Genomic DNA, 52,155 nt, shown 5'->3' with positions numbered 1-52,155 from the left:
AGAACAGGTGTTTACATGGCACTGTTGTAGCTGGTGTCACAAGATATTTACCTGCCAGATGCGCTAAAGATTCATATGCCTCTTCATGCTTTGTCCACCATTCCAGAGGTCATGCTTCCATGATGACGCTCGTTAAAAAAATAATGTGTTAATTAAACTTCTGACTGAACTCATTGGGGGAGAATTATATGTCTCCTGCTCTGTTTTACCCATATTCTGCAATATATTTCATGTTATAGCAGTCTCAGATGATGACCCAGCACATGTTGTTCGTTTTAAGAACACTTTCACTGCAAATGTGATAAAATGCAAAGAAAATACCAATGTGAAATTTCTAAAGATAGCTACTGCACTCCACCCAAGATTTAAGAATCCGCCTTTCAAAGTGCCTTCCAAAATCTGAGAGAGATGAGGAGTGGAGCATGCTTTCACAAGTCTTAAAGAACAACACTCTGATGCAGAAACTACAGAACTCCAACCACCAAAAAAGAAAATCAACCATCTGCTGGTGCCATCTGACTCAGGTGAAGAAAATGAACATTCTCCACAGCATCAAAGAACATATGAATATTCAGCGCATCTGGCACGTAAATATCTTGCGATGCCAGCTACAGCAATGCAATGCAAACGCCTGTTCTTGCTTTCAGGTGACATTGTAAACAAGAAGCAGGCAGTATTATCTTCTGCAAATGTAAACAAACTGGTTTGAGCGACTGGCTGAACAAGAAGTAGAACTGAGTGGACTTGTTGGCTATAAAGTTTGACATTGTTTTATTTCTGAATGCAGGTTTTTTTGTACATATCTCTACATTTGTAAGTTCAACTTTCATGATAAAGAGATTACACTACAACATTTGTATTAGGTGAACTGAAAAATATTATTTCTATTGTTTTTTTGTGGTGCAAATATTTGTAATCAAAAATAAAGTGAGCACTGTACACTTTGTATTCTGTTGTAATTGAAATCAATATATTTGAATATGTAGAAACATTCAAAAAATAAATAAATGGTATTCTATTATTGTTTAATCACATGATTAATCTTTTTAATTGTGCAATTGTGATTTTTTTTTAAATCTCTTGACAGCCCTAATAGATACCTTAACCCGGGCTAAGGTCCAGCCTTTGAAGGCACACATTTTGTCTGCAAGATTGTGGGCTCAAATCCAGTACTGCTGACCATCTGATTATACCAGCACAAGTACTCAGCTTTGCTCCCACCATTCAACTATGCGTGTAAATATGCAAGCACAAACAGCATGGTCATAGCTTGTTCCTGCAACAATGAGGTGGCTCTTCTGAAAATTTACCCCAACACATATAGCGTAAGTCATTCTCCGCTGCTCTTTGTGGTTAACCCCCTCAAAGCATTTTCTAAGGCACTGAGCCATAAAACACAGAATACGTGTAACTTTAAGCACATGAATACGCCCATTGAAGTCACTGTAACTATTCACATGCTTAAAGTTATGTGTATGCCTTAGACTTGCTCCAAAAAAATTTTTAAGTAAATTGTTGTTAGTTTCATCATATATTTTTCAAGTGTTGTCTCAATGGTTCTTTTAATAATCAGCTGTTTGTGTAGAGTTGCAGAAATTACACTTTTTTACTTTCTTTAGCAAGTGAGTGTTTTGCTAAATGTTATTTCTAAACATATTAAGGCACATGGTATAGGTTTATTTTTTTTTAATTTGTAGAGAGATTTCTTCAGTGGTGTGGTTTTAGTTAAAAATCCCTAAACTACAGATTTAAAAAGTTTGTTTCCAACTAAATACATAGGATTGTCCATTTATTAATCAGCTGTTTGGTTTGTTGCACTATAATTAAGTCACCTAGAGTGGAGGGGAAGACCATTCCATTGAACTTGATGTAATGAATTTGATGGTAGTCAAAGGCAGAAATCAGAATTTTAAAAAACTGCTTACTTCTCACATCCCCATTATCTCAGCTGGATGAAGGTAAAGGAGGATAAGGTGAAAGTGTCTGGATATCAGCTTCTCATCTCTCCATTCCAAACTATTATATTCTGAGACAATAGCTATGAACTTACATCACATTTTTGTAACAGCTGAAGCTAAATTAATGGAAGATAAAGACTGTCAGTTGCTCAGTGTTCTTAAATGCCTCTTCTTCCCCAGTGGAAATCAGACTACTTTGGATTTTCCAATTCTATGTCACTAACATTTGACTCACTATTTGAAGTACACATGCTTTAAATTTTTGACTATAAGACATGTCTCTCTCAGAAGCCATTTACAGTGACAAGAACATCTTATGATTATTGACAGAACAAGCTGAAAACAAGAAAGATTTATGTTAACAGACAATTGTTCTTATACAGTGCTCTTTAGGCTCTTATCTGAAGAACAAATACACTTTTGGAACAGTCTGCATGTCATTTTTTTTTAAAAAGAGCTTGTTAATAGCTGTGTGACACTAATTATATATATATATATATATACATACACACACACACACACACACACATACACACACACACATAGACGGTGTAAATAGGCCAGCTACCTTCTAAGCAACCCCTCATGGTCTGAGTGGCTCTGCAGTCCCCTGCCTCAGCTTTCTCTTTTCAGACTTGCCTTTTTTTTTTTTTTTTTTTTTTAATAAATATATATAAAAGAAACCCACAGTTTGGTTTGGCTAAGCCAGTGGCTTGGCCCTGTACTAAGTCATTTAGTGAAAGTCCACCCCTGCCAGGGTACACCAGTCTCAAAAAGACAAACAAAACCCCCCAACCAAGTCTTCACCCTAGTCTCAAACTGGGATCAGCCCCTCCTCCCTGAAGACTCATGTTCCCACTTGAAAATTCTCTTCAAAGTTCAAACAGGCTCTTCTGCTCAGTCTCTAGCCAAGTTCAATTCCTTCTACTTAAGGAGCTTTGTTCTAAAGTCTTTTCCTCTGCATGCATCCGATGAAATGGGCTGTAGCCCATGAAGGCTTATGCTCAAAAGTGAGCTGTAGCTCACGAAAGCTCATGCTTAAATAAATTTGTCAGTCTTAAAGGTACCACAAGTACTCCTGGTTTTTTTTGCTCAAATACATGTTAGTCTCTAAGGTACCACAAGCACTCCTGTTCTTTTTCCTCTTAAGAGAAGCATCTCATAGTTCCCCAGAGAGCAGGGAAGGTGTTTAGTCATAAGCTGACAGCCACCCTCAGCTAGCCAGTCCTTGTCAATCTTACTCCTCTCTGAAATGAGAGCAATCAGCAGACAGCCCTCCTTGTCCTCCTACTGAATCAGAGCTCTAGCAGAGCCTTCTTATTTCCCTTACTCCCCTGCATCTATAGCTATTTACCAATGCCTAGCTTCCTTTTTAAGGCCACTTCCTTAACTACCTTAGGCCTGATTCAGCCACCTGATCCATCTGTCACATGACATAATTTATTCTTACTCATCCTCCCACCTGGGGAGATGAGCTGACTTAGTCACAGGTGGGGCTGAAGCTCAACTCCTCTTAACAGGCCCAGCTAACGTGTGACAGCCAGTGATAATGAGCTCTCTGGGGCACAGACAGTTTTTGTGATATTTGTTTTCATAGTGCTTAGTACAGTGGTGCTTTTATCCCTGATTTGGATCCTTAAGCAGAAGAAGAAATTTTTGAGTATTATCTCAGCAGAGATGAAATCTTTTGTCTTTGAATTTCTAGCAATAGACAATAACATCCTTGAGCTCACACTGAGTGTAGGACAAATTTTACTCACAGATAAGCGTACACAATTTCTATTGACCGAAATAGAATGTTCACCTGGGTGTCTAAGGGCCATATTTGATCCTTGTAATGGTTGCATGAATTGGTTCAGATAGGTAAGATAGCACCTGAACCTTCACTGAAATGTAAACACATCTTGAAATCAACCTTTTCTGTAGTTTTTTTTTTCACCCTATTGCCTTTATTTTACAAGTGCAGCTTTAACAATGACATGAACATGCAGAAAACAAGTTACTTGAGTCAGCAGCACCCTGGAGAGGAGAGAATGCAGGGGACACTTGCTGGCCAATCAACAGGTGGAAGAGAGGACACCTCTTGGAAAACACTAACTTGAAATAGGTGGAGAGATCAAACCTCCAGCAAGAGCTGTCACTGCCCAGAGGGCTCCCTCCTGCCTACCATCCACCCCATCCTATAGTTAGTAAAAGGTTGCAATTTTCTGTCTCTAATTACTGATGAATGTCCTGTAAACCTGCTGGGCTCTGGCCAGAAACCAGAAGTACTAGAATGCCATAGGAAAAACATTCCCAGGAGATTTCCAGCTCAGATTTGTAGACTTGACAAGTCCACCTAGACTTCTGAAATTTAATCTCTTCTAGTCCAGATGCTCAGCTAGTGTAAACTGCCACAACTCCATTGGCTTTGGCTGGTGTAAACTGGATGTCAATGGAGCTATGCCAATTTATACCAGCTAAGGATCTGGAAAAGCCCTGGACCAAATGTGAACTTTCAAACCTTTTGGGCTTTACCTACTCCACCTAGACTCTACTTCACTTTCATATACCATGTACAGCAGTTAGCATTCCTAACCCATAATTCTCCTAAATGTAGTGATAGTGGTACCATGGCATCTTCTGACTTTAAATATCATGGTGACTGCAGGGAGCTGGGGTGAAAGAGTTGAGTTTTTAATGGTGTTCACTATACTTACTGCTTTTGAAAAGCTGTGTGGGTAGCTGAACAGCTATTTTTTACAAGATAAAATTCAAGTGCAGTAAGAGTGAATAAAAAAAAACCCTACTTCCAAAGAGCTGCTAAAAACTCTTGTTTCGCCTCATAAATAATTTGTGGTTTCCTCTGAATCACCTGTGTTCCTCTAACAGGGTTTTATAACTTCAAATGGCATTTTCATGGCAACCAGATTGGCACAGAATTGTATTTTTAATCCCCTCCAAGATTTTAAGTGCTTTAATAAAGCTCAATATCAATAATCAGGAAAGGCATAGTTGTAGGCTTGACTGTATTTTTCCATCTCATTATGCTTTATCAAATGGCTATGTCTCTTTTCATTTCACAGCCCATGTACCCTAGCCTGATAATTGTATTCCTTTCTAAGCCAAGAGGAAGAAGAAAATATATGATGGGTAATACATCTGCTCCTTGAGATCTACCATTCGGGTAAAATAAAAAAAAATCAAGATTCAAAAAATGAAATGAAATTAAATCAGAGAGAAAACAATTGTGTATGCCAACTATTATTTTTTCAATTTACATCAATTCCTACTCGCCCTTTCCTTTAACTGATAAGATCAATTAATGCTTTTTGTTCTAAATCAATATTTCTCACAGAAATAAATGTGGCTTTGGTACTGATTCTGAGAGAATTGCATTAGATGGTCAATGAAAAATTAAGCTGACTACTTAATCCACGGCACATCCAACTTTTGCAAACTGAGTTGAGGATGGCTTCCTTAAAATGAGATTTTTGAATGTCTTTTGCTTTATTGTTGAGGTTTTCTCTGTTAAAATCTATGGCCTTTAGGACCTCGGTCAGAATTTCAGGATTAAATAGCAACATTCCAATACAACATTCCTGACCAGTACTTGATTATAGTCAAGCTGGTATTCCTGAAATGACAGAGGTTATTCTGAATTCTGTAACAAGATTGATGGATTTTTACCATACTGGACATATTTGAAGATGGGGAAAAGTGGCATCTTGAGCACAGTGTTTTGCTCAACACATGACTCCCTTCCCTTTCAGAATTATATAAGAAAAATGTTATAAAGAAGCCTATTTGCTCTCTAAAATCTTTGCTAAAGGAACTACAGGTTTGATTTGGCAAAATGCAGAGCCACAAAACCTGATGACTCTAGTGAGGTTGATGGTGCTTAGACCACATAAGATCAGCTCCTAGAATGCTATTTGTACACTAGAAATTAAAATGATTGTTTCTTATAGTCTCAGGTGCTAACGTCATACATTCTGATCTCACGGCAGGTAACTCTATGGACTTTAGCAGATCTACACCAGCATACATGAGATCAGAAGCAGATGAATGTTTTTCCAAGGCATTGTTTCTTCTTCAATTTATGTAAAAAATCTCTAGACATGGCTAGAATGGCAAACCCACACTGCACGTGTCAATGTTTCTTTTTTCTTCAAAATACAATGTGAAGATTCCAACAAGGCTGAGTTCAACTGGTACTCCATACTGGAAGTCAATACTTAGGTCTTCCATATTCAGTTGCTCCCAAAAGGAACCACACTAATAGTGAACTAGGAAATCATTCTAGTACATGGAGATTTGCAACATCTCAATAAATGTTTTCTTTGTGTCTTAAATTAAAACATTTCCCATGTAATTATGCAAACTATAATAGCTCATTAATTCAGTTTCATTACACAAGCAAAAGACCAAGATAGTATGTTTAAATCCAAACCAGGACTTTCTTCGCTTACTACATGGATTAGTGAAATATATTGTGCCTCAGTTTGCTACGGATTCTTCCCCTGGGAGTTCAGCTGTAAACTGACATATTGATACACAACAAGATCATTTTTTGGTATGTGTGACTCCCTGGCACCCCAATATTCACCATAATATGTTTTGTACAAAATGCACCTTGTGAGGTATCATTCTAAAAGTCTTGATTTGCTAGACATTAATATCTCATTGGATTGTAAGTGGCATCATTGTATGTGAAGTTATGAAGTTTGGCTATGTTTGTGCTACTGAAACATGTTGTACAGTTGAGAACACCCATAAGCAGCCTTTCAGGTACAATAAAAAGGCCAAACAATGTTAATGGTTTATTGAGGAAATACACACAAGCACAAGGATTACCCCAGGAACTGCGCACAACAGAAACCTCTCAGAGATAGCACTACGCAATGAGAACTGTATGACCCAGGTCATAGCAAAAGAGCTTTCCAGCAAGTTGGAAGAAGATATAAAAGGGGGAAATGACATCATGATGGGACCTTACTCTCCCTACACCAACACATCTGAAAGTACCAGAGGAGAGACTGAACTGAGGGGGAGGAGTGCTGGTCCCAGGCTAAAGGGACTTCTAGCTTGTGTATGGAAAACTGGTGGACTGCTTATATCATCAGCCAGGGTGAGGAATTGCTAATTCATATCCAGTCTTTCTAGTATCTTAGGCTTAGTTTGCGGTTATGTTTATCTACTAGGTAATCTACTTTGATCTGTTTGCTATCACTTGTAATCAGTTAAAGGCTATCTTTCTGTAGTTAAGAAATCTATTTTAGATTTTACCTAAAACACTGTGTGTTGTTTGAAGTGCAAAGGGGATAAATCTCAGCTCATGAACAAGAGCTGGTGCATGTCCACTTTCCTGTGTAGACGTGGCAGCCTGGTCAGGTTTTGACCAGGGCAAGACGGTACAGCTCTGGAGTCTTAGGCTGGGGAGATGGGAGTATTTTGGCTGTAGCCTCCCTATTGGGGGTTCATGAGCAGCTGGACAGAGCATTCATGAACACAGCTGGGTGTGTGGTCCCTGCCTGTGGATGTTGATGTGAGTGCAAACTTGGAGGGCTTTGCAGCTTGTCACAATGTCACAGTGCAAGAGAGAACCCAGCTTGGTGAAACAGAGGACTCAGCACTACCTCGGTTCCAGGTAGCACCCTGGTGGGACCCATCACAGTATGTATAGGCATTATGCCGGAGCATGGGAAAGCACTCAGATATGTGTACAAATGCAGCTGTATACTGTGGAAATATCTGAGATTTCCCATAAAAGTTACAAGCATATACAACAACCGCTCTTGTTGATCAAAAGCCCAGTAAAGGCAATCGGAGTGAATCTGGCCATTAGTGAGCTCACGTTACTTAAGTTAATTTGTTTCCTTTTATTTATCAGTTTGTGAATGGTGTCCATCACCTGAGCACCTTTATTAAAACAATAATAATTCACAAAAAAATACATCTAGAAAGATTCTGTGTAAAAACCTGTATCTCCTGCCCACCACATAGCCCAACGGTCAGGGAAAAGCTTGACCAGACAACATACAGTGTGCCATTCAGTTTGCCAAATCATGCTCTGGAGGCACGTGGAATTGCCAACAGTGACACTGTATTATTAGCGCCTGATCCCACATCTACTGACTTCAATGAATTTGAATTGGACTGTCAGAGAAGGGACGCATCATTGGTGCAACCCCTCAAGGCTGGGCATGGTATAACAGTTCTTTCCTCATCTAGCACCCTCTGCCAGCAACAACTTTGGTCCTGTTGTGGTCTCCTTTCTTGTGACTCATCTCTCCCTCCAATGTATCATCATCTCAAGTGGACAGTGTCTCACATGACACTGGTTATCCGCCCATCTAGGGATCTTCTTCCATTCCACTTTTCTGGAAGAGCAGTGCTCCAAGGGCTTCTCCATGGCATCTTTTAACCACAGTCAGAAGCAAAACTCAAACCACAACAAAAGGAACTTCTGTCCCCTCCCTCAGACTTAAGCTTTTAATCCATTTAGTACATTACAATGGGCAGATTGAAATTCCAGTTAGAGTGAAACCTCTGAGAAAAATATGGCCTCATTCTAGGATCAATCCTGCACCATGGAAGTCAACGGGAGCATTCAGAGGAAGCACGATTGGGTCCCTAATGATGTAGTGAGGAAAGTCCACTGCTCCCTTTCCTCCCCTCCTCACACATTTTGTCCTGTTACATCTAAATGGAGTTTTTGTAAACTATCCCATATTTTTATATTAAACCTTGGAAGTTCTTGAGATAATTCCCATGTTAACTGTTACCATGTGCCATCACAGCAATTGGTATCAACTAAAACTCATGACAGTGACATAGAATAAATCTTCAATTTGATGCAAAGTGAAATCCAATTTTTGTTTGTTGATTAGATGTTTGTCACCTCAAACATAATGGCAATAAAATTACATGTCAGCAAGTTTTAGCCAGTGGTGATGACTAAATGCAAGGCTGATGTGAAATCCTTTCATTGATGTCGACAATAGAAACCAATATTTTAAATATATGACTACTTTGCAGTCTCTTGTCTGAGAAAGAAAATATATGAAGCTCAAAATAGCTGTCAGAATACTAAGCGTGACTCAAGTGCCATTTAACAGCACATGATGGACCAGTGATGTATATGGGTGTTAAGCATATACAATGTGAAAGGTGTCTTTCTTATAAGGTCCAGAAAAACAGCCTGTTGTTTGTATATGGCGTATATACATACTCCTTGCTAATGTGGTGTCCACCATCATTTCAAATGATGCATTGAGTTTACGCAGCTTCCACCCACTAGCCTCTAGTACTGCAATGACTTGTGTTAAACAAGAAAAACCCCTCTATGCAGTTTGTATCAATGAAATTATGGCTAAACTTGTATAGTGTGTAACCTCTTGCTATTTGCTTTTCAACGCAAATAAAAAATAGGATTTGATTATCCATATTACACTATATGCCCAATATATCACAAAACAACTTTACATTTACAATGTAATACTGTTGCAAAAAAAAAAAAGTAACATCATTCTGGGATGTCTTAGCAGGAGTCTTGTAAGCAAGTAATTCTTCCATTCAGTTCAGCACTGATAAGGCTTTAACTGGAGTTCTGTGTCCAGTTCTGAGCACCACACTGCAGGAAAGATGTGGACTAATTGGAGACAGTCCAGAGCAGAGCAACAAAAATGATTAAAGATCTAGATGACCTATGAAGAAAGATTGAACAAAATTGTGTTTGTTTAGTCTGGAGAAGAGAAGGCTGCGGGGGCACTTGATAACAGTCTTCAAGTATGTAAAAGGTTGTTCTAAAGAGGAGAGTGATGTTTTGTTCTCCTTAACCACTGAGGACAGGACGAGAAGCAAGGGGGTTAAATTGAAGGAAAGGAGATTTAGGTCAGACATTAGAAAAAAACTTGCTAATTGTAAGCATAGTTAAGCACTGGAACACATTACCTAGGTGTCATAGGTTTATTTCCCACTTTGAACTTTAGTGTTCACAAGATGGGGACCTGCATGGACTCCTCTAAACTAAAATCCTAGTTTAGATCTGGTTCTTGCTGCCACCAGTCAAGTTTTAAGTGTCTGACACACTCCCTGTTCCCCCAAAACTCTCCCTGGGGAACACAGATTCAAACTTGAATCTCAACACAAAGGGAAACAACTCATTTCCCCCCTCCCCTCTCCTAGTGCTTAGGAGAGATACCTGGATTCAAATTCCTTGAATCAAACAAAGAGGGATTCACTTTTCCCCCTCCCCTTCCCCTGAAAATCCAAACAAGGGAAGAAATCAATCAAGTTCTAAAAAGAAAAGATTTTATTAAAAGAAAGAAAGAAAGTACACTATCTCTGTAATACCAGGATGGAAAAATTTACAGGGTCTAACTTATAAAAACTGGAGAGACTTCCCCTCCCTGCTCCTCAGAATAATCAAAGTAACAGCAAACAGAAATAAAGATATTTCTCCAGCAAACACACAATTGCAAATGCAGAAATTAAATTAGAAGACTAGTCCGCCTTTCTAATACTCACTAGATTGAATAGAAGAAAATACTTCAGGAAAACTTGGAGAACTTGAAGATATGTCTGGCCTCTCTTAGATCCAAAAAGAGAACAAAGACCCAACAAGGAACACAGATTTGAAATTATCTTGTCCCCTGATTGGTCCTCTGGTCAGGTGTTCATCAGGTTACTGAGCTTGTTAACCCTTAACTATCTGTTATGACACTAGGGAAGTAGTGGAATTTCTGTTATCGAAGGTTTATAAGAACAGGTTAGACAAACACTTGTCAGGGATAGTCTAGATCATATTTAGTCCTGTCTCAGTGCAACCTTAGAGAATATATAAACCATCAAATTCTTGATAAGGGCAGTTTTACTACAACCTTTCATTTCCATGAAGTTGAAGCTCATGACTGCCATAAAACGTTCTATCCAGGTCAAAACTTAAGACTTCTACTTGGAATTTTAATTCACTCCCACTACATCTGTTGTTTTCTTTTCTAATATGATAGTTCTCTAAGTTCTAGGAACTGGTTCTGCATTGTCCTGTGAAGAGTATTTTGTACACTACAGCAATTTTGTAAAGCGACACCTCAGATGCAAAAATGTTGATCCACAACCTTGCACCTTACACACTGTACGACTCCCATCCCACACACTGACCTGCCCCATACACCTCCAAAGATACTCTGTAATACATAGGGAATGGTTGGGAGGAACAGTGTAGTGTTGGAGGAGCGTGTGTGTGTCCATAGAAAGACCCCAGACACAGATGCGCAATGACCATTTTGTTAACAAATAGGCACTTCCATATATTTTCAGAAGTAATTACAGATACAGGCCAAGGCAGCTGGTGGTGAACAGGGTGTTTCTTCATCTCGCCACTTGATCATGTGTGTATAAGTTGTATCTCCATTTTTTGGTCAGTGAGAGACCTGGCCCTCTATTTGTATTTCATAAACAACTCCTTCCTAACCACTCAGTGACAGACTTGAAGGTGGCAATTTTGCAACAAAAAAACTTCAAAAACAGACTCCAAAGAGAGACTGCTGAACTTGAATTAATATGCAAACTAGATACCATTAACTGTGGTCTAAATAAAGACTGGGAATGGTTGGGTCATTACACCAATTGATTCTATTTCCCTATGTTAAGTTCTCCTCACACCTTCTATGGGCCATCTTAATTATCACTTCAAAAAGTTTTTTTTCCTCCTGCTAACGATAGCTCATCTCAATTGATTAGACTCTGCCTGTTGGTATGCATACTTCCACCTTTTCATGTTCTCTGTATGTATAAATATCTCCTGTCTGTGTGTTCCATTCTATGCATCCGAAGAAGTGAGCTTTAGCTCACGAAAGCTCATGCTACAATAAATTTGTTAGTCTTTAAGGTGCCACAAGTACTCCTGTTTTTTTTTGTTTTTTTTTTTTTTTGTTCCTTTCTTGTTTATTGTTTGGAAAATGATTGCCATTGCATTGCCAGACCAGACATGATTCTGACTTAAAGTACAAAGAAGGTTTGAAACACATTCTGCTCAGTGCAAAAAACCTTGAGATGGCTTCTACAGGAATTTCAACATAACTGTTTACATGAAGAGCACAGGACACACTGAGCTTTTCAGTCAATCACTCAAATCACCAAAGCTTTCACCAAAGGTATTTAGTATAAAAGCTACCCTGAACATCACAAATATAATTACTGCTCTTCCTTCCATCATAAAGTGCTATAACTACTCTTTGTCCTGGTTAGCAGTGCCGTGCTAGCTCATTCATGAACACTTTGGAAGCGACTACAATGGTGTGGACTCCTAAACCTCTGTTTGCTTTACAACCTATATGATAAAGAACGTTTTAATCTCCCACTGGATGTTTTTTTCTCTGTAATCTGTTTAAGAGCACAGAAGTATTTAATATTCGTGCTGGGAGACATTTTCAAAAGATAAATCCAAAAGCCTTTGTGGACCAACTTTTAATAATATTATTAAGCAATACAGAGTAAGGAAACATGGCCTCACAACTGAAATGAAACCGAATATTTTCTTAGTTTCCCTGAAGTGCTAATAAAAAGCAGTCTCTTGTGTATTATCTCCCACGAGCCCACACAACCACCTTTGCATGCTGAGGTTAATAATCTTTATTCTGGGGTTGATTTATTGCTCTAGTGTTTCCAGAGGCAATCAGCTTTTACAGTTGGATGTTATAAAAAGATCACAGTCAATTACTGGCTTTTACTTCCAAACGCCTTCATTCATACATCTACCTATCAATATGTCTAAGAGACGATGGCCATTTTAGATGTAAACGTAATCAATAAACAAAATTAAATTAAAAATAGTCCCCTTATTTATTTATTATTTATTTGTAAAACGGCATAGATCCCATATGCACTGTTCTATTAGCTGCAGTTCAGGCCAAGACAATGATCAAACACTAAAGGTGCTGATGGATTTCTGCAGTGCATGTAAATGTACTTGGAGGAAAACTACCAAAAACAGAAACATAAAGATCCTTGGAACAGGAGGCCAGCTCTTTGGCCTCCTGCCCCATGTGCTTCTTTGCACCAATGGTGACCCATTGGGGCGGGAGGGCCTGAAGGGTCACATGACCCTCCCCAAAATGCCAGGTGGGGGGATACAAGGCCAGCAGCTGGAGAAATGAAGGGGCAGGGCCAGAGCCAGTAGGGAAGAGGCAGGGCCAGAGCCTCTCCTCTTCCAGCCATGCTGCCTGGTGCAGCACGCAGGGCTGCACTGTCCCAGGCAGCATCCGGCCACGCTGCTTGCCTGGGACAGCCCAGGCAGGCAGCATGGACGGACGCTGCCTGAACATAAGAACAGCCATACTGGGTCAGACCAAAGGTCCATCTAGCCCAGAATCCTGTCTTCCACCAGTGGCAAATGCCAGGTGCTCCAGAGGGAATGAACAGAACACGTAATCATCAAGTGATTCATACCATCACCCATTTCCCAGCTTCTGGCAAACAGAGGCTAGGGACACCCTCGCTGTCCATCCTGGCTAATAGCCATTGATGGATCTATGCTCCATGAAGTTATCTAGTTCTTTTTTTAACCCTGTTATAGTCTTGGCCTTCACAACATCCTCTGACAAGGAGTTCCACAGGTTGACTATGCGTTGTGTGAAGAAATACTTCCTTTTGTTTCTTTTAAATCTGCTGCCTATTAATTGCATTTGGTGGCCCCGAGTTCTTGAGTTATGAGAAGGACTAAATAACACTTCCTTATGTACTTTCTCCACATCAGGCATGATTTTATAGACTTCTCTCATATCCTCCCTTAGTCATCTCTTTTCCAAGCTGAAAAGTCCCAGTCTTATTTATCTCTCCTCATATGACAGCTGTTCCATACCCCTAATCATTTTTGTTGCCCTTTTCTGAACCTTTTCAAAGTCCAATATATCTTTTTTTGAAATGGGACGACCACAACTGCACGCAGTATTTAAGATGTGGGTGTACTATGGATTTATATAGAGGCAATGTGATATTTTCTGTCTGATTATCTATCCTGTTCTGAATGATTCCCAACATTCTGTTTGTTTTGACTGCCTCAGCACATTGAGTGGATGTTTTCAGAGAATTATCCACAATGACTCCAAGATCTCTTTCCTGAATGGTAATAGCTAATTTAGACCCCATCATTTTATATGTATCGTTGGGATTATGTTTTCCAATGTGCATAACTTTGCATTTATCAACACTGACTTAATCTGCCATATTGTTGCCCAGTCACCCAGTTTTGAGAAATCCCTTTGTAGCTCTTCGCAGTCTGCCAGGGACTTTACTCAAGATAGTTGTTTTGTATCGTGCAAATTTTGCCACTTCACTGTTTACTCCTTTTCCCAGATCACTTATGAATATGTTAAATAGGACTGGGCCTAGTACAGACCCCTGGGGGACACCACTATTTACCTCTCTCTATTCTGAAATCTGACCATTTATTCCTACCCTCTGTTTCCTATCTTTTAACCAGTTACCAACCATGAGAGATCCTTCCCTCTTATCCCATGACTGCTTACTTTGCTTAAGAGTCTTTAGTGAAGGACCTTGTCAAAGGCTTTCTGAAAATCTAAATACACTATATCCACTGGATCCCCCTTGACCACATGCTTATTGAACCTCTCAAAGAATTCTAATAGATTGGTGAGGCATGATTTCCCTTTACAAAAACCATGTTGACTATTCCCCCAACAAATTATGTTCATCTATGTGTCTGACAATTTTGTTCTTTACTATAGTTTCAACCAGTTTGCCCAGTACTGAAGTCAGGCTTACCGGCCAGTAACTGCTAGGTTCTCCTCTGGAGCCCTTTTTAAAAATTGGCATCACATTAACTATCCTCCAATCATTTGGTACAGAAGCTGATTTAGATGATAGGTTACAGACGACAGTTAGTAGTCCTGCAATTTCATATTTGAGTTCCTTCAGAAGTGTTGAGTGAATACCAGCTGGTCCTGGTGACTTATTACTGTTTATCAATTTGTTCCAAAAGCTCCTCTAATGACACCTCAATCTGGGACAGTTCCTCAGATTAGTCACCTAAAAAAAATGGCTCAGGTTTGGAAATCTCCCTCACATCCTCAACCGTGAAGACCGATGCAAGGAATTCATTTAGTTTCTCCGCAATGGCCTTATCGTCCTTGAGTGCTCCTTTAGCATCTCGTTCATCCAGTGGCCTCACTGGTTGTTTAGCAGGCTTCCTGCTTCTGATATACTTAAAAAAAATTGCTATTACTTTTTGAGTCTTTGGCTAGTTGTTCTTCAAATTCTTTTTTGTCCTTCCTAATTATAGTTTTACACTTCATTTGCCAGAGTTTATGCTCTTTTCTATTTTCTTCGCTAGGATTTAACTTCCACTTTTTAAAGGATGCCTTTTTGCCTCTCACTGCTTCTTTTACTTTGTTGTTTAGCTACAAAGTTGGGCCTCTGTTTTACTGTCTTTAAAAAGTTTCCATGCAACTTGCAGGAATTTTACTTTTGGTGCTGTACCTTTTAATTTCTGTTTAACTAACCTCCTCATTTTTGTGTAGTTCCCCTTTCTGAAATTAAATGCTACAGTGTTGGGCCACTGTGGTGTTTTCCCCGCCACAGGGATGTTAAATTTAATTGTATTATGGTCACTATTACCAAGCTGTCCAGCTATATTCCTCTTGGACCTGATCCTGTGCTCCGCTTAGGACTAAATCAAGAATTGCCTCTCCTCTTGTGGGTTCCAGGTCTAGCTGCTCCAAGAAGCAGTCATTTAAGATGGTAAGAAACTTTATCTCTGCATCCCTTCCTGAGGTGATATGTACCCAGTCAATATGGGGATAGTTGAAATCCACCATTATTATTGAGAGGAGTGTGAAAGGATACCACATCATCATCTGGAAGGAGGGTCCCAACTATGGGATTGTTTTCTCTGCTCCAGTTGGATGTTCTCCTTCCCTGAGGCTTTCATCCTCCTCAACAGCACAGAGGCTGTCAGACCAGGGGTGGGACTATTCTACTGTGTCCTGGAAAGTCTCATCTATGTGTGTCTCTCTCTCCCTTAGCTCCTCCAGCTCAGCCACCCTGGCCTCCAAAGCCCGTACACGGTCTCTGAGGGCCAGGAGCTCCTTACACTGAATGCACACATACACCACCTGCCCACAGGGCAGGTAATCATACATGTTGCATTGGGTGCAATAAACTGGGTAGCCTCCACTCTATTGCTGGACTTCTGCCTGCATTCTCTTTTTACTCCTGCAGCTGGTTCCTATGTTGTTGTTTTGTTTTTATCAGTGGATGTTTTTAGCTTAAGTTTAAAGAAGTTTAAGGAATGTTAAGTGTATGTAGTCCCCCCCACACACACACACACACAACCCCTGAAAACTCCCTCGCAAAACTCCCATTAGCTGCTCCTGTTCACTAGCTCCTGAAAAGTGCATGCCTTGGGGACTAGAGCAGAGCTCCACCCCCAACCCGGTAACGTGGGATGGGGAGGGGACACAGAGAGCACGGGGTCCCCAGGCTGGAGGCAGGGACGAATCACGTGGGGAGGTCACATGGGGAGGAGTCACATGGGGGTCATGTGCCTCCTTTGTGTCCCTCCCACTAGTTGCCTCTGCTTGTGAAGGCATTAGGAAGGAGATAGAAAGCTGCTCTCCTACTGGGACAACTGGGGACTCCCTACACATAAGAAAATCCCAAGGCAGTGCAAAACTGGTTTAGCCAGTTCTATGCCATCTAATCCCACCACTTCCCAAACTGGGGGATTATCAGGGATAGTAAAGGGCATCACCAGAGTGATCAGAACACTAGTTATCCCTAGATGGTGGTATGGTCCCTACAGTTTCTTAGGAAGAAAGGATGCAACAGTGATTAGGGCAGTAATTTAGGAGTTGAAGACCTGGCTTCAATTCCCTCTTCTAACACAGACTTCCTTTGGTGATCCAGGGAAAGCTATAGTCTCTCTCTCTCTCTCTACTTCAGTTCCTCATTTGTAAAATGGGGTAATTAATAGTATTGCCATACCTCACAAGGGAGTTGTGAGGATAAATACATTCAAACAAAAATTGTGAGGGGCTCACATAGCGTGGTGAGGGGCATTATATAACTACTTAATTTAGACAGATACGGAACTGTTACTGCAGACATTACTTAGAATAGCCCTTAAATTGTTCTAAAATATGTCAGAGACCAAATCTGCCAGGATCAGGGAAGCAGAAAGAATGCGTTAAAGACATTTCACCGAGGTCCAAACAAAGCACAATGTGGCCAAACCTAGGAATCAGTCCTGTTTTTTCTAATATTTTCAGTATATTAATTTGGCAACTCAGTAAATTTATCAGGGGCTGTGAAGAGGACAGTATGTAATTTCTGTCAATGTTTTCTGTTGTTCATGAGAGATAAATATAGGTAATAGTAAATAACTGATAGTGGAGTACTCTGGATTTGTCCTTATTGAATTTCACCCTGTGATGAGTTCCCCCCAGGGTGCCACCTGGAACTGGGGTTTCACTGAGCCCTGTGACTCACCAGCCTGGGCTCCCTCTCAGCACTGTGCTGTTGTGACAAGCTATAGACCGCTCCCACCAGCATTCACACAGGCAGGGACACACCCAGCTGCAGTTGCATGCAGGCTTTGGACAGCCACTGCATGAACCAACAATAGAGAGGCTACAGCCAAAATAACCCCCAGCCTGGGACCCCAGAGTTGTACCATCCTGCCCTGATCAAAACATCGACCAGTATGAATTTATTACTCAGTTTGCCACTCCCTCAATGTGGAGAGGACCATGCATACTTGTGTTAACCAGGCTGAGATTTTTCCCAAGGCACTTTGGTCACAGGCACACCGGTTTAGATAAAATCTATCTTTTGTAGTTAATAAACTTGTTTTTTGCTTTAAGTGATTATAAGTGATTGTGGATTGGTCCTGCTTTGAGCAGGGGGTTGGACTAGATGACCTCCTAAGGTCCCTTCCAACCCTGATATTCTATGATTCTACCTTAATTCCCTACTCTAATCACCCACACAAATCTCATAGGAACCCACAATGACTGGGGAATTTTAATACATGCAAGGATTTCCCTGTGTAAAAGGAATTAGGACTCAGATTGTCGGAGATGCAGCATGGGCCACCGTGAGCTGCTCATGCCCTACTCAGGAATAATGCCTTTAGTCAGCGCTCCTTATAGGGTGCATCTCCTCCCCAAAACAGTATGGCCTTAACTGAGCCTTTAGCTTCTTCATTTGTTGCTGACACTTCCCAGTCATTCATGCCTGTATTTTATTTCTGCAGCGCACTATGTGCAGCCTGAGCAGGTACTAACATTTAATTGCAGAAACCTTGAATTTTTCTTTATGGCTCATTCAATCAATGCAGACTCAAACCTCCCTGTACAAAATTTCACCTAGGTCCTATGATGTCTATGTAAATCCAAGTGTTTTCTTTCATGAATCAGAATCACATTATCAGAAGAACCTCTGAGTCATGCAAACTAAGCTACTAAAAAAATCTGTCAATTCTCTAGAAAATGATTCAGCCCTCTTCTTGCTCTTTGAAGAGACAGTTAATACAGCAAAACCATTTACACATCACTTGTGCAATTTTTACCAATTATCCTATTAACCATATCTGATGATAGAATATAACAAGCACTTTATTTTGTCATCCAAAAGTTATGGAATGGATGTGCAGCTGGACCTGATGGCACCCCACCCAAGGTGTTCAAAGGTGCCTTAGAACCAGCAAGCATCAGCCTGTATCAACTGTTCTTAAAAGTCTGGGCATCAGGCAAAGTACCAGCAGAAAGGAAAGACAGCATCATAGTGTCTCTGAACAAAGGGAAAGGATCTCACATCAAGTGTGGCAAATACAGGATAATCTCATTGTTATAGGTCTCTGGAAATGTCTTTTCCAATGTTCGATTTGAAAGGCTGCAGCCACTCCTTAACAGACATCACCAACCACAGCAATCACGTTTCACTGTCAGGCGGTCAATAATGGATGCTATCCTTACAACTCTGGCTTCTGTTCTGAGCTGCATCAAGAATTTAACTGCCTGCTTCATGTGGCATATATTGACATCAAAGCAGCTTTTGATTTGGTCAACAGGTTGACACTTTGGCTCGCACTGAAAGCAGTTGGTTTTTCAGATGTTCTGCTAAATTGGATGCACAATCTTCATACTGGTACCAGTACAAGAGTGTGCATTGTTTCACATCTTTCTACACAACCTCAGTTGTATAGAAGAGATACATTCTCACCCCAGCACCATTCCGTCAAGCTATCAAAGGTATATTAGGACTTGCTGCTCCAGGTTGGTCAAGAAGTGTTTACTGACCAAGAATATGCCAATGCTGCTGCCTTGCTTTTCGAGAAGTCAGAAGATTTCAGCCCCTCCAAAGTCTTCAAGACTTCACCCACACAATGGGGTTGAATGTCTCATAGAAGACAAATGTCCAGAATCTTGGAGCTGGGTCACCAAAAACCCTTGGTCAGAGCACTGACCAGTTCATCCACCTAGGCTGCAAGCAGAGTTCAAATGGCCGTATCAAATCAGATGTTCTTCAATTAATAGGTTCTGCTGCCTCCTGCATGAAGTCCATGTCGGGTTTATGGACCATCTTTTCACTGAGACAAAGTTCAGGCTCTATCAAACCTGTGTACTACCTGTACTCCTATATGGGTCAGAAACCTGGCCCCTCTTACAGGCTGACTTGGAACAGTTAGAGACATTCCATATGCACTGTCAACACCAAATCTTGAGCATAAAATGGTTTGACTTCATACAAAATGTCAGAATCTTACAAAGATCTCGCCTTCCTTCAATTGTTAACCAAATTCAAAAGCAGCAGAGCAAGCACACCATGCTCTCAAAATCTCCATTGATACGTGAAGGGAAACATGCCCTGACACTACCTGGTGCCACTCAGAGGGCTGTCAAAGAGCTTCATGGATTCATAGGATTGAGCCAGATCTGGGAACTTCACTAAATGATGCCTGGTGCAATGCCATCAACCATGGTCACTCTGATTGGTGCAAAGGTCCTTAATAGACTATGCATGTTTGAGAATGATTTATTCCATCAACAAACAGTTGCTCGATTAAGAGAAGATTCCACCCTAACCCATTTATATGATATTCATTTTCTTCTAACACTTGTAATATTTTATTGTTACTGGGTATTTTTATGGCCCCATGTTCAAATACACACAAGTGTTATTACATTTCTAAAGTGCATGTGCAATTATTAATTTGCACATAGAAATTAAACATGCAATTGCCTCTAGACTATAAAGAGTTATATGTGTGAATGTCTCATAACAAACACTGTTAAACTGAAAGATGTGCCCATAAAACCCTGGACTGATATAGAAATACAATTGTATGTTATCTTACAGTTTTATAGTGTTGCCCATCACCATAGTATCTGAGCTTCTTTCATGTAAAATATATGAACAATAGCAAAGTCTCTTTTGGACTGGGTATTCTGGAGATGATTCTGTGAAAGATCTGAACATATTCCACATCTGGCACTATAGCTAAGCTAGGAAGTTTACACAGAATCACCAATCAACCATTCCAGCTCCTTGCAAATAATGGATTGCGTCCTACTGTATATTTTAGAGATTTATCCAGGTTAGTTTGAAAAGCTGACAAGTTATTATCTTTAGAGCCAAAACTTGACAAATGATAGGAGTATATACTGACCACAAAGAGTTTGGAAATGCTGACCTAAAGCACTTGAGATACAGTGAAAACGTCTATGGTTACAAGATAAGATTTTAACCCCCCTTTGCATCATTCATTGAATTGAACTGACCTTTCATTCTCTGCTGCTCAGCTACCTTCCCTGCTGCAACCGCAGAAACAAAAAGAAAAGCAACCTCCATTGACATCATAACTAATGCTAAGATTTTGTCATTGATATTTTTAGTAAAAGTCACAAACAGGACACATGCAATAAAGAAAAATTCACAAAAGCCTGTGACCTGTCCCTAACTTTTACTAAAAATATCCATGATAAAATGAGGAGCTGGGCAGCTACAGGGTGGGTAGGAGCGACGGCTACCTCACAGCTCCCTGCTACTGCAGGAGGCGGTGGGGACCCTGCAGCTCCCAGCCACAGGGGCTGAAGTTACAGGGGTCTTTGGAAGTCATGGATTCCACGATGTCTGTGACCTCCATGACAAAATCGTAGCCTTAATCATGAGTTGCAGAACTAAAACAATATGGTAAGTACATGGAAATAGTATTAATACTGAAAGAGAGCTGGACAGCTAGTCCAATCACTCAAGAACTAGAGATCTACCCCTCCAAACATAACATGCACAGAAAGCCCTTAGATTAAAATACTACTAAGCATTTACAAGGTACTTTTTATCTGCAAAATGTTTACATATGTGATTCACTTGACCATCCAGAGAATGACAGTAAACAATTTGCATTCTGACAATGATATTAAATAATGAATATTGTCAAGTGCAGCTAAATGACTCATGGCATGAGCAAAAGTACACAGAGGAGCTGGGCTTTCTAAGGGAGTATTTTGGTGGTTTATATTCATATTATCTGAACAAGATAACTATGAGGCAAACATTATTACAGATAAGAGAAATTTCACATCTACATAAAACTTACAAAATGAGGAGTTAGTTAGAATATATGCCAGCAGAAAGCCAATTACATATATACACAAGAGAGGAAGAAAGATATTAAACAGACAAATAAGGGTCCAGCAAATGTTTTCAAGACGTCATTAAAACTCTGTATTCATTTCTATATTGGCAATTAAAAAAAAAAAAAGCTCTCTCATATTTTATTTTATACAAATTTAAATCAAGCTGTAGGCAGGGGAAGTATAAAAAACTCAGCCTGATTTGAAAAAAATGTTAGATGCATAATTGCCTGATTGATTTGCAAGCACGATTACCCAAACTGCATGAGCAAATTGGGAAATTGTGCGTGCAGATAGGTAGTAAGATTTATGACAGCTCATTTTCAGATTCATAGTGATGCAGAGCATACATTTTACACACAAAACAACATCATACCCAGATCTTCAGGCTACATGGAAATCAACTGAACTTCACAAGCCTTGAAGCAGGTTTGCTTTCCCTTTAATTTGCCTCAAATATTCCAACATCATGCTAACCTGGCAAGTAAGTCATCGGTAAAAAAAGATACAGTACACAACATTAAAGCACTACCCAGCCCAAAAGTTGAGCTCAATACATCCCTAAAGCATGCAGAAAATAGCATGCTTGTGGGCGCAGAAGTTGTGATTTTTTTGTTCTAAGGACTCTAGCAACAACACAGCTACAAAGAGAAACTAATTGGGCTACTGCCATTCTAGTAGGACCTTGCAGATTAGGAAAAGTGTAGCAACACTCATGGGTATACAAAGATGTTTGGGGGCTTCAGCTGTTAGAGATGTAGAAGGTTATCATCACCTCCAGACAGTTATTGCATTAGGGTCTCCACAGTTCTTCAAAACTTTCATTGGTATTAAATATTTGACCCTTATTAGTTGCAGTTCTCATGTTTGAATGAGTCATCCCCATAGAAAGGCTGCTTAGCTGGAAACCACACGATCATAATGGTTATCGCTTAAATACCCAAAGCCTGAAGGCTTTAGTGCGATGAGTACATTCCTGGCTGCAGAGGCTGCGCACAGGTCAGGGCTGTGCAAAGGAAAGATCTTAATGCTGGCAAATAGAGCTCATGACAGTGTCAATGCCACAGCTAAAGTTTTATTTTAATAAAATTAACCTAAAGACCATGCTCTGTGTCTCACTGTAAGCAAGGATTTTTGGCATTTCAATGCCATCTGCTGGATAGTTATCATTATGGTCCAAACTTCATGACCAATTAAATCAAGCTCACATTCTTTTCTTCTTTTTGGGGGGGGGGGGGGAAGGGGGAGAAGGGGATTCACCATGTAAATCTTACTTAGCTTTAGAGATGTAAAGACAAATTTATTTGAAGCACCTGCTTAAAAAGTCCCCCTGCTTTGTGTGTCTGTTCATAAAAGGAACTCCGTACACCAGCATCTCCTTTATCCGCAACCTTGCTGTTCAGCTCTCAAACTGCAGTATGTGTTCGATAGTAGCTTTGTTTGTATACTGCAGATGCGTCTGTTTGTCAAATCCTTATTGTGATATACTGCCTTGTTTTACAATTATAAGAACCTTAACCACCACAACAGAATTCCAGATTTTAAAGATTAACAACTTAACGCTTTACTGTTTGGATATAATATTCTAATTCTCAGTTAACACTATGCTAGCAAGATATTGCTCAAGCACATTGAACAATGAGTCCAATATTAATGTTTATTAGTAGTCCTTAAGCCATAGGGAAACAGAAGCAATGATTTTGTTCACATTCAGGTAGCTAGGAACAGAGCTAGTACTATGCAAGTGGGATCTCATTTTATAAAAAATCCAATGCTCCAGCCAACTGAAGTCTCTCTGCTTCCCCTGGACACCTCAGAAACCAGAGCTATCTTATACCTCCTGCCTGGAGAACACAAGGGTTATGTGGTGTGACCTGGAGTTCAGTAAATCTAGGACTTTAAAGACTCCTAACTGTAGAGTTCATTCTCTCACTAAAGGCCCATCTTGTAGTACTATCATGGTTTGACAGTCCACTGGTTTACTTAAGTGCCTTAGAAGAGTTCAACTGTCAAAGAATTATAGCAAGAAAGAGGTGAGCTGAAATAACAAGGGCCCAACTAACAGTGCGACTAACTCTTGTGATTCTATTGTAAGTTTTGCAGGTTTGGCAAGCCCAGATCTTGGAAGCATGGCCTCAATCCTCAAAAGACATGCAGTCATGTTCTATGCCTCTTTAAGTCCCTAAGCCTACCATTTAGGCATCACTGACACTTTAAAAACCGTTACTCAGCTGTCGCCTAACCCCATCGTTGCCTAGGGATGTAGGCACTTAAGTTTCCACTTAAGCAGCACAGCACCACACAAAAGACAGCCAGGAGTGGAGAGAAACATGACACCTCTAGCACTCAGCCTATCATGATCAAAAGACAAACTGTTTCTATTGCTAGGAAATGGGTTAATGGAACTGCCTAGGTACCCAAGCCCCTTGCCTTGCCACTTCATTTCTGGTTAGTTTAGGAGACTCCCTGCTCAGTTTGCTGGCTTCTGAAGATCTCTCAGGAGGCTGGGCTTAAATCAGGGCTGAGGATTCCACTAGGAAGCAGGCCACCTAGAGGGTTAGCTGTAGCTCAGTAGCTTTGAGGATTTAGACTGATATGTTTAGGTGAGAATCTCAGCTTTTTCTTTGTTTGTTTTTTAAATTAAAGTAAGCTTCTAGTCCTCAAGGCTAGAGAGAAAAGCTTGAAAACATGATTCAATGTACCCTAAGGGCTCAAACACCAGAATCAAGTTTTTAAGGTAAGCCATTAAAATAAAAACTAGATATTTAGTCTAAACAAAATGTAAATTAGTTTCAAGATATCAATAAGTCTGAAAGCGTTGGATGGGCTACAATGACTTTGGAAACTAAACTTTCCTGAATCTCAACTGCCTCATAATACTTAATTTTTTTTTAAGTGCTTTGTGATCCTTGGATGAAAAGCAACATATCACTGATTGATAATGATCGTATATCGTGCTTTTCATCAATAGACATCAAAGCAGGTAAAAATTATTAAACAATCATACTAAAGTATTATAGTACAATTGTTAACTATTACCTGTCAGTGAGGACAGATTAATCCAATATATCTGATGGCAGAAATTTCAGATTTTTAGCATTTCACACACTCTGGATAGTAATTTCCACAAACAAAAACAAGGGAAATGTATGATATTTGCTTGACTTTATTATTATTTTAATAAAGAGAATGTAAAGACCTCAATCTTGATGTGCATCAGCAATACATGGAAGGCTATTGCTTTTCCTGAAACAAATAAATAGCTGTAGGTAAGCAAAATAAGAAAGCTTTCATTATATAGGTAGAACTCATGACTGGAAAGCCATATAACAATAAATGAATGGGATTTTTTAAAAAAACATTATTGGAAAGAAGGGAAATGTCAAGAGTCACATTTAATAAACCATTACAAAAAACTGCATACTGTGTATTTAGGAAAAAATTAACTGTCATCAGCCTCAAGGTTTATATTGTTTCCAAATTTTGCATAAAGCTGAACCTTCAGGTCAGATAATACCCTCTGAATTGATTCCACTCGAGATTCTAACACTTCAATTTCTCCTTGTAAGTTTTTCTGGAAGACAAAATATTCGCTAATTAATACCAAAGCACACTGAGCAAAGTGTCTCATTTATTTACCTATAGATTACATAGTCAAGCAAACTATATTCCAATTATTTTAGAGGATTCATGGACTGGGAACAGGACAGAATTCAGAGCTTTCAGTTGCAAGTTCAAATCCTGGTCAGTAGTGACCAGAAACAAATTACTCTCCACTAGATGTTCTGGGCCACATGTTAAGTTTACCGGTGGCATCTCTTCAGTTACTAATAGACAGGTAGATCTACATCATAAAATACAAATGCATGTTCAGCAAAAGCCAAAGACTGAATCAGTCATCATGGCACACATCCTTGTATATATTCCCATCACTCCTCCAGATCAGCATAATACACACTGATGAGGCAGCAGGGGGAACCATTGTGCTGTTATTGCCCATGCAGCACTTCTTCTGTAGCTAACTTGGGGATTTCAGACTAGAGTCATTATTAATATTTGACACATAACCTTACTCTTTCTGAATCTCTGACATAGTACTAAGTGACAGATGAACATCTCATGACCATCAGCACACCCATCCTAATGTAGAGCTCTCTGTAGCACTGAATATATCAAAGGGACTCTCCCGCCCTCACAAACCTTTGCCTCCTCCAGCATCTCATGTGTCTCATCTTGGGAATGACTGATAAAAACATCACCAATCTGATAGGGTATCAGTATTGAATCTTCATCATCAAGCATCATCATGTCATCGCATGCATCTTCCAAATTCTGAAGTTGTTTCTGTGAAGTCAAAACCCAGTCAAAAAGCTGGTCACCTTGTCCCATACGATTTATGCATTAACAGCTACTTCAGCTTTATAATCAAAGCTATTCTGAACTGTAGTGGCATAATGTGGAGCAGGATCAGCAGAACTGTCAGGTATACTTGGCAGAGACAAGGTAGGTGAGGTTGTATCTTTTTTTGGACCAACTTCTGTTGGTGGAAGGGACATGCTCTTGAGAGTCACAGAGCTCTTCTTCAGATCTGGTTCAGGTAAGGAAATATTTCTTTACAAACTGCACAATCAACTTGTGAAACTTGTTGCCAGGGGATGCTGTGAAGGCCAAAAGTATAACTTGGTTCAAATAAAGAATTAGATAAGTTTATGTAGGACAGGTCGATCAATGGCTATTAGCCAAGATAGTCAGGGACATAACCCCATGCTCTGGGTGTCCCTAAACCTCTGACTGTGAACAGCTGGGACTAGATGACAGGGGATAGATCACTCAATTGCCCTGTTCTGTTCATTCCCTCTGAAGCATCGGGCATTGGCCACTGTCGGAAGATAGTATCAGAGGGGTAGTCTGGTCTCTCAAAAGCAACAAAGAAAGAGAGCAGACATATAGACTAACAGGCGTTTTGTTGCATGAATACCCACTCTTTGAATAGAAGTGAATTCTCGAAGAAGAGGTGGATTTCATGCAAAAAAACGCTTGCATCTCTATAAGGTGCCACAGGATTCTTTGTTGCTTTGTCGGAAGATAGGATACTGGGCTACATAGACCTGGTCTGACGCTGTTATGGCCATTCTTATGCCTGAGCTAAATACAAACTGGGACAGATTGTTAAGCATAAGGGGTTCACATATGCTGTAGTAGGCCTGACGATTAGGATTTCAACAGAGTTGCACCAGCATAACTCTAGAGTAATGCTTTGGGGAGTCTGGCCCAGAAACTGTAGCAAAAGCTCTGTATAATCCTTGATTAATTCACACAACTTTTTCCCATATGATGATTAAGGGGTTCTAAGCATTGTATGCACAAGTAGAAGATACACATTCAAGATAAATATTGGTCATCGTGTGAGAAGCTCATGCTAAAATAAATTTGTCAGTCTTTAAGGTGCCACAAGTACTCCTGTTCTTCCTATACCTAATCACTCTTCCATCTTCATTTTGCTTTAGCTATTTTCAAACTAACTTTATAGACAGACTAGACTCCAAAAGCAAAGCCAGAACCAAAGTTCTTCCAGTTATAGTACACTCCAGCCCCTGCTACAGATGTGGACCCCTATTTTGAGCTGCATCAAAGATGAGCTCAGTGCCTCTGATGACATGCGAGTAGATAGCAAAGGTACCTTTTTAACTTCTATTTCTTCTTTCAGCTCTGTAATCCTGCTGGTATTTCTCGCAAACTTGTTAATTTTCTGTTGATCTTCAAAAGTAACATTGACATCTTCAGCAGCCTGGATAGGGGGAGAGGTTATAGAGAAGACTTAATTGTTACTTTATCTTAATTTTTCCTAAAAATATTATGTAATACCCCCAAGACTGTAATAACTTTTATACCTAAAAGTTAAGTTATACTTATATTTCTCATAGTTTCTTTCATAAGGACAGATCTATACTAGAAAAGATTTGCCAGTACAGTTATGGCAGCAGATGCTCTTCCTGTACATACAGCTTATATCAACAAAAAAGTGATTTTCCAGTATAGCTTATACTTATTCCCCTGTAGAATACCGACAAAATCAGGTTTATGCCGATTTAAATGCATCTACACTAGGGCTTTTGCCTCTTTAGAAACATCATTAAACAACCTCCCCCCTCCCTTTCATTATTAGACCAAGAGGTATCAGTTGGGGTGACCAGATGTCCCAATTTTATAGGGACAATCCCGATATTTGGGGCTTTTATATGGGCCCCTATTACCCCCCCCCCCCCAAACACACACACGCCCTGTCCCGATTTTTCACTTGTTATCTGGTCACCCTAGTTTGAGTATAGACCTGACACTAACATAGTTACCTTTTAACCTTACCAGCACTGTGGAGCAAACATTAATGGGAAGTGCACACAGCAGGGACTGGGCCAGGGGCCCCCACCAAGCTGAAAGGCATGTGGGGGGGGGGTGCCGGGGCAGTGCCTATGGGAGCACACAACAGACACACAGAGCAGCGGGAGGGGATCAGTGCCCCGCCCCGCCTGGGGGGAGGGGAAGAGAAGATTGAAGCCCCCCCGGCCCAGCACTCCCCTAGGCCCGGGAACGCCCAGCCTGAGGACAGGCCAGGCCGCAGGGGAGCCCCCCCGTATGGAGGAAGCTGGCGCGGCCCAACACACCGGGACCGCGCAGGCAGCACCAACCCTCGGGGGGGGGGGGGCGCTAGAGGAAGGCGGCGCAGAGCGGGCCCCGGGCCCCTCAGACGGGGGAGGGGGCGCAGAGCGGCGCCAGGGCCCCCCTCGGACGGGGACGGGGGCGGGGAGGCGGCACAGAGCGGGCCCCGGGCCCCTCAGACCAGGGGGGGGGCGCAGAGCGGGGGGGCGGGGAGGCGGCGCAGAGCGGGCCCCGGGCCCCTCAGACAAGGGGGGGCACAGAGCGGCGCCCGGGGCCCCCTCGGGCGGGGGCGGGGAGGCGGCGCAGAGCGGGCCCCGCAGCCGGGGAGCGCAGAGCGCGAGGACGGACTCAAGGCTCCCCGAGCCAGGTCCTCCCCACACTCACCGCTTTCTTCATGGTGGCAGCCATGTTGGACTGAACTATTGGCCCCTCTGGGAAGGGGGAGATCCCAGTTACCAGCTCCCTCGCCCTAGGTCGGTCCCGGCTGAGCCGCGGCGGCGCTTCCCGCTCCCGAGGCCGCGCTCGCCGGCCCCACCCCAAGACCTTGGGTCAAACATATTAAACTGGAACCCCCGCACTTGGTACCATCCGCTTAAAGGCGCTGTCAGTAGGATATTTATCCGCCGACGGAATAGGGGGCTTTAGATGCCGGTCGCGCCAGTTGCCGCTAGGTGGCGCAACGAGCCAGCAAATGGAGAGAGGGAGCCCAGGGTCGCTTTACAGTAGTGTACCCCCGCCCCCCAGCAATGCACCCATCCACACCTGGGGGAACCAGCCACACTGACCCCCCCATTATTGGGGTGGGGGGAGCAGTCACCCATGCACTCCCCATGCTTGGGGGAACCAGTGCCTCACCCTTCTCCACCTCCCACTCATCAGTCCATTTATTATAATGAATATGGATCAATTACATTAATTACAGTCCTGTAAATAACATATTAATAAAGATGGCTGGTGCCAACGGTGTCTTCTGACTGTGGTAGCTGAGCGCCACATGAATATTAAGGGCATCTACCCTCACATACTCCGCCGAGATCAGGAAGCGTTATCCCCATTTACAGACGGGGGCATCGAGGCACAGAGGTCCCAGGTTTCTCTAGTCCTAGGCCGGTGCCTGAACCACAAGACCAGTCCTCTCCCCAGGACATCTGTCTTGCTGTGGAAATTACTAGAGGTGGAGGGAAAAAATTCTTCAACTCCAAATTCCTTTCCTGAGGAACTTTGTGAGCAAATAATAAATATTTTGTTAAAACAGAGGGATTTTTTTCCTAAATAGAAATAAGGGCAGTTGGCATTTGCACTGCATAATTGCCTCCACATGCTTCGGTTTATTTATTTAGCTTATATCACAGCTACGAAAAAAATCAGGTTACCATAACATTTCATAACCACAGCTGCGGGGGTGTGTTTTGGCTTCAGTGGACTCCTGACAACCAGTTGCCATTAGCGCAATGTTGGGCCCAACATTCAAGAGCCTGGAGCCTTGGTAGAACAGGGTGTATGGCTGATGATGTGTTTGGTGAGCTGACAACTAGCCAAGGTTTTGAGAGCAATTTTATTGACAGAAAGTAGCTTTGGTGGGACGTCTCCCTAATATTTGCAAGAGATCTTGTGCATACAGCTGTGCGGTCTCCCTCAAGCCTCAGTGAAGTGACCTTGACTTCAGAAAAGCATTTTTTTTAAATCGCTGCTGACTGGCACAAAGCAACCAGAGCAAGGTTTGAGATCTGGCCCTTAAAATTCTGCTACTGGTTAGTAGTCCTTAAGTGCCTAATCCTGTAGTCTACCAAGCACCGCCTGAGGGTGATGTTGTGTGTCTTCAATTCCCACTGATTTCAGAAGAACAAGATAAATACTATAGCACTAAAGATCAAAAGGGGGGATTTCCAAGAAACATGTAGCTCATAACAGTAACCTTTGCAAATTTGACTTTCCTGTCATGCCCATTTGCTTGGTCTCTTTGGCCCAATAACTGTTTTAGTATTTACACACAGTGGACTGGCACACGTACAGCACTTGATTTACTGTAAGTAGGCTCAGTGAACTCAACTGGAAAGGACTTCCTATGTGCAAAAAGTTAAACATTTGTAAAGGTTTGCAGGATCTGGATCTTAGATTGCAGGGCGTGTTAATTGACATATGTAACAATTGCAGGAGACTCAAATACGCAAAGGTTCTTGGAAGCAACCCTATTTACTGTTTAGTGTCGCATTTTCCTGAGCCATCTTTCCTGTACATGTATCCTCTCTTGGTTATTTTAAATAAAATAAATGAGGAAACCCACAAATTCAAAAGAAAAAAATTATACAGACACACACAAGAAGAAACAAATAGAACAGTATCAACGTGTGTATGTTTATGTGCCAAGCCCAAAATTAGTGCTTTACAGTTCTCTAGTACCTGTCATGCAAGACTTTCAAAACTCTCTACAAACATTAATTAATACTCACATCATCATTATGAGGTATCTAGGTAGGTATTAACTCCATTTCAGAGTTGTGGAAACTGAGGCACAGATAATTTAAGGCCAACACTGGGTGCCCAGATTGAAGCATCTAAGGTGTCTCAAGTTGGGCACCCAATAATTGAGTATGTTGGAGAATTTGTGCCTAAGTAATGTGAGTTAGAACAAGGAATAAAATCTGAAGCTACTGACTCCCCACCCTGTGCTTCTGCCACCAGGCCATCCTTCCTTCACAAAAGGCTCATAAAAATGAATCCAGTTAACAGATGAGAGTAAAAATGAATGAAAGTGCCCCAAGAGCTATAGACACAAGAAGCAATGGCTTCCAGAAACTGCTCCCGGCTAACACCAAACAGTTGGGGCTCATTAGTTTTGAAAGAGACGTCCTAGCAGCCATGGAGAAGAGTTAATGCTTCTTCCCTCATTAGACAAAGAGATACACAATAGCAATACAGATGCCAAGTCAAGATAAGAAAGAAGTCTGCATTTCTGTCCTGTTATCTGTGGGCTTGGAGCATACTCCTCACAAATCCTCAGATTCTGAGGGGTTGGGGTACTGTCTGCACTGGAGCTGGCCAGGAATTTTTCAACAAAGCTTTTTGTGGAAAATACAGATTCATCAAAACAGAAACAGTCCATTTCAATTAATTCCCTGTTCCTAAAAAATTTTTGGGAAAAAAAAGGTTCCAGAATTGTTCTAAGTGAAAGATATTCTATTTTTGGTTCAGAATGACTGTTTCAAAAATCAAGCTAGTTTGTAGTAAAAAGAATGTAAAATATATAAAATAAAATCTTCAAAATGTTTGGGCATGATCAAAATGAAACATTTCAATTGGCCTGATTCTCTCTCCTCAATATATATAAACAGTTTGCAAACATTGGTGAGATTTTCAACTTTTTGTCCCAATTAGGGATGAGAAAAATGTTCAAAATGTTGAAGATTTGGGACAGGAAAACCACTTCTGGCCACATGTATTCCAGAACCCGTCCTTTCATTGCACTAGTAGTCAGCCACCTACCTCTCTGAATTCTCTGCAATGTGCACTTCCCAGAGGTGACCGAGTTCTCTTTTCCCTTCTTAAGGGTTCCCCCATGAAAGAGGATGATTTAGGTCATAGCTATTCCTGTATCTGCATTAGATGAATAATACATGCTATATCTGAGCCAATTTAATTTCCCTCAACATAAAAGGACTGGAATTAATAGCAACTGGATGTTTCCAAAGCTTTGAAACTGCCTATTCTCCTACATGCTTAGGCAGGATTTGTGGTGAGTACATGTTTATGTGTTACTGTGGTATATAAAGAAAGGAAAAGCAGTCTGCACAGGTACAATTTTCTGAGGGTGGCATAAGATAAACTCGTTGAACTCAGTGACCTAATTTCTCTTTCAGTTGCACAAATGGGTTGCTCTTTCTTGCTTGAGTTTTGTTTTTACATGAACTTACTCTCAGTTTTCTGTTTGGCGGAACTCATTCCATCAGTCTGTCCTTTTAGTACTTGTAACCTAACCACCCTTCAACTCATGCCTCTTCCTTGGTTCTTTGGGCATTTTCCCAGCCATTACATGCCCTAGTTTTTGCAGTACAACTCAGTGGGAAAGGAAAAAAGGCACAGACAGATCTGATGGAAGCAGACTAGGGACAGGTCTATACTACAGACCTAGATCAGTATAACTGTGTTGCTCAGGGGTGTGAAAAATCCACATCCCTGAGCAAAGTCATTATACCAACCTAATCCCCAGTGTAGACAGTGCTATGTTGACAGGGGAAATTCTCCTATCAGCATAACTACTCGGAGAGGTGGATTAGCTACGCAGATAGAAGAAGCTCTCCCATCAGCATAGTAGTATCTTCTCCAAAGCACCACAGAAGCACAGCTGCACCATTGTAGCACTGAATGTGAAGACAAGCCCAAGTCCATGCAATAGGTTCCTGCCCCAAAGTGACCCCCATGTGCACAGAAGTGACTCACCAGCCAAAACCCTCTTGTGGTTGGAGCCTTCCCTTAGTCTCCCTCCTGTTGGTCATGGTGTCTGGGTCTTCCATGGCCAGGTAGCTTCAAAATTCAACCCCTCAAGTCCAGCTGTAACTGGTCACTACCCAAGCTGGCTTCTCCCAGCTCACCTCTTAAGTGTCCTTCACCCAGTTCTCATCTGGTTAAAATGGAATTAAAAGAAATCTTTTGCTTAGCATATCTAGACTTACACCTCTCATAAGCTAAACTAGACATAGTGTTGTTAGCTGGCCTTATGTGAGGGATTTAAGGTTTTATTTCAAGGAGATGGCCAAGAGATTCTTAAGTAACATGGCTAACTTACCTTATTCCACGCAGTCCTGGACCCATATTTCAATTGGAAAGAATAAACCAGTTCTGTGTACTTTTCATGAGTTCTATTAAAAAGAATAAGCAAGCAGATATTAAGCAAAAATGTCACTAAGGCTAAAACTATTATGACTTCATTAAACTAATTAAGAATGAAATGATACAATGATCAAATCAAGGGCACAGTTAAGAGTGAATCAACAGATCAATGGGTTAACAGTGATGTTGGCTTAGATAACCATCATACCCTGGGAAAGAGCACTCTTAAATCCCTAAAATTAACCTTTAAATGTGCCACCTAATCAGTATAGTATCTCCTTGGTTAGAGTGAGCTGTGAGCATTGTAACACCACCTCTGTTCTGAAATCACTTGGTAAAACTCACAGATGCCCTGGGGAGTAAGAAGAGAAGAAGAATAGCCACAATAACAAGAGTGAGATTTAATGAGGAAGCATGTAGTATCACTGAAGTTGGTCTCTGTACTGCCTTCAGACTAGCCTGATGGAGTTTACTGTTCCAGGGGATCCCTCTTGGTCAGGATCTAAAACCAAAGTGGACAGTTACATTCTACAGCAGTATCAGAGGGGTAGCCATGTTAGTCTGGATCTGTAAAAAGCAGCAAAGAGTCCTGTGGCACCTTATAGACTAACAGAACTATTGGAGCATAAGCTTTCGTGGGTGAATACTCACTTCATCAGACGCATGTGGTGGAAATTTCCAGAGGCAGGTATCAATATGCAGGCAAGAATACTTCTGTTAGTCTATAAGGTGCCTCAGGACTTTGTCTCATTCTACACCAGATTTCACTGTCAAGACAGGATCTCTTGGTTGAGGGGTTTTAAACTAAAGCAAAGCAGCAATTCCTTCAGTTGTGGCCATTGTCATTTCTGAAAAATAGCTAATGGTTTAATCAGCAACATATACTCACTCACACATTTTCTCATTAGCACATTACAGTCTTACATGTTTACAGGGCAAGCCCTGTCTCTGACCTTTCTAATGAGAGCTCATAGATTTCCAGAGCACACTCTGTCCAGAAAAATAACGTTTCTGTCCTCCCACAAAGATCTAGCCCAACCCGGTTCAGACACAACCATCTGTCTCTGATGTCAAGGCAATGTGTTTTCCAAGCTTCTCTCTTCAGTGCTAGAATTCATTACCATATTATGTGAAGTCTCTTTTCTTCCCCAAATCAGTTTTTTTTCCTAAACACCTTTGAACCAGGTCATCCCCACCACAATAGGAGGTTCCTTTTTTCCCCCAAGCATTAAGTGTATGGCTTCAAGTCATTCTGCAAGTATCAACCTGACCCACTGAGCTCACGCAGCCCAAAGCAGGCAGAAAGCTCCCCTAATGAAGCAGCTAGAGATTCCCGTTGTGTAGAGGAACTCTTTGGTGGAATAAATCTGTTTCGATGTCTCTACTTGACTCATATGGAAACCATGTTGGGGCAGGAGGTGGTGTGACCGGAAAGCTCTATGCTCCAGTGATTCTGGTCCAGTGGAGTGGCCTTCGGTATAACTTACTGCAGCCATGGAGCTAGTCTTCCTTCCAGTATGGCAGATAGCACCAGAATGAAGGACGTGCAGAGCTGGCACAAAAGAACTTCTGTCTCTCCACTGCCCCATCAGGACATGCACCAGCCACTATTCAGCCAGACACAAGGCTCTGGGCCTATAATCTTAGCTCTGTATCACTATCTTTCTACCGTGAATTTAATAAAGTATCGGCTTACTCTGACAAGTGAATATAAAACTAGCACATTGTCTCTTAGTGACTCCATATCAAATGTGCTCAGTTTACCATTAAAAATATGTTTGTGTGTTTGTTTTTCTTATGTGCAGCCCCACAAGCTCAGCCTGGGATCTAAGAGTCTATCTGGCTTCTTGGCTTGCACATCATCACCAATAATAAAGGCTCAGCAGCTCAAATTACCCTCAGTTATACCTGTACAATCCAGCTGTACTCAACTGATGGTCTCAATGATACCTATGCAACCCTTTTGTTCCCACTGGGTTGTGCAGGTGTCCCTTAGTAAACAATTCATATAAGAAGGGATAGAATCTATCTCCCTTTCCCTTAGCTGTGCTGTCTTTGCAGGGCCAACAAGAACAAAAAGCATTAAAAACTTATTCTACCTCTGGCTTTAAATACAGACAGGAACAGAAGGTCTGGTGAGTAAGCTGTCATTTTTGCACAGGCATTTTCAGAGTTAAACCGCACTCTAAGCCATAATCTGCATTCAGATTGGAAGCGTTTTAAACAATGCTCACTTAAATGATACCCTTTGCAAGCACTGTGTCTGTCTGCCTCCAAGCCAGTATGCATCTCAGGTTCTCTAAGACTGGTGCCCAATACAGCGGATGACAAAGCATGAATGGGATGGAAGAGAATACTACCAATATATTTTGGTCCCTTTAGCTAGTTATTCCAAATCCATTGCTAAAGCCTCGTCTACAGTGAGCTTTCCTGTAAAAACTCCTATCTTTGTTATAGCACCAGAGCAGCTCCTCTGTAATAGCAATGGTGGGAGCTGGTGTAGCCTGGGTACAGATGTATTTACCATCTTGTAGTCTAGGCTTGCTCTGAGCACTATAGATGACAGAGTAATAAAAATGCCCCATCATGGGTTCCAGCACTTCCACCGCTGTTATAACTGGGGAAATTGTACCAATGACAGTACAATGTCTGTAGAGTTTCCCCAAAATACTAGTGTAATATGCATGGAATCAGCAAAATGAGTTTGACTCACTTTCTAATGCTAGTCCTATCCATTTTCTCCCTTTTTTTCTTCTCTTTCCAGTAATTACTAACATACCCTCCCCATATATCCCAAGGCATATCATTGGATGAATTCTATTAGAGATGGGCTCTAGCTGCAAAAATCAAATATAGATCCAGATTCCAAACACTCCATGTATTTCAATTGTGCTTATTAAGGATGGGAAAATTAATTTTACCAAATTGGACCCTACTATGAGTTCTAGATTTATGTCAAGATGGAGCTCTGAATGGCTCTAACAAAATATGAGCTGTGGGTTGCTGTGAGTTCCTTCCCCTAACTGCCCTAGAAGCAGAACAAGAATGGTTATTTAAAAAATCCTTAGTTTGTATACCATAGGCTGCTCTTTAATTAGCAATTCATGTGTTTAGCTAGCTAGTTATCATCAGAATTTCCGAAGTGCCTACATGCTGTCTAAATTTTCGAGTTGTTTTATTTTAAACCCTCCTTCCCCAATTCTAAATTGTAGTGGGGAATGTTTCAAGAAAATGAAAATGTTTGTGGAAACCTAATTTTTTCAAAACAAAATAACAACAACAATAACAACAACGGTATAAAGGTTTCACACAGGCTCAGTTTTCCCCAGCCTTAGTGTAAATAATATTCAGCATCTTTTAATCTGCAAAAGTTCTTTCTTGCATTTTTCACAGAATCCAGTGGTATCCTGGGAGAAAGCCTGTGACTCCTAGTGAGTATCTGACATATGCACTAATTTGATGCTTGACCAAATAAAGAGATAAATATGGTGCGTGTTTTCCCCATGGTGATATCTGTATTCAATAGTCATATAGGTAGGAAACTAAAATCCCATCTAGAGAAATTCATGCATAAGCATTAAATTGAAAGAAACAGCAGGATCCCAGGAGGGTTTAACTGATGAGCTGCTTAGGCACTTGCTCTAATCCCTGATGTACATACACATGAATAGAAATAACCAGGATGTGGCCTAGAGGGTATTGAGTTCAATGGAGTGTGGCCTCAGTGCCTTTTGACTGACTAATGGTAAAGGCAGAGATAATTTTGATGTCTTTTTGTACTTTTAATGGAACGAATGATGCCAAAATACACTGTGCTCCATACAATTAGCAAACCAACATTTTAACTCATATATATGTGATCATGGAGATGTACTGCTGGAATAATAGTATCTTTTACATGTATATGGGACCTTTGATCTCAAAATAGTTTACTGACTAAACATGAGGATTGCTTCATCCACACCTCGGGCGAAATATAACAATGCCACATAACAGTGTAGTACAGAAAGTGAAACGTCCCTGATTCTTTTGACACTGCAGGAGGAAGTTACAGAGGCCAAATGTAATTACCGATTTGGAATTTGAACGGGGGTGTTAAATGTCCTCTTCTCTGAAGTCATAAATGATCACAACCACGATGTTGAACGTGGTTCAAAAGATGACAACTACAACAGCAAAGTGGCTCCTAACAGTACATTAGGACTCTGAGTTCAATACTGACTCAGAAGGAAGAGTGTTACCTCTTAATAACCAGCATAACTTCTTGATGACTCTTACTTGCCCAAGCCTCCGGGGGCTAAGCTTGTGAGATCTAATAAATCTGTATATTTCATGGAAATGAGCTATAAAAGTATCCTTCACAAGTACATTATAAACCATCCTTACAGCAGGAGTTGTTCAGAACACAGATGAAGGGTATTTGATTGTATTAATGCAAAAAAGTTTCAGGAAATACTCTTACAGCATATTTTCTTTTTTGATATCTCAACACAGCCTCCTAAGAAGAATATACTCATTGTCCTTTGTTTTGCACATTAGCTAGTAGCATCCTGTAAAAATGTAACCTTGAATAACTTCAGATTAGTAACAGCATCAGTTTGCTTCCAAAAGATTCTGGGTGGTGTCAGGCTTGCCTGAATCAATATCACCCCTCAGACTGAAAGTAAAACATCTGCACAAACATTTCAGGCTCAATCAACTAATCCTGTAAGTCAGCTGGTGTTGCCTTTGGTTCAAGTTTTGCATAACTCTAGTAAATTTATTCAACAGGGCTAGACAGTGGCTACGTTTATTGTGCCAGGTTACGGGCAGGATGTTAATGCAACGAGTAAAGGCCACTCAGTTCATTAAGTTCATCTCAGAGACTTGTAGTATGATACATATTATTCAAATTTCAGGGATACATTTTCCAAATGAAAATCATACATATTTTTAAGAGGTTTCCTTGTCTTTTACAAACACTCGTGTCACTGTTACCATCTTAGATTATTAATGACAAATATTTTTTTAAAAAATCAGAGAACAATTTTCATAACTGTGCAGTACACATATGCTCCCATTAATAAGCAATATGCTAAATTGTACAATACAGCTCCTAAGGTTACAGGAAATGCACATCTAAAATAGCCAAAAAGACAGCATGAAAATTGTGCATGAAACTGCATGCATAATTGCACCTGGAAATTAGGCACAGAAACACAATCATTTTTAAGTTCACAGTTCTGAAAATCTGACCCCAATCTTGCTTTTCACTATTCGGGGTTTTTACTTTTAGCATTCGACACATCATGGACAGTAAAACTAGTTTGTCAGTTATAGACCGTGGTTCATTTTCTGTTGATAAGAAGTTGAGTTTGTTGGGGGGAGGAGGCAGTTAGAGCACCCTCCCTTGAATGACACTTTTGTTTTGAAAGGGCTGGGAAGATCCAATGAAACTGCATCCCCCTTCCTCATTGGAATGAAAACAAAAGATTTAGAATGCTTTTCTGAAAACAGAATTGTGTCAAAATGTGTGTTTTTGCGTCAAAAAGTGAGCGGGTGGCCTAGTAGATAGAGCTGTGGTGTGGGAGACCTAGGTTCAAGTTCCTGTTCGGCCTGATTCAGAAGAGCGTTTTTCATCCCAGATCACTCTGGGTCTCTAAGGGTATGTTTACACTACAGGATTATTCTGATTTTACAGAAACCGATTTTTGGAAACAGATTGTATAAAGTTGAGAGCACGTGGCCACACTAAGCACATTAATTCGGCGGCGTGCATCCATGTACCGAGGCTAGTGTCGACTTCTGGAGCATTGCACTGTGGGTAGCTATCCCATAGTTCCCGCAGTCTCCCCCACCCATTGGAATTCTGGGTTGAGATCCCAATGCCTGATGGGGCCAAAAATTTGTTACGGGTGGTTATGCGTAAATGTCGCCAGTCAATCCTCCCTCCGTGAAAGCAATGGCAGACAATCATTTTGCGCCCTTTTCCCTGGATTGCCCGGGCAGACGCCCTCACATGGCAACCATGGAGCCCGTTCAGCCTTTTTTCACTACCACCGTATGTCTACTGGATGTTGCTAACAGACGTGGTACTGCAGTGCTACACAGCAGCATCCCCTGGCCTTTCCAAGTTAGCAAAGATGGTTACCTGCTCTACTGTACCGTCTGCTGCTTTGCAAATTGACAAAGACGGTTACCAGTAATACTGTACTGTCTGCTACTGTCATGGGTGCTCCTGACCGGCCTTGGTGAGGTTGGCCGGGGGTGTATGGACAAAAATGAGAATGATTCCCCTGGTCATTCTCTTCTTTAAGTTTTGTCTAATGGAGAGTCGGTCCTGCCTAGAATATCAGGCAAGCCTACTAAAGAACCAGAGAGGCAAACGGCCGCTCCGGGTCAGAGCCCCAGACATCCCACAGAAATGATGAGCTGCATGCCATTCTAGGGGGTGCCCCTGCAACAACCCTACCTGCTGCTTCCCTCCTCCCTAACTCCTGGGCTACCATGGCAGTTATCCCCCCATTTGTGTGATGAAGTAATAAAGAATGCAGGAATAAGAAACAACACTGACTTTATTGCCTCTACAAGCAGAGATCAAAGTGGGGGAGGGGAGGGCGGTTAGCTTACAGCAAAGTAGAGTGAACCACCATTCTGCATTTACTCAGCCTATAGCTGAAAATGGGACTCTGTGAGAAGCACTAGGATAGAAGCACAGGCAGCACTGAATCTCCATTTGCATGTGGGCCTTTGGTTGACACTGGTAAAATACAAAATGTCCCAGGATACGTATGTTGGGGGACAGTTCTAAACGGCAGCTTCATTTTTTTATTTGCAGCAAAATGTAGAGGTCTAAATATCTGATTGTGAGCCCTGGTAGCAAGGGGTAGGCGCAACCGCGTGGTGCTGCTGACTGGAGAAAGCAGCCTGAGGCAGAAGCCTCCAGCTGCCATGATATTCCAGGCAGGAGTGAATCTCCATTAGACAAAACTTAAAGAAGAGAATGACCCGGAGTCATTCCCATTTTTGCCCAGGCGCCCCCAACTGATCTCACCGAGGCCAGCCAGGAGCACCCATGACAGCAGCAGACAGTACAGTATGACTGGTAACCGTCTTTGTCAAACAGTAAGTACAAACAGTAATCAATAGGAGGTGAATCCTGCTTTTATGGAAGGATGTTGATGAAGTATGTGAATGAAGACAGACACAAGGCTGGATTTAATTAAAAACGAGAACTGATGAGTGATCTCATGCCCCCTTGAAGTCAATGTGAGTTTTGCCATTGACTTCAGTGGGGCCATGATTTCACCCAATAACTCTTGCTTCAAATGCTCTGGTCGCAGTGCCTGAACCAAAGCCCACTAAAGTCAGTGGAGAGACTCCTATGAACTTCACTTTAGATCAGGCCCTAAATGAGGAATGTTGTATCATGTACTTTGGAATACATTTATTTATTTATTATTTTTTTCATTTTCACAGATACATTCAAAGAGTGACACAGCTATTCTTGAACTAAATGGATCTCTCAATCAAGCTGTTTTTTTGGTGAGATCCATAGAGGAGGGGAGGAAAGGAAAAGCTGTTGTTTTAAAATACTCTTAGCACTGCATTTTAACAAAATTTGAGAAAATCATTAGCTCTGGCAGATCCTGAACTTGCTGAGCTGTGGATGTAGTGACTTTCCTGCCAGTGAACTACATCACACCCATAGAACTGAAATAAAATCCTTTTCCATTACAGAATTCAAAAACTGCTTAGCAGAGGAGTGGATTGCATATTAACAGGGTGTTTTCCTCCCTCAGATTAGCCAGAATTATGGAAAATTTGATCAGTCTAGTCTTGCCCATTTCCGACTCTTTCTAAGAAGATCATTTTTGCAGACACCAAGTTGTGACCGTTTAAATAAGTGAGTTCAATGTTCTCAGTCTGGTTCCTAAAAGACAGCTGTCCATGTCACAAAACCACCAGCTCAGTGGGCACTGATTGTCCTTTTTGTTATCTGTCGCACCAGAAGGACCAAGTATCAAATGTGGCACAGAGACTGAACTCCCCAACCATTTAGACCTGGAGCAGGATGTGTTTTGAATGGAATTGGTTGAAAAACAACAACAAATCACACAAAATTATCTACTTTTGCCTCCTCCTCTTTTTGGGAACCCTTTGACCAGCTCTAATTCCGAGGCATCTTGGCAGGGCATGTCTCGGGCATACTCTGATTCTGTGGCTAGATCACTTCATTCACCAGGGTAACCCATCTAGTGTCTTTCCCCTGCAATAAATTCACTAAAGGTAGGGGTGAATGTGATGTTTTGCTTTAATGTTTTAAAGAATTAATAGTAAAACCCTGGGGCTAGGTTTTGTGACTTTGCTTAATGCTGCCTTTGTTGTGTTGTTGCTGTTTTATCTCTGCAGTAATCACTGGTTTCCCTCCCTCCCCACCCTTCTATTTTCTTCACTGGTCTGATTATGAGACACAGGAACAAATATTCTTTATACACTGATCTCCAGTGAGATATCATAGGCAACCCCTTGTTCTCCAGCTATTTCTGTCTGGTTATCCCATGTACACTGGAGCCATCCCCCAGACTCTTCCATTTCACAGTAAGCTAGAAAGAGGCACAGGGGGAATAGATATTGACACATGAAATGCAACTGGAGATAAAGAGAGGTGAAAAAGGGATCAAGCCTCTATAGTTTAGTGTCTGCCCTGCACGCAAAGCCTCTGGATTGCACGTGACTCCCTCGCTCACAGCTGCAGTTCCAGCCTCCGTGGCTCTTGCCCTGTGAGAGGGAGAGAGAGGAGAGATGACTGCACACACATACACACATGCTGTGAACTGCTTCACCTCTGCTCACTGTCTCCAGTGCCAGGCCCTGGTTTGAACTGCTGCCTCAGAGGTGGGGTAGCAAAGTGTATTATCACAAACCACTTCACATCAGATTTTGCTATAGCAGCAGTATCAGAAATGGCTTCTTATCAGGGAATTTTCTACTGGTAGAAAAAACTGACACTGCAGGGGTACCATTTTTAACTGCATTCGCTTGTTCATAAGCATTTGGGTAGCAAATTATGAAGGAGGAGGGTCTCTGTGTCGGAATTTGTTACTCACCTTTATTCATTGCTTTTTAAATCTTAGATGTTTTAAATCTGAATTTAAAATGTGCACATAAATAAAATATTTGACAACATATAAACACATTTTAATATAGTGATTCAACTTTAAGTTTTGTTTGGTTGGTTGCATGTATATTAATATATATATATGTTATAATTGTTTTTAATGTGTATAATGTCAATATATTAATAAAATATTAATCAACAAAATACTGTAACTATTAAAATATAAGACTGAGTTAGTCACATAAGTATAACATATAAATTCCTATACATAGAATTAATCTGAATATTTCAAGCAGATATACTCTTTCATTATTAAATGACTTTGAAAAGTAATCAGTCAATTTAAAAAATGATGACAGAGAAGTAATTCAAATTATGATTGGAATTAACTCATACATTATTATATTTTTAAACTTTTTGCTAGAATTAATGCATATGCTTTTATTTTTCTCTATGCAGATGATCTCTAACCAAATTATGACTATTAGCTGCATTTCAAATGTTAATATTAATTACTAATTATCATTATTAATACAAGCCTAATCCTTATCCTAGTTTTTCCATGGTGTCCAGGTGTATATGTTATTTTCTGGATACTGGATCGTGACCTTTATTCTTATGCTCTGAAAAGTTATTTTTTGTTTCCTAACCTGCTCTCTCTCATGCATATGCATATACCTCTTTTTTTCTCTTTTCTCTCTCTCTCAACATTATCATCATTTCTCCTTTGGACAATTGATATAGTTGCAATAGGTACAACAGCTCTCCAAGCAAACAACAAAATAAATATGATTTAATCTGTTTTTTTAATTATAAAAGTTATGGAAATAGAAATCCAACTTATTGGTAAGATGTGATATTTATTTCAAAAATGAAATGTCATAGAATTCTTTTCATTTTGGGCAGCATATTGAAAATCATAAATCTCTCTAGTTGTCTTAAACTGTTCCTTTCATGCTGGTAATTATCATTACTGTAGCCCATTATTTTTGAATGCTTTTTCAAACACTGCAGGGAAGAGAAATCGATGAACTGCCATGAGGCTATATGCAGGTATGTCAACTCCCTAGGACACCAAAACACCAAAGACAGCTATGGTAACCATGAACATGCTCAGGCTGGTGTGGTAAAATATTTCGCTGAATCAAGTGTCCTTAGGCAGCTCGGAACATCATTCCAGATAGAGACGATCTGCCTTACCTGGGCAGTAGGCTATATTGTGCCTTTAACAGCACAGCCGTGGGGGAGAGAGTGCTGAGATGTACCATCCCTCCAGGAACACAAACCCCTCTGCCACCCATACTCAACCAGAGCAATTCGGTAACTGATCTGCCCCATCCCAGGTTTCTCCTGCTCCTCCTTCCCTCTCTTATCCCCAGCTCCTGCCCCAGTCTATCAATCGGACTTTCTCCTTCCCCTGTTTCCCCAGGCTTGGGGGCCACCCTGCACAAACTCTACCCACCCTCCTCTCCGATATGTCCCCTCTGCCCCCCAGCACCGAGCGGAGTCAGGGCAGCGCCTTCAGCAGATGCTGCTCCGCGCTCAGCACCAGCGCAGGGGGAGAGAGGCACTGTCAGGCAACACACTCCCTCACCCGCAGTCAGCTGACCCCCTTAATGAACCGCCTGCCCCGCCGCGGGGTCCCGGGGCCACGCCACCGGAGTCCCGACCCGCCCCACCCAGCTCTCCTATTGGTCCCAGGTTAAAGTCCAACAGACATCCCCAAGTGCTATATATACACACATCTCCGCCCGGCTATGGGAAACCACAGAGCGGGAGAGAGGGCAGCATCATCTCTGCTTGCAGCCAGAGCCTATCTGCCACCTGAGAGCCAGGGCCCCTTTGCCACCTGCAGCCAGCTCCCCTCCGACACCCAGAGCCAGCGCTCCCTGCCACCTGCAGCCAGGGCCCCCCTGCCACCTGAGAGCCAGAGCCCCTCTGACACCCAGAGCCAGAGCCCCTCTGCCACCTGAGAGCCAGAGCCCCTCTGCCACCAGCAGCCAGGGCCCCTCTGACACCCAGAGCCAGGGCCCCCCTGCCACCTGAGAGCCAGAGCCCCTCTGCCACCAGCAGCCAGCGCCCCTCTGACACCCAGAGCCAGAGCCCCTCTGCCACCTGCAGCCAGCTTCCCTCCCACACCCAGAGCTAGCGCCCCCTGCCACCTGCAGCCAGAGCCCCTCTGCCACCCAGAGCCAGAGCCCCCTGCCACCTGCAGCCAGAGCCCCTCTGACACCTGAGAGCCAGCGCTCCCTGCCACCTGAGATCCAGAGCCCCTCTGACACCTGAGAGCCAGGGCCCCCCTGCCACCCAGAGCCAGAGCCCCTCTGACACCTGCAGCCCCGCAAGGCCACCTGCCTCTCCCGGCCAGGTCCCCCCGACCAGCCGCTTTGCGCCCACCCCCGTGGTGATGAGCTCCCCCTTGAAGAGAGCCCCGCTGCTCAGGTCCTTCCTGACGCTGCGCGATGCCAGCACGCAGCAGCAGCAGCAGCAGCAGCAGCAGCCCCGGCTGCCCACATCCTCCGCCTGCGCCTTCCACCCTAAGGCGGAGGAGGTGGCGCCGAGCGAGCCGGCTCCCCACTGCAGGGGGCACCCCCTCTCCGCCCTGCCCGGCCCCACCAACTGGCCCCTGCTGGGCAGCCTGCCGGACGTCCTCTGGAAAGGGGGGCTCAAGAAGCAGCACGAGACGCTGGTAAAAATACCCATCAGCTGGGGCTGGAGGCGGGAGGCTGCGGAGGGAGGCGCCGAGGGGGTTCCCGGGTGGCTCAGCCGCGCGCCTGGGGTCTGCCTTGCTCCAGATGCACTTCGCCTGGGGCCAAGCATGGAGGGCAGGGGAGGGGAGGGCATCGCAGCTGGGCTGTTCCCTGCGCTCACCTGGGACTCTCCTTGCCCTAGGCTGATTACCACCGAAAATATGGGAAGATTTTCCGCATGAAGCTGGGCGCCTTTGACTCAGTTCACATCGGAGCCCCCTGCTTGTTGGAAGCGCTGTACCGGAAAGAGAGCGCTTACCCCCAGAGGCTGGAGATCAAGCCCTGGAAAGTCTACCGGGACTACAGAGACGAGGGCTACGGGCTCCTGATCCTGTAAGTGGAGCTGGGGATCTGAGCATCTCGGGGTGGGCAGGGACGAGCACCTGAGCCACAGCCCAGGGAAATCCCTCAGCGGGATGTGAGAAATAACTTGAGCCCTTAACCTCCCTGCCTCACTGCAAAGTTGAAGACAGATACAGTGCGGGACTCGGTGAAATCAAGGATGCAAAGAGGAGAACGGGCGCAGCAGCAGCCTCACAGCTGATAACGCTGCCGGGCATGCTGTGCAAATAGAGCGAGGTGCCAGCAACGATGCCAAAGCCCCATTTTAGGAAATCAATCTTGCTTGCAACGGCTCTGCCTTGCTCAAGGCACGTGCCTATCCCGGCAAAAGGCGATTTCCAATTTACAGTGCAGTGATGCTATACACCTCCCACTATCATTAAACGTGTAATATTTAGTTGCCATGAAGACCAGCTGTGCTTTAGCTTATCTTTGCATCCTTACCCACTGGAAGCTAATTCCTCTGAAGTGATGACATGATCATTAACCAGACATAACTGTACTTATTACACATTTTATCTGTTTCTTATTCTTTTTTCCGCTACTTTTTAATGTGATGAAGATGTATTGATACCTTAATGCTGTTAGTAAATATGCTCCCAATTTGCAATAGTTTGATTAAGCTTGGACATTGTAGTTGCTTTGCTTCGTTTTTAACTTTGCTCTTTTCTTGCCGTTATTTAATCTAGAGAAGGAAAGGACTGGCAGAGAGTAAGAAGTGCCTTTCAAAAGAAGTTAATGAAGCCCACAGAAATCGTGAAACTGGATACCACAGTCAATGAGGTACTTCATGCTGAAAGAATGTGTGAACTGTCTTTTTCTCTTCCTTTAATCATTTTGTATGCAACTAACTCTTACAACAACATTAGGTAGTACGCTTTTTAATATCACTCAGGATAAAACTGTACACAAAGACTACATGAGAGTCTGATCCCAAAGCAGTACAAACTGAGAAGCTGATGGCTAAGGCCCTGGTCAAGATCTAGATACCATAAGAAGCATAGAGAATTACTGTGGTGCTTTGCAGTAGTCTTCCCTTAAATATGTTGCTGTAACTATTCTGTGCTTTAGTTTATTCTGATACAAATCCACCAGAATTTACAATTGTAACTCCTCTGGATAGAATAATCTTTTAAAAATATTTATCCAATGCTTTGAGATTCTCTCTGTTGAACTTGAAGAGTACTAGATAAGCAGTTCAAACCCTCTGCTTAGGATCAAGAAACCAAACTTGGCTTCAAAACTTCTTCTCCCATCATTTAGGTCCTGGTGGATTTCATGAACAGAATAGATGATCTTTGTAACCACAATGGTGAAATTGAAGACATATATTCAGAATTCAACAAATGGTCCTTTGAAAGTAAGTTTTCTTCTTTATAATTGAAAATTACATTCATATTAACACCTGTTATGACATTTTAATTTGGACTAAATGTTAGCAACTATACTATAGGCAACAATCCTGTGCTAGTCCCACAGGGTTGGATTAGATATGGCTAAAAGGTTTCCTCCATCTCTAACTTCTGATTTTATGATGTTTGCTAACAATGTCAAAAAAATTAGATTTTGATAGTTCTGATGCAATAAATAAATAAATAAATAAACAAGACATATGCATCTTTAATAGGACATTCAAAATCCCCTTAAATGTGCATTAGGGAATCCCATTAGCTCATTTGGCAAATAAGGTGACTGTGAGGTGCACAGTAAGAGATGCCACTTAAATGAAGGGGTCAGTGGCAAGCCTTCCCTGGAAAGAGCTCCACTTCCCATGGGTGTCATGACTAGATTTCCCTGCTGCGATATTGGAGCCCCACTGAGTTTGCGCCAGTCAGTACAGAGGGAATCTTGAACTACCCTGAAGTATCTAGGCTTTTGCTTGTACATAAGAATGTATCCTAGAACTAGGAATATTTTTCAGAAGGTTAATTGAGTAAGTGGTGGATACTAGTCTAGATGCTCTTGTGTAACTACACATATATATTAAATCACAGGTATCTGCTTGGTGTTGTATGGGAAGAGGTTTGGACTCCTGCAGCGGGATGTGGGAGACGAAGGCCTGAACTTCATCAAGGCTGTAAAAACGGTATGGAGAAGGCTTAGGCCCAGACCCTTAGGGGCAATGAGGCACCTAACTCCTGTTGAAATCAATGGGAATTAGGTGTCTAAATAGCTTTGAGGAGCTGGACCTTAGTCCTTAAGCACATTGCTCATCATCTGCTCTACGTACAAACACAGTTCCTGAGACAGAGCACTGTTTTTTTTTTTAAATCAGTGCACTGAATTAGTGAGTTTTATTTTGTTGCTTCACTCCCTAATTTCCAGGGCACATCATAAAACAGACATAAATTCAAGGCACAATTTTTCAAACATTGCCTATACATTTACAACTTTGCACTTGCAAAGACACATATTTACATGTCCAAAGCAGGTAACTGGACATCTAACTGCCAGATTTGCCTTCTGACTAAACTGTACCAAAAAAGGGTATAAAATAATAAACCAGCCCTAGAAACATGTTTGGGCTACTGATTAAATCTTTTGTCTAAAGAACAGGCACACATGATGCAACATCATTACCTTCATTAGGATGTCATGCCTATGTGAGATTGTTAAAATTACTCATTTGCATGTGCAGATATAGGGGATTTTGTGCATAACAGATGCATGCGTACTCACTTTTTACAGCACACTTGCTGTGGTCCTAGTTCAAACATGAATCCTTTCTGTCCAAGATAGACACCCCATCAGAACCACAATTCTGAGTTACAGTGAGAATTCTATTTCTTTTTGTTAATCCACTTTTTTTCACAAAGCATAATTGTTTGGTGATAACTCAGAGTGAACAAAGGTGTGTTTTTTCTTCTTCATTACAGATGATGGGCACTTTCGGGATGATGATGGTGACCCCAGTTGAACTTCATAAAAGTCTGAACACAAAAGTCTGGCAAGCTCATACCAACGCATGGGACAATATCTTTAAAACAGGTAATTTTTAAATACAAATCCCACATGTTTATGAACTACTGGGAATTCCTACTAGGAATTCACTCACTTATAATTGTTACTGCATTGCAAAGCTGCTGATTGCTGACCTTCTCACAAAGTGCAACATAAGACACTTTTGCTTCTTACTCCAAACCACTAACTCAGAATGTGAGAGCACTGTTTACACTGCTCCCACCAAGTTTACTTGGCTCTGACTTAGTTATGACTAACACTTTGCTTTGTCTGTAAACAAATGATGCATAGGGAAAACCCATCAGTTTGGGAAAGGCCCAGCAGTCTGGAAACAGCTTAATGGGTGGTTTCACGTTAGTCTCTAAAGAAAGGTAAATAGACTGAAAGCTGGATATTGCACAAAACTCAGCACATTTGAGAGAGGTAGGTAGCAGGATGCACCATGTTCTTAAGGCTGTTCTTGAGAGACAGGGACTTTGCATGCTACAGACCGATGCATGTTAAAAGTTAAAGAATTATGATGAAGCTGAAATTCAATAACCTTATAAGTGCAGACGTCCAAAGTGACAGAGCACTGTATGGTTCTTTTGAACAGCTGTTCCTGTTGATTTTGGTTCTACTGGCCTTTGAAATTAACAAAAGATACTGTATCTTCAGATATTAAGATGGGATTTTCTCTTTCAGACAGCCTGTGAATGTTCAAGTTAAAAATTAAGCAAGGTTGTGTAGCTCAGATTATTGTAACGCTGACCGGAATATTTATTCCCACAATTATACAGTGATTCATATTTAAGGTTCATATCTGTTGTATGATAGAGGAAAATATACACCACTTCACCATGCCCAGTTTGGTGCATTTCATTGCTTTTTAATCTGTGTGTTTTTAAAAAACAAACCATAAAAGCTTGCTTCATTCATAAGGGGCAACTTCTGACAGCCTGACTTGTGTCTTTCTTATAACTGGTCCCAATGAGGCTACTCATGGAGCAAAGTAGTACTCATTGTGAATAAGGATGGCAAAATCTGGCACACTATGTTCAAAGAAAAAATACTTTATCAATTTGGGATCTGGTATTTACCTTCATAGGATAAACACATTGCAAAGATTCCAAAAAAATCCCCCCAAACACCTAGGATATTTTTATGCTAAAATGCCCAACTCTCCTTGACTTCCAAATCCCATTGTCCCCTTTGAATATCCAAGCCAATGAACTTTATCCTTAAATTAGCTACAACCGATGTATCCATACTTGAATGTGTAGCTTACATCAAAGGTCATTGATTTCTTTCATAGTTCTACAAGGTAGAATGCCGTCTAACATTCAGTAGTTTCTTCTGGCCATCCCTGATGTGGTTGTTTCAGTGCAGGAAGGGATACTCACATGAAAGGGCAACATTAGTTTGGTGGTGGTGGCTCAATAAACATTGTCTCCTCTCTCATGATCACTGGTGTAAATATGTTTTTCCTTTGAGTTTTGATGATTTTTTAGTAACTTTCTGATCACTTCCTCCCCGTCTATCCCCAGCCAAGTGTTCAATTGACAGCAGACTGGAGAAATATTCTGCCAATCCCAGTGAAGATTTCCTGTGCGATATTTACTTTGGGAGTCAACTCTCCAAGAAGGAACTGTATGCTGCTATCACAGAGTTCCAGATTGCAGGAGTTGAAACGGTAAAACTGGTTTGTTTTCAGCAAGTTGTTTGTTTTGTTGTAATTCTGGCATTGCTGATAGCTATCACATACCAGACTGTGGGCTGTTCTCTACGTTCAGTGCACATCGAGATTACACACATGGAGCTGTGAATGTTTGTTGTTAGTCTCATTTTTAATATGCGCATCCTCACAGTCACTGAAGTTATCATCATGGCAGTTACCTAATTTTGCAGCTCTATCAAACCTTTCTGCCAGTAAGGGCAGGATATCAGATATCTAACATAGTCTAATATCTAATATAGTCTAATATCTGCATAGTCACTTAAACTGAGTTGCAAGGATGCACGTGCAATTTTACCTAAAAGAACTACATGGTGATATTTTAACATTCTCCTTTCCCCAGTTCTTGTTCACTATCCTTTCCCCAGTTCTTTAGAGAACAATGGGCAGAAAGATCACATTATCTTAGGCTTAGGCAAGACTGAAGAGTTTTCCAGTGTAAGGCAGAAGGCTGCCCATACTATGCACATAATATGGATAGTCACGTTGCTTGATGTTCTGGTGTCTTAGTCATCAGTGCTTTCTTTTCTGGTCATGTTTCAGACTGCCAATAGTTTACTGTGGGCTCTGTATAACATTTCACGCAATCCCCACGTTCAGCAGAAGCTTTTCCAGGAAATACAGAGTGCAGTGTCTGCTAATGAGAGTCCAGATGCTGAGGACCTGAAGAAAATGCCTTACCTAAAAGCATGTCTGAAAGAATCTATGAGGTAAAAATCTTTAGATAACTTCTACATAAAGCAAAATGGGCTCTGTTTGATCACAATGGTCATCTTATATGGGGAAAGGTATTCTAGTGGGTATAACTACTTCAAAATGACCACCTAGGTGTTCAGAGTAAAATATTGGCCATATCTATGAGGAGACAAAATCATGGTAGATTAATTCAATTTATGTATTTTACTATAGGATAACACCATCTGTGCCATTTACCACTCGCACTCTTGACAAAGAAACAATGCTTGGGGACTATGTGCTACCTGAAGGGGTGAGTAGAATTTGTTACTGTAGGTAGATTAAAATAAGTATTTTACAATAGACTTATCAATACAGGGTAACCACTCCAGTCTGAAAATGACTCAGTTATTTGCTGGTTACAGACTAGTTCCCATTGCTTAAGGTGGTGATAAGCTTTTATGAAGCATTCAGACAGCATAGTCATGAGCTAATACCTAAAAAGATGAAGGAACTGAATGTTGACGATAAAATATTAAGATTTCCCAGAAATTGAAAACCACTGAAATGTAGGATAAAATTAGATTAATGAAATGAATGCCTCAAATTATAAAGGGAATAATCTCAGACATTCATTTTTCACTCTTCTCAGTCTGCCCCTCCCCCCCCCTTCTGCTATTCCTTATTTTTCATCTTAGATTTGGTACATCTCAATAGGCTACAAAGCTAGCGTGAAAGAAGTACAATAATTCTCTATCTAATCTCCGCTCTTAACATCTGTCCTGTTGCAACTCCACTGGCTTCAACGGAGTAGCACCTGCTTACACTGGAACTAAAGTTAACTCATATTTCCAAAGAATTTTAGGGTTGATTCCAAGACATTCTTCATATTTTCTGTTATTTCATATCTGTTGGGTGGCAGTGTCTGTCTGCTCTTTGAAGATTGTTTCATACACCCAGAAAAGTACTTTTTTGAGAAAATAACTTTTGCTTCACTTTTTTTTTAAATCAGCTTTTTCCATTAATACAAAATGACTCACTCAGTTATTCCAAAAGTTCTTAACTGAACTTCTCCTTCTGCTTTTGTTTCCAGACAGTGTTGATGTTAAACAGTCATGCCTTGGGATCCAATGAAGAGTACTTTAGTGACTGGACTACCTTTAAACCGGAGCGCTGGCTTCAGAAGAATATAATAAATCCTTTTGCTCATATTCCGTTTGGCATTGGGAGGAGGATGTGCGTTGGGCGTCGCTTAGCTGAACTACAACTTCATTTAGCTCTTTGCTGGGTAAATATTACATTGCCACATTCTTTAAACAGCAAGGAACTGGTCTGATTATATGATTAAAAAATTAGGCTAGTGAGCCAAAGTCATGCTCGGCATCCTGTAACTCATGTTTTTGTCTTTACAGCTTGTTCGCAAATATCAGATTATAGCAACTGATAGTAAACCAGTAGAAACTCTGCATTCAGGAATACTAATCCCCAGCCGAGAACTTCCAATTGCCTTTAGAAGACGATGAGGTAAAGT

At 41.6% G+C, this 52,155-nt stretch overlaps 2 protein-coding genes and 1 long non-coding RNA gene across 3 annotated transcripts in view; 1 reads left to right on the top strand and 2 right to left on the bottom strand.

Moving 5' to 3' along the window:
• Positions 1-24,748: 24,748 nt before the first annotated feature.
• Positions 24,749-28,815, bottom strand: PFDN4 (prefoldin subunit 4). The gene is made up of 4 exons (XM_039497287.1): positions 28,640-28,815; positions 27,279-27,386; positions 25,799-25,942; positions 24,749-25,172 (listed from the first exon to the last, which is right to left on the bottom strand). The coding sequence occupies exons 1-4, from the start codon at positions 28,661-28,663 to the stop codon at positions 25,041-25,043; spliced, it is 408 nt and encodes a 135-aa protein (XP_039353221.1). The 5' UTR covers positions 28,664-28,815; the 3' UTR covers positions 24,749-25,040.
• Positions 28,816-32,698: 3,883 nt separating this feature from the next.
• Positions 32,699-34,050, bottom strand: LOC120379785. The gene is made up of 3 exons (XR_005587594.1): positions 33,734-34,050; positions 33,039-33,111; positions 32,699-32,873 (listed from the first exon to the last, which is right to left on the bottom strand). It is a non-coding gene; the product is annotated as an uncharacterized LOC120379785 (long non-coding RNA).
• Positions 34,051-43,959: 9,909 nt separating this feature from the next.
• The window catches only part of LOC120379784 (1,25-dihydroxyvitamin D(3) 24-hydroxylase, mitochondrial), a 10,997-nt gene continuing 2,801 nt past the window's right edge, over positions 43,960-52,155 (top strand). Inside the window, exons 1-11 of the mRNA XM_039497292.1 lie at positions 43,960-44,871; positions 45,075-45,265; positions 45,964-46,057; positions 46,538-46,634; positions 47,269-47,360; positions 48,151-48,262; positions 49,762-49,907; positions 50,493-50,659; positions 50,859-50,937; positions 51,718-51,912; positions 52,037-52,148. Of these exons, the coding sequence (XP_039353226.1) occupies positions 44,590-44,871; positions 45,075-45,265; positions 45,964-46,057; positions 46,538-46,634; positions 47,269-47,360; positions 48,151-48,262; positions 49,762-49,907; positions 50,493-50,659; positions 50,859-50,937; positions 51,718-51,912; positions 52,037-52,147 (1,566 nt within the window). The 5' untranslated portion in view covers positions 43,960-44,589 and the 3' untranslated portion in view covers position 52,148. The remainder of the gene's footprint in view (positions 44,872-45,074; positions 45,266-45,963; positions 46,058-46,537; positions 46,635-47,268; positions 47,361-48,150; positions 48,263-49,761; positions 49,908-50,492; positions 50,660-50,858; positions 50,938-51,717; positions 51,913-52,036; positions 52,149-52,155) is intronic.

Source organism: Mauremys reevesii, linkage group 13 (genome assembly GCF_016161935.1).
Source record: "Mauremys reevesii isolate NIE-2019 linkage group 13, ASM1616193v1, whole genome shotgun sequence".
Classification (NCBI taxonomy): Eukaryota; Metazoa; Chordata; order Testudines; family Geoemydidae; genus Mauremys; species Mauremys reevesii.
This window is presented reverse-complemented; position numbering and strand designations above follow the sequence as displayed.

What these genes read in the sequence shown, in the direction of transcription:
- PFDN4 (XM_039497287.1), bottom strand. Translation starts at nt 28,663, where the DNA reads ATGGCTGCCACCATGAAGAAAGCG. An exon ending in AAGAAATAGAAGTTAAAAAG is followed by an intron (nt 25,943 to 27,278) that starts GTACCTTTGCTA and finishes TTGACTTCACAG; the next exon opens with AAACAACTTCAGAATTTGGA. An exon ending in AGATGCTGGAGGAGGCAAAG is followed by an intron (nt 25,173 to 25,798) that starts GTTTGTGAGGGC and finishes TTTGTCTTCCAG; the next exon opens with AAAAACTTACAAGGAGAAAT.